Raw genomic sequence first — 71,597 nt, forward strand, 5'->3', positions numbered from 1 at the left:
GCATAATTTAACATCTGAATGTAACAATTCGGTACGTTCAGATGACTATTTCAGCTCACAACCTGCACAAACAAAACGACTCTAAATGCAAACGGTGAACGACTCTTTTCAGATACCGACTGTTGATCATTACTTTGTCTGCACTAGCAGCTCATCTCACATTACTATGATTTTAGCTTCTGGCCGTGAAACTTCAACCACCAGGAAGTCAGTAATCAGCATCTGTGTGACTGGCCCAATGCCTTCTTCCCAACAGACAAGCAAGAAAAACACCCAAAAGCCATCTTTCTCAGCATCTCTGCCTGCATCGTCCATGTCAATATCATTCAGTAGAGGTGGAAAATTAGCGACATAAAGCTATAAAGTATGACAGTATATTTTAATAAGAATCTGCTGATTGGCTGATGGTAATGTTTATAATATGACATATAGTCATTGCATAAGTCTAGGCCAACGCATCTTGGCAGTTGATTAGAGAGCTGAAATTTCACCGGGTTGATTAAGTCTTCATGCACTCAGTTCACGTTGTTTCTGCCAAAATTAACAGTTATTTATATATTTACATGTACTCTTCCATGTTCTCAAGGTCTTTAAGAGCAAAGCACTGCTGGCTAAGAGCGTTCGAGTTAATGGCCATCTGGCAACGTGTCCCCAAAGGACACGAAGCTGATCTCCATTGTTTTGCCCCGGTGCTTTGAGAGTGAGATCAAAGTTCATTGCAGCTCATTGAAGTTGAATTTCGGAGACCGTGCATACAAACTTTCAGGCCTTGCAACAGCTATTGGCTACAGGTCTGCAGCTATCGCTGCTTCCCATGCAAAACACCCTCTAGCTGAGTGTAGTATTTTGACATTGTTACGCGGAACCATTTGACATGATGTAATAATTGGACTCAAGAGGGCTGCAATCTGCTTATGACTCACAATCCTAAGACATGGAATGTATATAGTGACCGTGAAGTTGGTGTTGTAGTTTGACAGGTCCAACACTGGCACGGAGTACTTTTTTCCAGGAAAACTGAATGTCTTTCATGCAGATACTTGGTCGTGCATGATATTTAATACACGAAAGATTCCTGAAGCTTCTTTGACGCCGATCATGTGATACAGGACTGCGATCTTTGGACCTTATGAGTAACCATCTGGCTTGAAAAAAAATCAGACCAACAAAATAATAAAGCAAAACAGGCAAGAACTTAATGGAACGCAGCAAGGTCGGGTCAATAATATACTAGGGTTAATGCTTTAATGCTCTCAAAGTTCAGGAGTTTGGATGATATATTAACACCGCACTGAACTTGTGCTCTTGGCACATATTTTCCACACAAACCGAGACAGAAAACATAAATAGATGTAAGTAACGCAAAAACACGTTTAGTGCCCTGTCTTGTTTAAAAATAGTCCTGCCTGCTTGTGAAATACAAATCAGGAAACATACACTCAAGCAGACAATAGGATACCAAAAAAAAAGAGTCTGCCTTACAAAAATGGCAGTGATGAATTTGGCAAATGGAATTTACTCAAAAAACTATTGTCTGGCATAAAGGTAGGAATGAAAAAAATAAGTAACAGGATTGTTACTTACTTGAATTTACATTTCAATTAAAAATCCGAATTACTTCATTAAATAATCCCAACACTGTAAATTTATGAACCCTCTCATGTAAATTTATGTACGGTTTCTATTAATCTTAAGTAATATCAGACTGCTTGCTGGTGAACATAAGTATTCCCAGATCTCCATGGGGGACACAGATGGGATTATCATTTGTAGATAAGCAATGGATTTCAGAAGGACACCACATAATCCTGAAGAATAAATGCGTACACTTGTAAAAATACATTATTGCTCCAACAGAGAAGGAAGTACTTGAAATGGGTCATTATTGTCAGCGTTATGTGTCCATCCATCCAACTTCCACACACAGTCACACTCTTTTTTCCCTCGTTCTCACAGAGTCACACTTACGCCTGTTCCACAAAGAACGGAGCAGAAGGTGAAGGGAGACACGTGAAGAAGACGTACGTCCATAACAGGACACTCACACGCTACAGCAATTACAGAGACTTGGAGACACCAGTTTATCTAATGGCTTTTTTGGACTGTCAGACGCGATCCACACAAACACGGGCACATCATGCAAGCACAAACAACCACAAACCCTGGAGGTGTGAGACAACACGTCCACCCACTGCGATCCGATAACTGCTAATGTTTCAGTAATATATTTTGGAACTTTTACTGATTCGTCATCGTGCTCGCTTGGTTATTGCAGGCTGATACTGTGTCTTCATAATGTACCATTACCTTGAAGACAAGAATAACCGCAATTATATTTAACAACATCATATCTTCATGCTAATCTATTAATAAATTACTAGCTCATTGATTTCATGGGGTAAAACCCCAAAACTTTCCGTTAACCAGCAGAGGATTATAAACTCATATGTATATCATTTTAAGTGCATTCACTAAGGGGCAGCATGATGCCGCAGTTTTCAGCCCTGTCGCCTCACACCTTGGCGACCAGGGTTAAACTTTCTACCTGTATGTAGTTTGCATGTTCTCCCTGACATCACGTGGATTCCCCCACCAATCCAAAACAATATGCCAAGGTTAAGCAGAGTTTCCAAGTTCCCCAGTGTTAGCACTCTCTCTGCGGAGGGCTGGTGCCCCATCCTGGATTATTCCCTGCCTTAGGCCTGTGGTTTCTGGGATAGGCCCTTGCAACACTCCATATGTCAAGAGGCTATAGAAAATGGATTGAATTCACATATATCATATTGCATGGCTAAATCTTAGGCATATTAGTCACGACAAATTTGAAAATACTTGACTGTCGTTCATATACACAGATATTTTTATGAACAATGTTTTTTTTCGATTGACATGAGTTATTAACAACAAAAAATATATATACCGTTCTTGTTAATATTTCCATCCATCTGTCTCGGCAGAATCACGACTGCAGAGGTAGACATCCTGGAAAGCACTGAGGAGAAAAAACAGTGTATTGGTCAGCTGCAGGTCACTCGCACATCACCCATAGGCACCAAGGGCATTTTCCACCCACAGAGTACGTCTCTGGGTGATGTAAACCAGATCAAATGGAGGACACGCTGAAGTGTCAACATGCAGCCTTCGCACAGCTACGATACCGGCCCCTTACCTGTGTTTCCAGCGACAAAGTTTTCTACCAGGAAAACTTTCTGGAAGAGTAATATGCTTGTTTTCCCTGCATTTTTATCAGTGATCTGCCGTTTACTCTAAAACAAAAACCCTCACTCACAGACATTTCAGCGAGTGGGTTCTGTAACTCATTCAAGCTCAATGGCTCTTTGAGTCCGAGAGAACAATGCATACATCGATATGATTCAATGGCCTCGGACAGTCCCCAAGCCTCCAGCCTTTTGTAAGCGTGTCCACTGTGAGCTCATTCCTACAAGTCATTGGTACGCACGTATTCATTGTCAGAATTCTGTCATTGTGGCTTTCTAAGCAGAGAAACATTAAAATGCCAGGAAGCCAATTCCACAATTGAGAAACCCAGCTTCAGTATCTTGGGGGCCTGCTTTTAGTGGATTACTGTATTCCAAAAGCGAAAATTTCACTCGTTTGCAAACCCAAAAAAAATAATAATCTAAATTATAGATAAGACTGGGTTTGGTTTTGTGGTACAAATCACAGAAACCTGGCTTGGTGGCTTTTTGCGGAGCATCACACTCATGTGATCCGTAACACGGAATACCTTTCCCACCTGCCTATGCATGCAGAATTATCAGATCATCTTGACTGAAATGGGCAGAATAAATCCTAGGAAACACGATCCCACGAAAGACAATAATGAAATTCCCAGATAAAACCAGGTGGCAGGAATGACACCTCTGAACTTTAAGACACTGTGCTGCTTTCCCACTGCATGTGGATTTCCCAAGACCCCATGCGGTTGGTGCTTTCTGGGGCGCTGCTGAGAGATCATGTGACCTGGGATCAGCGAGATGTCAGCCTGTAGAGCGGCCATCCTGAATCAATTAAATAAGAAAGGTCTCAGACTCGCATGCATATGCGGCAACAACAGGGCCCCGCTGCGTCACCAGAGGGGCGCGCTCCTTTGCTTACCTCTCGCACAGAAAACACGGGTCCCGGGTTTCAGAGAAAACAAACGCGGCGGTAAACATTCCCTGCTAGCTAGCGCAGCTGAGTCGAGCGATCCACGGCCTGGGCTCTCACATCAGCCTGATAAAGTATTGCCGGCTCTCCAGAAGACAGAGGAGGTACTGTATGAGAGAATAAAGTAGGAGGAAAGTGCGAGAGAGATCACACACTGGGAGTCACGCTGATATCTTGCTATACATTACCATAACACCAGTCTCCCCCATGGCCAGAGAGACCATTTGGCAGAACTGAGTTAAGGCACTTCCTGTGCACTGGAAACCAGTTATGCAAGCCAGTTATGTCAGTCTCCTGTAATCATGTACGTCACTAATGTTAACATGGAACAGCTGGAAGAGTCTTTCAGTTAAGGAGACAAACCAAAGTGCAAAAAGACCTGAACCTTTTACCCAAGTTCAGATGCCTTTCAGTTTTAATGTAGTCTGTTAAACCTGAAGTAGCTGATCGTGTCCCTACTGGGATTGCCAGCTTTGGTCAGCTGGCTGGCACAAGGTTTGAAATTCAAGACAACGGCTTTATTACTTTGTAATTAGGGTTCGCAAGCTACCCCAACACTTTCGATGAAGCTAATCTTCAAACTACAATGGAATAACATTGATTTGCTTGTAAGATTTCCTGCGCGAGCGTCAGAAAGTGTGCGTGTGTCGCACCAGATGCCTGAGAATTGGCAACCCTGCCCTGTACAAGTTGTATTAACAAGTCGATGACTATTGGTGACTTTCAGTTTAGTTTTGATGTGCTTTGGCAAAATAATTGTGGGAGACTTAGCCACGTTGAATTTTGAAGGGCTGAAAAATCCATTTTCAAGACATTAACCTGTATAGATGTTTTATTATTGTGACTGGCAGATGTTTAGGAAACCGTCTGTCTATGGTGACAACATCGATCAGTGACCAAAAACCTGTTAACCATTCTACTAAAGGGCATAGGTTTGGTTTGGTAAGGACCAGATCAGCCCCCCCCCCCCCCCCCCCCCACCCCAGCCCCACCCACCTAAACACACATGGTATTTCCGCAGTATTGCTAGAGACACGTCCCTACCATCCATACTAAAATCCATGTCCTTGAATCCACTGGCAGTTCGGTCATAAAATGCCGAATGAGATTAAGGCAATTGCTACTTGTTAAGAGCACATCCACAGCATGAGTTATAATAAAAAACAGAATAATGTTGTAAATAAAATGTTACTTAATCAAGGGACTGGACATGCTTTATTACTTTAATACTTCTGTAAACTGAGACAGTATTCCACTCCTCTAGTACTAATTCAAAAAGATGGTAAAGCTGTCGTCAGCATATACGTTACTATAAATATAGCAGAATGATGAAAAATAATGTCCTAACAAGGCTTTAAACAACGAAATGGGTAGATTCATCTCACAACATGTTGTTATTAATCTAAGTATCAAATAAACATTTTGGAAACCGGAAATTCCGTTGGCATAAGATATTGATGTTATATGCTTCCCATACTTGTCTCGTAATTGCAGGTTCAATATGTATTTAAAGCATGTCGCAAACATGACTGTCTTAGAAAAACATTGCGGGTGTGGTAATGATTTTTATTTAGATCATTTTACTTAGATCGCAGTGCGTACTATACTCGGGTGAAGGATTGCGACGCCCTTCCCGCCACTTTATGTATGGAAGTATGACGCGATACCAACCTCACGTCTTTCCCGGGACGTGATGAACGTGACTCTATTATTTGCAGGAGGCGTGTATGTTTATCTTTCGTTTAAACCAAGTTTTACTCTACTGCGAGAATGGGAGGCGAACTCCCTAAAAATGGAACATCAGATATTCATCATATCCGCCATTTGTCCGATGTGAGATGTGAATTAAACTGGTCATTGCAGTTAAACACACAAAAGACCACAGATCACCTTTTACTTTATCTCTGTTATGTCTGATTATATATTTCCTGTGCTTGTTTCTCGTACACATTACTCACGTCTGAGTGTTTGGTAGTTGAGTTGCAAAACGTAACGAGACTAAAGAAATCTTGAGAAACTTATGGTTTAAAGGGAAGCTGATTTGATTGCTGATATCGCTCCCTAGAGAGTTGAATGGAAGCAGCAATGGCCTTTGGCGAGCTTACAAACCCGAAGCAAGCACAACCGAGCTGTTTTAAGATTAGCTTTAATCCGTGCAAAGCATACATGTTTGGAAAATAAAGCAGTCGGTACCTATATGCACGGCCCTACAATGGATGATACGGGCACCGCAGCCAAAGAAAGCAACGCCGCGTCTAAACAAAACACAACGCAAGCTTGCAGGATTTGCACAAGATTCTGCCTCTCATCCGCTCCAGTCCTCCTTTTTCCTTTCGTGAGAACTGGATGTCCTGCTTACGGCATGTGTATACAGCTTTGGCATTTACTTCAAGGGGATTAAGTGTTGAACTCGTTTACCTGTACTCAAAGCTGCCCAGATATATTACCCCTAGGGAAAAGGTGACAGTCAGATTTAACACCAGTGCATGAATGGTATATATGATGGTTCTTAAAATGCATTAAAGTGTTAAACGAAAAACATCAATGATTAAGCTGAAAGTATGGTAACAGATTTCACTGTAAATACAAAAAACATGTAACTGGAAAAGCTGAACACTGACGACGTATTCAGCTTCAATGTTCAGGTTTTGGCAACCTGATTAAGAGGGGAGCTTCAGCTGTTTTTTATAAGGTACCTTCATCAACTGTTCTGCCTAGTTAATGTAAACCTGGAGTTTAATGCAGTGGATGTGAAGCGGTAATCCTGCAGGATGCCCTCCTGTCACTATGCACTGCTTCTGTGGCCATGGTGAGCAAGGCTGGGGGGGGGGGGGGGGCACAAGCCAGTGGTCTCCTCAATATGATTGTTGTGTCTGTTGCTGCACCTGGAGCTTCAGGAATGAGGACCCCCACAAGGAGCCCCATACTCCTCAACAGCGTAGGAGAGATCTTGTTATTTGGGGGAACTTTTACTAATTAAAATACGAAGATCTATTCATTGGGGGGGAATATGTTCCATCCTGACTCGGGTGGCCCAGAGAGAGCTAAGTGTCTTTGCTGTGCAGTGGAGAGCATCCGTGGTTGATAACAGGCCCTGGGCATTTATTGATCTCTGATCGATAAATCCAGAGAGAAAATTGGCAGAGGCATAAAGAGCATTTCTACACGGAGATCAATAAAGAATCTATTATTAGTAGTAGCAGTATTATTATTAACTGAGTTACCCTAAGTCAGTGTTTTCCCATCCAGTCCTCAGGGACCCACAAACAGTTCATGTTTTTGAGCAAAAATGTGGACAGTCTGGTAGGGAGCTGGGAGGGAGCAAAATCATGGACTGTCTGGCAGGGAGCTGGGAGGGAGCAAAAACATGGACTGGCTGGTAGGGAGCTGGGAGGGAGCAAAAACATAGACTGTCTGGCAGGGAGCTGGGAGGGAGCAAAAACATGGACTGTCTGGCAGGGAGCTGGGAGGGAGCAAAAACATGGACTGTCTGGCAGGGAGCTGGGAGGGAGCAAAAACATGGACTGTCTGTGAGGGACCAAAAACATGGATTGTCTGGCAGGGAGCTGGGAGGGAGCAAAAACATGGACTGGCTGGTAGGGAGCTGGGAGGGAGCAAAAACATAGACTGTCTGGCAGGGAGCTGGGAGGGAGCAAGAATGTGGACCATCTGTGGGTCCCTGAGGACCGGGTTGGGAAACACTGCCCTGTGAGAATAGTTTTACTCTATGGCTTTCACTGAGAAATATTTCAATGTAAATAGACTTTACACTGTGCTATCTTAAACATATTTGTATAAGCATTCAGATGAAAATATTTCGTAAAGGTTATTTGGCCAAATGCAATAAGTTTTATAAATTACAAAAATGTTAGGCCTTTCAGTAAGTGAAATGATTAACCCTTTATATATTCATTTTAAAATTGTGTTAACATCCACCAGTCTATTCATCTTCCTTAACTGTTAATTCAATACAGGGTAATGACCCCAGTAAGCAAAATGGTTTGTCTTTGTGTTTAAAAAGCATCTCCCTGATTCCTCTGTCAATAAAACACAATTTAGTTTAACTGGTGCAAATCATAACTGTCTTCAATTTACTTTAAATATAATAATGGATTACTGGTGGCATATAATTTAATACAAACTAATCCATCCTTCTATTAGAATAATGATGGTGATGATTCTTCCCCATAGGGCAAATCTCTTCACACCTACCATCTTGTTCTCCATGTGAAACATGGATAGATATACAAGTGAGCGCGCGAATGGGGGTCACGGCGCAGGGTCGGCCAGCGTGTGGCGCCCTGGAGCTGGGGGTTGAGGGCCTTGATCTGGGGCCCAACGGTGGCATCATTCTGACAGCTGCAGGATGTAAACCGGCAACCTTCTGATCTCCGGCACAGGGGCCTAAACCACATACCCACCCGACACCTATGTTCTCCACCAATAAAAGACGAAACAAGTCACTTTCGCTTGTCAGTCCTCAATCTAGCCATCGACTGAGACAAGCCCCCTCACCCACAGGGAACAGCACAGATATAGGTCCGAATGCTGGCGACCATGCAGGCAATGTAATCCAATGGCCAATGACTGCCAAATGCACTTAGCAGGTTATAGTTTCTGCAAGCCTGTGAATATTATTTTAAAGGGGAGAGGGGTTTAGTGGAATTGAAGATGATGAGAAAGACCATTGTTTTGTTCTGTTAAGACGTGTCTCTTACTTCTTGCCAAAATGCAAGCCAGGGGAAATCTTTTGGAAATGTTTTGTACGGCAGTCAAGGCTGCAGTAAACATCACTTAAAGATCATAAACTTTTTCTTTTAGAGATTTAATGGAAATATGATAATGCAGGTCAAATTATAAAAACAGGATAAGTTAGTGCAAATGATAACTATCTCTGGCTTTAAAATGTAATCCAAGTGCCTTAAGATTTCAAATGTTACCCATGTAACCCTGGCCTATGTAATTACACACACCTTTGGTTCACGTTTTCATCGGGATTGCCTACTTAAGGCAATAGCCTAGAGGTTGAAAGATTTCAAGGTATTAAATTAGTTATTTATAACGTGTCATTTAGGGACGTGTTTAAACTACGTCCATCTCACTGCAGCTAAACGACGCGCATGGCAGGTTTAAGATAAATTGCAGAAACAGTGGCCTCTAGTGCTGTTTGGATGAATTGTAAAGGGACACTTCAATAGAGTTTAGTTTAAATCTCATTTACGATTTAAATTGCAGGCTGAGAAGACACTAGACTTTTATAAACCATGTGACTTTAAACTAACGGTAGCTCAACTAATGAGTCATGTGACGTCAAATTAATCTTGCACTATGCCCAGTTCAGAATAAGTTATTTGGACGTAATTTGGAGATACAGCACCTCCCGGTGGTTCCAGTTAATCTTGGAGCCCAGGAACCTTTGCTTACTGGGATTGGCCGTCGTCCCGCTTTTTAGTTTGATGTCAATTTAGAATTGAATGTAATTTAGTTAAAAATCAGGTCTATTAGATGATGAAGTTTAATGGCTTTTATTTTAAATCACACAATTGTTTCACAATTTATACATCCAAAGCGACTACATTTAGTCTAAAGTGCGTAACGTTATCTATCGTATTTCACCTATAACATAAATTGATGCGTATAGTAGGGAGAAACTTTAACTAAATTCCACGACTCGTTCAACCGGAAAGGTACATTGACTATAGGGTAGTAAGGAAAAGGCATATCTGCAGGGAAACAAGCTCTCTTTCTGGGCATGGCGGTATTATCGTAAGAGATCGCGGTGTGACCGTGTTCTCCTGTAACCATCGCGGGCGCACAATGTCCACGTCCGGTGTGCCACAAGTCATGCACACGTGTGTCCCAACTGGATTTCCCTTTCGTAGCATTCTCCCTCTTTGTGTGTAGTACATCCTGACCAACTTTCTGCCATGATCCATGCGTAATGGGCTGCACTTTGGCTGCACTGCATGAAGCGTCTTTTCTCAAGAGCGACTCGATAGAAAACGGGCCGCTGAACTTGAGCGCACAGCTCTCCCGCACAGAGCTGTCTGTCACCGTGACGGTGACACGGTTTTCTCCGCCGGTCTCTGCGTCTCGCCTCAGTGTAGAAGCCAGATCTGGGAAGATATGCTCCATGCCCTTGAAGTGGCGTCGCAGCTTTTGTGGAGTGATCCGGCTTTCATCAATTCTCCAGAAATTTTTCCGCGGATTTGGATTTTCTGGATTCACAGGAACCTGGAAAATATTATAATTCCATTACTTACGGAAATCAGTCCTATTTGATGCTATATATATATTGCGCAAGAGATGTGCAATACTTGACACACAGTCGGAAATACATACCTTAACAAAGCAATCGCTGGACGTCAGACAGACCCTGATATTATTTTGAAGCCCCTTTCTGTCCCCCGATATGACCGTCTGTAGCTTGTCCATTATCTGTCAAAATGGAAAAGTGACAGTCAAGGCCTAGTGTAAAGTTTTCATTAATACTGTAATGCGGGCGGCACTTTATGGTTATACATTTAATAGCGTTGAGTATTTCTCTCTTACCTGGCAGAAGGTGAGTCTCTTATTCGGTGACTCTTGAATAGCATTAGCAATCAGACTCAGGTACGTGCTGCGCGGCTTGCAATACCGCTTGTATTTTCTCTTCTGCCGTCCGCTGCATGAATCCTGGGTGTACAGGTATGTCCTGTTACGGGAGGTTGCGGACATGGTGGCCGTGATGGAGTTCTTCATCCCGTGTCAGCAAAAGCAAAGAAGACCTCCGCTCTTGGATGGTAGATCTCAAATGCTGGAGACGAAGAATCACGAGAATATGTAGCTTGTAGGGACAATGGCGACAAAGACGGTGTGCATTCCAGACTAACGAGTCATTTGAATACATGAAATAGGTGCTACATGCCTAATTAATTCTTTGCCTGATAAAGGTCCTCTTTCATTTGTAATTATGCTGATTTAACGGATCTCGTTAGAAGAAGTCTTCAGTATATTTTACTGTACAAATAAAAAAACACGTATTTACGTAATTGTGTCCTGTTAATGTAGAACACATGCTTAATCACTGACTATTCAGCTGGTGTTCCGTCGTTGAAGTTTTTGTTTGTGTCATTTATATAGCTGTGCTAATATAGTGCTTATATTGGCCTACTTTCCCGTATTTTTCTAGAATTTGAAATCATATGGTTAATTCACTCTTCTTATAAGTCTTCTTTATGTTTGTGTTTGACACGTGGGTATCTTTGATAATGGGCGTTGAATTAACCATAGGACTAGGCTACTTATCTCAAATAACACTGAACAATGAAGTTTTTGCTTCTTGAGCTCTGTTTGGTTTCATCGAAATCTTCAGTCTTGTCATGTATTTTTCCTCATATTTGTGTCAAAAAAAAATTCATTTCTGCAAGAGACCTATGAACAGTATTTTGTGCGGTCTGAGAACCGAATCAGGCCAGGTTTGAAACTGTTCTGTGGAAGTTTGCAGCTTGGGCATGCCTGGGTAGGCCGGAGCCAGCTGGACACTGCATGCCTCGGCAGGCTATAAAAGCGGCTTGCATACAGAGATGCTACTCATTGGGTTAATATAGAACTGATATTGTGTATGTATTGATTCAGAATATGACATTGTCTCAGTAACAATGTAACAAGTAAGATAAAGTAATGTCTTAACAGCCGCAATACATTCTGCTATATTTGTTGCGAATTTGCGCTTGCGCCTCGCAGATGCTCAGTGACTGCTCTCGTGAAGCATATATAGCATATCATCTGTGCAGCTGTAAAATCAGTGATCAAGACTAATGAGCGCCTCACATTTGTTGTGCGACATGTACTGTCTGTCTGAGACCCTGCCTCAGAGGCACTCGAAATGTCGTTTGCTGTCCCGATAACAGAAAGACCACGTCAAGGTCTGTTGATTCTGTTTGACTAATGTGTCTGGTTTCTCTGCCAAAAACAAGCAGTCAATTGAATACCCTAAAGCCAAATTGTTGGGTTCAAGACTGCTGGAATGGCGTTTGATGTCACCAGGTACGAATATCTCTGCTGACTATTGTTTTACACTGCAACGTGATGTACCTGACATTGAATACAAATGAAACTCAAGAGCAAAACACTTCTAATTATGTTGAATTTAATAGTGTATGAGAAACGTAAACGCGATTAAATACGTTATTGCTGGTAAAGAGAACTTTCTATTTCTCAGAGTTCCTACGTGATGCAGTAAATCAAACTTATATCTGTGCATAGCCAACAGGTACCTGTCTCAATCAGCAAAAAAAATTAAAGAAAAATTTGTTGTGCAATGTTTTCAGAAGTGTAAGCCGGGGTAAATGCATTACTATTTATAGATTTACTATGCAAATTTCATTTCAGTTTTTCTCAAAAACTGTACGAGTTAGAAAGAAACTGAAGTCAGATTTGAACTCAGCAGCAAAAACTCCGTTAGGAACATAACTTTATTTCGGAAGCAGAAAAAAAAGTTACAATTTGTTGCTCAGTGTAATTACTGTAAGACACAAAGGTTAACATTTTTGTCAGTGGGGAAAGCTGGCGTACTCGAGCCCACATCTGGGTTATTTTGGTGTAAATACGACTAGGCTTGCGTTTTACTTTAAGATTGAAAATATATATCCGAAGAATACCAGTGTCCCCAGCATAAACTTAATAACTGTGTAGCTAGTTGCAATTCGAATATGAATAAAGCCTGATACGCAATGAAACAAATGACGATAATCTCTGGAATTTACAGTTCAGTTACAGCACATTTATGCGACATACAAAGATCCCATCAACGCTCCAAATATACTATAAAATTACCAATGTTTTCGATTGCGTTATACGAACAAAACGTGACATTTCATACCAATTAAATAACGGTACTTCTTTTACCAGAATTTACTATAAACTAGTCGTTTATCGTTCTTCCTGTGTGATAAATTTGAGGCTTTTTGACAAAACTTATTTTCCTTGTCAAAGTTTCTTGTACCATTGTTGACATGTTCCTCGCTTCGGCCAGTTCAACTTTCATTACCTGTAGATTTCTTGAGAGTTGAATTTCTTATGCTGATTTTCGCTTATTTAATCCGCAAACACATTCTGATAAAATGCACCTGATTTCTTTAAACCTAATGAAGATAATCTCGTGCCCCGCCTTCCAAATATCTCATGGGATTTGGGCCGATTGTCGCCTGATTGTTTCCTTTAAACGTTCAAATTAACATGCATTGCCGCTATAGTATGTACAGCTTTAACTCGTGAAACTTCTGGAATGCTGGGAATTCACAGTTTCTTGTCATTTTAATTGAATCAATGAATATATGTCGCTTTCTCGTTTGCATTAGTTTAAAAGCACAAATGGGAAATTAAGTTAACAACAGTAATACTTTAAGTAACTGTGGTGCTATAGCCGAATAGTACTGTAACTATGTAATTAATTAAACAGCCGACGGTAAATCATGAGCAACTTTCTTGCCGGTCAACTTTAACGAAATGATCAGTAAAACTGGCAGTAATAATTTAACAACGAGATTGTATAAGGTCATGTAAACTCTCCTACAAGTTCAAGAAGTTCAACTTCAAAAAGTTATTGTCATATGCCCAGTGAAAACACAACGTTCAGACAATGCAATGAAAATCTTGCTTTGCCTTGCTTTCTTGTCCTTTTACACAACGATAATATGTAACGTAAAAAGTGCCCTGTACATTTCTACAAATAAGGCAACAATTGATGAAAGTGATGATTAAGGGGTGCAATGTTCTGCGTTGGATGCATAGGCGTGGGGGGGATGGGACACGTCCCTCAAATGTTAAAATGGGGGAATCATCCCCTTCAATAATATCACATATAACGCCTGCTTAATTAAAAAGAATAACAACTCCCAATCTGGTAGACAGATGCTCACCTCCAGACATCTCAAACTTCTACATTTTTAGAAAACCACCTATTGTTATGCCGAGTAATTATTTTTCATTCAAATAATTACCTATAAATTCAAATAATACCTATAAATACTTCAAATGTTTAGTTTCACATACTACAAATTGCTAACAACAAAAGTTGTTCCAATCTATAGTCTTTTCTTAAGTTTTATCTTTAATATGTGTAAAGACGGGCGGCGCAGTGGTTAGCACTGTTACCTCACATCTCTGGGACCCGGGTTCGAGTCTCCGCCTGGGTCACATGTATGTGGAGTTTGCATGTTCTCCCCATGTCGTCGTGGGGTTTCCCCCTGCAGTCCATGCTGAGGCTAATTGGAATTACTAAATTGCCTGTAGGTGTACATGGAATAAGCTCCAGACCCAGTAGGATAAACTTAGTTTAGCATACTAAGGCTTAGTTTAGCATACTAAGGCTTCACCCATTGCAGTGTCCAGAGGTACAAAAACAGAGCCCAAAGATGTGCTGGGTTTAAACTCTAATCTTTGGTCAGAGGCATAGAGGTTTAACCCACTAGGATACATGCTGCCCCCACTGGACTTGGAAGCTGCCAAACTCTGAAATGTTTCATACACCTGAGCATGTGGTTCTGTGAGCTAATGCTCTCTGCTCATGGACTAAAGATCACCAATTCAAGCACAGCCTCAGCGCATGTGGGGGCTCCTCAGCCAGGCCTGTGACCCCCAGCTCCCTCTATAGCCCCCACCACAACAGGCCCTTCACAGTCAAGTTTGCTGTCATTACCATCAAAATCTGTCTGCTGTCATTATTACGATCCTGCTTAAAACAAACATGCTAATTGAACTGCTGTATGCTCATTTATAATAATTAGTTGGCACATATTTTGCGGTTTTGAATTGTTTGCATGTTTAACTCGAATTTTTAAGTTTTTATGCTTATGAAAGATATATCATCTGAACAAGAGAATAAGTTAGCACAACTTTTGTTCTTTGACATTCTTAGTTTGTAAAACTAAAAATCAGAAGTTTTTATAGATATGAAAGATAGATTACCTGAATAAAAAATTAGTTGGTACAACAATAGATGGTTTTAATCTAAATTAAAAAGTTTGAGTCCTCAAAACTCAATCTAGTGCCGTAAGCTGCCCTGAAATTTTATGCGGTCTTAACTTTTCTTTTTTACACTGTAGTGTCAAAGTTCAATTTCTGAGGGATTAAGGTGAATCAGGGGAACTTTTATTCTGATGCTTGAATTTCAATAAACGACATTTCGTGCTACAATTGAGAGAAGCCTGCTATTTCACTCATTACATATATCAGGTTCGCGGGTAAGGCGAACGGGCAGGCAAGCGGGCAGGAAGCAGGCAAGGAGGCGAATACCGAATAGGGGAATTTATTACTGGTACGGGGACCAGGAAACATCGGACATAGACTAACATCAATGACAAACGAAAACCAAGCCAAGACGTGGACTGAAATAGACGAGACTGGGCGAAAATAATCGGACACAGCTGGGCAAGATCAGGGAAGCACACGTGGATAATCAGGGGGCGTGGCACACATGAGGATCGGACGAGCTGGGCATGACAACAAACACCTGAAACTTATCTTTTTGTCTTTCGGATATTATTTATTCATTTCATTTATTCATAACCATCACGGTGTTTTGCAAATATAATTCCTTTGGCGTCCCCTGCTGAGAATAATCTGAACGACCTCTGAGATTTAAACATCCTCTCCATATGTAAAGTTAGCATAAATTAAACATTTTTAGCTCTTCTCCTGTGCGCCTTTATGCCAACCGCTAGAATCTTCCCGAGTCAATAAAATACTAACTGTAGCGTACATCTAGCAGTTTATAAATGTTTCGTTTGACCCAGGGCTTCGGTACACTCATCACTGATTATGGGATAAACTGTAACATATTACTCCATGTGGCTGAGGTTAAACCATTCACTGTCTGTTTGTGATACAGTGATATACAACCTGTGCCGTTTAATAGAAACATTCAGGTAGTTTGTCTCGAATTTTGAATGCGATTCCATAAAATAACTTCGAGCTCCAGCAAAAAAATATATTTAAAAAAAGTTACAATCATCCCCGGTCTCGGCGACGTCAGATGTACTTATGTAGCCAGAAGGCAAAACATGTGAAATACATTAAATATATATTGTTGCTTTTCAGTTTTATGTTTCTACTATGTACCTATATCAAATTATAAATCAAGCGTAAATGTTTAAAGACAGGTATTATTAAAAAATGAAGGAAAAATTCTTAAAAGGCTTTTATTTGAAATCACACAATTGTTTCACAATTTATACATCCAAAGCGACTACATTTAGTCTAAAGTGCGTAACGTTATCTATCGTATTTCACCTATAACATAAATTGATGCGTATAGTAGGGAGAAACTTTAACTAAATTCCACGACTCGTTCAACCGGAAAGGTACATTGACTATAGGGTAGTAAGGAAAAGGCATATCTGCAGGGAAACAAGCTCTCTTTCTGGGCATGGCGGTATTATCGTAGGAGATCGCGGTGTGACCGTGTTCTCCTGTAACCATCGCGGGCGCACAATGTCCACGTCCGGTGTGCCACAAGTCATGCACACGTGTGTCCCAACTGGATTTCCCTTTCGTAGCATTCTCCCTCTTTGTGTGTAGTACATCCTGACCAACTCTCTGCCATGATCCATGCGTAATGGGCTGCACTTTGGCTGCACGGCATGAAGCGTCTTTTCTCAAGAGCGACTCGATAGAAAACGGGCCGCTGAACTTGAGCGCACAGCTCTCCCGCACAGAGCTGTCTGTCACCGTGACGGTGACACGGTTTTCTCCGCCGGTCTCCGCGTCTTGCCTCAGTGTAGAAGCCAGATTTGGGAAGATATGCTCCATGCCCTTGAAGTGGCGTCGCAGCTTTTTTGGAGTGATCCGGCTTTCATCAATTCTCCAGAAATGTTTCAGCGGATTTGGATTTTCTGGATTCACAGGAACCTGGAAAATATTATAATTCCATTACTTACGGAAACCAGTCCTATTTGATGCTATATATATATATATATATATATATATATATATATATATATTGCACAAGAGATGTGCAATACTTGACACACAGTCGGAAATACATACCTTAACAAAGCAATCGCTGTTCGTCAGACAGACTCTGATATTATTTTGAAGCCCCTTTCTGTCCCCCGATATGACCGTCTGTAGCTTGTCCATTATCTGTCAAAATGGAAAAGTGACAGTCAAGGCCTAGTGTAAAGTTTTCATTAATACTGTAATGCGGGCGGCACTTTATGGTTATACATTTAACAGCGTTGAGTATTTCTCTCTTACCTGGCAGAAGGTGAGTCTCTTATCCGGTGACTCTTGAATAGCATTAGCAATCATACTCAGGTACGTGCTGCCCGGCTTGAAAAACCGCTTGTATTTTCTCTTCTGCCGTCCGCTGCATGAATCCTGGGTGTACAGGTATGTCCCGTTACGGGAGGTTGCGGACATGGTGGCCGTGATGGAGTTCTTCATCCCGTGTCAGCAAAAGCAAAGAAGACCTCCGCTCTTGGATTGTAGATCTCAAATGCTGGAGACGAAGAATCACGAGAATATGTAGCTTGTAGGGACAATGGCGACAAAGACGGTGTGCATTCCAGACTAACGAGTCATTTGAATACATGAAATAGGTGCTACATGCCTAATTAAGTCTTTGCCTGATAAAGGTCCTCTTTCATTTGCAGTTATTCTGATTTAACGGATCTCGTTAGAAGAAGTCTTCAGTATATTTTACTGTACAAATAAAAAACACGTATTTACCTAATTGTGTCATGTTAATGTAGAACACATGCTTAATCACTGACTATTCAGCTGGTGTTCCGTCGTTCCAGTTTGTGTTTGTGTCATTTATATAGCTGTGCTAATATAGTTCTTATATACTTTTTGTAATTTGAAATCATATAGTTAATTCACTCTTTTTTAAGTCTTCTTTATGCTTGTGTTTTGACACGTGCGTATCTTTTATAATTGGCGTTGAACTAACCATATAGAATCCTTATGTCAAAGACCTGACCTTTCTGTCAGTGGGGAGAGCTGGCGCAGCCTACGTTATCCTACGCATAATTTGCGGTTCTATAACATTATCTCCAGCATAGTTTTAATTAATGTAAAGCTGTTCTATTTTTTAAACTGTTTGCATTGTACGCCGAAATCCTAAATAATACGCAGTAAAACGTGTGACGATAAGCCCTGGAATCTCCAGTTCAGATACAGCATATTTAATGCCCTATATAAATAACTCAGCCCTATATTATATACACAAATATTTCTAATAGGCGTCCTCCTCTTGCATTTGGCACGTGAGTTTTAATTGCACGTTTGCCTTTTTTTCAACAGGTACAATAAGTATTTTATGCTGAAGCCTCTCTCTCTCTCGTTATACCCCAGAATGTCTTCAGATCCTACAAACGCTTCTGTATATACTACGCCTACATAATTTTCAGTGTTGTCGGTTATTCTTTATTTTAAAAAACCTAACACTACATACATATTGGATAAGGTTACTTCGTTCACAAGTGAATGCCACTTTAAGATAGTCGTTCATTGTTCTTTCTATGTGACAAAATCTATAGTATATACGTGAAAAGAATACGTGTACGTATTGTTGACATGTTCCTCGCTTCGGCCAGTTCAACTTTCATTACCTGTAGATTTCTTGAGAGTTGAATTTCTTATGCTGTTTTTCGCTTGTTTAATCCGCAAACACATTCTGATAAAATGCACCTGATTTCTTTAAACCTAATTAAGATAATCTCGTGCCCCGCCTTCCAAATATCTCGTGGGATTTGGGCCGATTGTCGCCTGATTGTTTCCTTTAAACGTTCAAATTAACATGCATTGCCGCTATAGTATGTACAGCTTTAACTCGTGAAACTTCTGGAATGCTGGGAATTCACAGTTTCTTGTCAGTTTAATTGAATCAATGAATATATGTCGCTTTCTCGTTTGCATTAGTTTAAAAGCACAAATGGGAAATTAAGTTAACAACAGTAATACTTTAAGTAACTGTGGTTCTATAGCGGAATAATACCTATGTAACTAATTAAACGGTAAATCATGAGCAACTTTCTTGCAGGTCAGCTTTAATGACATGATCAGTAAAACTGGCAGTAATAAGGAGCAGCCAGGGTTGATTTCCTCTAGAACTGACAGGTTTGATCCCCTTGCAGCCCCAATTTTAATGCATTATAAAAGTATATCAATATATATAAACAATGTGTCATCCACGCTCTCGTTTTAAAAATATACTGATATACTGTAAACATTCCATATACGGCCAAGTCCTAAAGGGTCATCTAGTTTCATTGTCCCTCAGAATCTTCCTTTGTGTTGTGAGCAGATTTGCTGGGTTATTTATATTTTTTGCATGAGTCTTGGAATTTGTAAGTGTATTCTGAGTTTGCAGCATGTTACCCGCCACTGTATTAAAGTGGCTGATATAGAAAAGCCCAACTGGTAACCTGTTTTGTGATTGGCCAGGATTATGCTGAATTAAATCGATGATCTTTTGCTCTTTCTGAATATCCTGGATATATTCCCTGTTTTTCTGAGCCTGAATTGTCAGCCCATATTTTCCAGACCTGAATATTACAGTCCAGATTTTCAAGAGCTGAATTTTATAGCCTGATTTTGATTTTTATTGTCACACAAGCAACACACAATCAAATTCGGGTAATGAATTCAAATTCTGTATGTTTAATTCAGGTTCAGGTGAATGTATTCAAATTTGCATTCTTTAGTTCAAGTTCAGGTAAACATTCAAACTTAGGTTCTGGTATTCAGGTAATAAAATTCAAGTTCAGGTCAATAAATTCAAATTCAGGTTGTGATTAATCTGATTGGATGTCATAGTTTGCGCTCTAGTGCCCTCTACAGTGCTCTCAAGAATTATGAACTCGGTACAACCAATGAGGTTAATAAGCCACATTTATTGGTTAGTTATGTTATTTTGTTGAAGTGGCTTAAATAAAAATAAGATTTTGATAAACGCACAGTAAAAATAAAACAAAAAAATAGAAAAATGATCGTAATCAGTTGACAATTGTTGACAACATGTTTATCTGCATATAATCATTTCAACATAGTGACAGTTTTTCTGGGTTTCTTGGGACAAATTCTCAAACGAAAATGGTACTTCTCACAACCATATGTGTAAACCTCTTAGACGCTTAAGTCGGTTCCTCACGACGTAATGTCATTTCTCATTATTTTTATTCATTTACAGATTATTTAGAAAATGTACATTCATTTTACATTAGCCCAAAAATCAGAGGTACTGATAATTCCTTAATTTTGTTGCTTATCCAAATTATTGTGCTGCAGTGTGCAAACTGTTGAGAAATGCACAAGCAGTTGAGAGAACCTTAATTAAGACTTTCCGGGATAAAATAAGTGTTTTCATTTAATGACCGTCTTTAACCCAAACAAGTCACTAGATGGCGCAACACGACTATTGCTTATTAAAAATATATTTTTCCTTCTTAATATTGGATTCGTTAAACAGAACATTTATACCATTATTGATAACCGTGTCTGAAGTCTAATGCACTAATGCATAAGTCAGTATTTTATTTTTTTATTATAGAATACCATCAAACACAATATTTGTGTATTTTTACCATTGAATACTGTTTAAACACATGGTAGGTTTACGTTCAAATGTGTAAATGGAAACAAGATAGGTATTTTTACACTTCGGTAAGAAAAGTGCACATAGCCAGACCAGGGAAATCCGGCGTGGTATTTGACGCGGCCCCCACAGATCCCTGCAGTCACTGGGTTTACAAGGCGGAGCGCCGGTGGGGACAGTAGGAGGGACGGAAAAATTACACGTCGCGCATCTGAAATTATTGTTTCCTCGAGGCTTCCTTAAGGCTCACACACGAGATCCGATCGTCTTTCTAAAAATCGGTAGCTGTAGCTGAAGAGACTTCAATTTCAGCTGAAGATCCGGTAAGTGTACCGCTTTCATCCGGGCGGAATGCGCCACCGGTGATTGTGCAACTCCCACGTCCGCCTTATATTTTTGCTAGATGTGGAGCTTTCTGTGGGCAAAATGTCCACTCTGCCTTTTTTATTTATCGGAGGTGACCAGCTACGACGTGCTTAAAGTGCCTTCTTTCCATCAGTGAGGCATTTCAATGAAAAACGTAGATCGATTTACATATATATGTGGTCTGGACGCTGGTACTGTAAATGCGACCCACCAGCATGGTGGGGCCGGTGCAACAGCTAATTGTCTGTCATTGAAATTTGCAACAATTAATGCATATGGGGCAACAGGTCTGGCTGGAGTCATTTTAACTGCAGTTTGCGCGTTTGCATCGGATGCGGCGGGACGTGTAATGTGGAACTGGGATGCACGGTGACAGTAGGCGTGCTAGCTAGTGATGGGCTCTAAAGCGTGTGCGATCAGCCATCTGGCCGCATCCCCGGCGCCCCTATCAGTCCTTCTTGCGTGCGGAATGTCGTAGCCGGACGCTTTCCAGCTTTAACAAAGCCCCTGGCGTCCGCGAGACACCGCCGTCCGGCCGGCAAGACCTCAGCGTCCGCTGGGCGCCACGTGCGTTAACGCAGGCAGTTTTTCCCCCTGCAGGGTTTAATAGCTATTAACGCTCCAGTCAAATCAAAATTATTTAAGTTACTTCATCACAGTGTTGTGGTATTTGATGCTGTATCACTTTCATAACCGGTAGCACTACTCTACTAAGGATTAGCAGGACACTAAAATGTCGTTTTGATGTCGTCACTGAATGCAGTCATTGTCAGTATCTGGGTGACATTGCTATAAGAAAATTCTCAAAATATTGAAAACATCAGTATGACTGTAAAAACATGGAGAATCGAGGCGATCGTCCTATGTTTTAGAAGTTTTCTCTCTATATAACTGTACAGGCAGATTCGCCATATTTTTCATACGTGGATTTTAAATCCCAGGCAGCGGTGAAATGTCGCTTATCTGTTGAACACAAATACTATGGCAGCATCTCGATTAGGCCTTTTGCAGTGTATGGTGGGAAAGGTAATATAATGTACCGCATTCGCTTTAACAACGTAACGTGCGATTTCACCGATATAAAAATTTGTTAATGCTCCGTCTGTTTGGCTCGCACTGCGTTGTAGGGGCCTCTGGAACAATGCAATAAAATTGTAAATGTGTTGCACCCTTTCAAATGTTTTGAAATGTACAAAATGTATTATTTGGGTTCTTATACCTAAATCCCCAAAGTTACATTTCTCTTGTTATTTATGTGAATTTACTTGGTGATCTCACATGAGCTGTTTCCCTGAGGGTCACCCGTAAATGGCCCATATGAATTTTGAACGGTGACCCTGTGGTTAGTAGCCCAGAACCACATGTCATCAGTTTGGACCCATTACAGCAGATGGTGCTTGGGAGAGACCTTTTGTGGGAATTTCTTGGCTAATAGTGACTTTCTGTTTTGGATGATTTGACGTCATTGGCAGATGCTTTTCTTCAATGACAGGATTCATATATTTTATCAGTTCCCAGGTTAAGGCACCAGGCCAGAAATGTTGACTAAACCTAACAGCTGTTCAGGACAATATGTCATACGTTTGTCACTCCTTATTAAGATAGTTGTGTGGGGCAAGTGTCTCTAATTTAGTTCGATTGAAATTTCATTATAATTTTATGCTGTTACTTCTAGGATATTTTTATTTGTACTAATAGTTGATTCCTATCAAAACAGTACTGCAAAACCCTGGATGGGACACCGATGTGTGAGGTATTTTAGGGCTCTTAAAATGAATGGGGTCCCTTTAACCATCAGATGTCTCAATTCTCTGTCAGGATGCCACAAGAAAAGCTGGGGTATCAGGGCAATTTTCTGTATTCATAGGCAGCCAGCGCCTGTCCATAGCATCTTGCCAAGCGCTGTCACGCGTAAGGTGGCCTTTCTTGGTAAAATGTGATGAATCCCTATTGCTTCTTTGCCGTCGTTATGCCCGTGGCCTGGTCCCCCGCGTGCACCAGCAGCTGCTGGCCAGGTGGGTGCCCAGTGCGCTTCAGAAGGTGTCACGCTGAGTCCTCTACTTCCTGGGGCAGCCTATCCCCATGACGCATGTCCACTTCAAAACACTGAGCTCTTTGCTATTAAACTAATTTGTTCTTATTCGCTCTCCCCCACCCTCCCCCCGCCACGATAACAGGATTTTTCATTGGTCAGCATATTCAGTGATAATTTTACTTGCCTTGGTAACAAGTGTTTCATTAGTGATGTGGCTGTTTGTGGATTAAGTGGGTTTGTAAATGTAATCAGTTGGACCTTTTTTAAAGATCATTAAAACATTGTGTTATGGAACAGCCAAACGTCCCACATTTGTGTCCATACAACAGATGACATCTGGGGCGATTCAGATTTATTTTTTATTGCCTAATATGGGTCTTTTCATGATTTCCGGCCAGAATACCTAATACGCATGGCCACCAGCTTCATGTGCAGACTGTTGTCCCTTGGTATGAAATCCTACTTTCATCAGACGATCCTCTTGCCTCGACTGCTTAGACTTTCCGAGTTGCTGAGCGCAGTGTTGCCCGTCTCCCGGATGTGTTCCTCTGGAGCTCCATCTCAGCTCCGCATCCAGTTATGCCTGATGGAGGCTCCCCCGGCACTTGGGCTGAAAGGCTTGGTTTCAGCATCGTTTCACAGAACTCGCGTATGGGAGCAATTAATTGTAATCCCTCCTGGAACACTTTGTACGTGCCCTTTTACGTCAGCCAGTGTGTCGACTCTGTGAGCTACGTGTCTTTTATGGGCACCTAAACCAGTGCCGCCTCAGTTTGGGTTGCCCCTACGGTCTGGCGGCATTTTCTTCCCCTTTTTATTCCATCTTGTGGTATTTTTTTCTGTAACATTTTGCCAAAGCCCATTGGGTCTTTTAAAAAACGTGTTTTCTGGATCAACTGGCATCTCTGAGGGATTTAGATCCGAAAGATATTTTGGTTTCTTTTTGTTTACGCCCCTCGCTTATTACGTTATTAAGTGTTCGCGCAGTTATATAACCGCTGCGTATCTCCGTAAGTGAACGATATACTCTGGGAAGGGGGTGTTACTAGTAATGCCTGCTACCCAGGGCAATATCCATGTGTGGGCCACCAGCTACAAAATATATTCCTTAATACTTTGCTCAGACCCATAGTCGGGCCCCCTTTGGCCACGTTCCAGGCTCATATTTAGGGTTGTCCTGCCTCTCTCCCTCAAAATGATGCCTGTGCTTCAAACACAAATTCCAGTACGTTGATAGCGGATCCTTACTGTGAGAGTCACATGACTGTCGAAACATCCTTGGCAGTGCACCAGCAACCACAGACACCTAGCGCCGGGCTATATAGGTGTTTCTGTCAGGGCTAGCAGGGATTCTCGGGTACCTAGAGAGCTTTTGTGTCGGCATTACTCGATAATAGCAGGGTACCTAGGGGGTCTTAGTGCCAGGCTTAGCTAGGATGCCAAAGTATCAGGAGAGTCTTAGTGCCGTGTTTAGCTGGGGTTACCGGAGCACCTACATGGTCTTAGTGCTGGGCTTTGTCTAAAAATCAGGGTACCTACACTGTCAAAAAAAGTACCAGCTTGTAGCTTTGAGTGTCCATTTACTTGTCGCTGGGGCTGAGCCCTCATGGGTCTGCTAATTGTGCTCCAGCTGTAAGTAAATGTACCTTTTAGTCTACGTACGCTACATTATTGTTGTTTGTAGCTTGGGGAACAAAACTGTACCAGGGCTGTACCCATTTTTCTGGCCGTGTAGAGGGTCTTCGTGCCAGGATACAGGAGTACGTAGAGGTTATTTATGTAAGGACACTGGGGTGTGTAGAGGGTCCTTGTGCCAGGCTTAGCTGGGATACTGCAGAACCTAGAAAATTATTTGCCATGTTTAGCCAGAATACTGCGGTACCTAGACGGTTTTGTGCCAGAATGTCAGGTTTTGCTGGGCTACTAGAGATGCACTGATTGATTGGCCAGGGACTAGAATCAGCTGATTATCAGTGTCCATGCCCCATACAGGAGACTGGTCGATCAGCCTCAGGTATGTCCAATACGGAACTGCTCTGTTTTACGCATGCACCACACATCATACACGCAGCAGCACAGGCAATAGCCTCACAGGCATGCTCATGGCCACACGCTAACAACAGGTTAGCGTGGAAGTTCTTCACGGTGAGTGAGTACGACACAAAGCTAGCAATTTGTAGCACCTGTAAAGCTATATGGTAAATCATCGGGGAAGCCGCCGCGAAAACGTGGCGAAACATCGGAGGTAAACATTTAATTCATTGTTAAAAAGCTAGCTAAGATTTTTTTCGCTATGACAGCGTGAAAATGTTTTCGGTGAACCTAAACTCTCCGCGCCATAATGTCCGTACAGAATTGAAAGTAAGAAAAAGCCTGATCTTAATCTAACTTACTAGCGATGTAAGAATTGCATGTGCGTAACATGCGGTGTTGGTATTAATAACATTACCCTGCACCTATTATTATTTGGAAGAATATAGTACAGTATAGTTTTAATTGGAGGTTTGTAACCTATGGACTTTTTTAAAGATGTTTAAAAAAAGAAATGAGTCAAAGTCCATATTATCTGGAAAATGATGTAAGTAACTGATATTTGTTTTGTTAATTAAATCTCTTGCCCCTGTTGCTCTTGTTTGGTAAAGTAAAATATGTCAAATAAATCTGGGCGTACAGCAGCTTATTTTTACCTCTTTCCATTCTCTCCAGCACTTTATTTTGAGACTTATGTGAAAAATGCTCCTGTAATGTAGTGCAATTTGGGTCGAAATTGTGAGTTTCACAATTTCTTTTCTCGTGAAAATAAAAGTTGGCTTTGACGAAAAGCTGATTTGTGCTTGTATGTGCTCTCAGTTACGGTGTCAGCAAGTCACACCTGTAAGAAAAATTGGAAATCGGAAATCAGCCAAGAAAATTGCAGTCGGTGCATCTCTATGGGATACTGTTCTCATTTGCCAGCAAAATGACACTGGTTGTGATTCCTCACTTGGCGACACACGCAGCACGGACACAAATCACAACCTGAGCTATTGCACTCAACCTGTTCTTAAGATGGGCCGCTCAGCCCACCTTGGATTAGCCCTCCGCTAACCTGAAATTCACAAAAGAGGTTTTTAGTGCCGGTTGCCCGAGGCGTCTGTAGGTGATGAACAAAGCAGTGAAATCTACATTAAGCCGCTTGAGCTGCCCTACTTCACTGCGAAGGGGCCACATTAAACTCACAAGGGCTTCAGATCTGTGACTGTGATGTAAGATGGCCCTTAGCTGGAGTCCCGCAGTTCCGGTTTCTGGTTCTACCTGAATACGAGACCCACTGAAAACCGCTGTTTCTCCCCATCGCAGTTCCATGAATCATTTTGACCAGGCAGGATGTTTAAATCAACTGTATACAATTAACTCTTTAAACCAGTACTCCATGTACTGAGTAGGTTCACCAGTAGGTGTTGCTGAAAAGCTCAAACTCTTCTTTTTTGTATCCTTCCATCTTTTAACCGTTTTTGTTGGTCAGGGTGTTGGGCAGCACATGGTTCAAGGGTGGGCTATACGCACAAGTCCCTGGAGGGGATGTTGAGCCATCATAGGGCACTCTTACACTAATCGTGGGACAGCAGAAGGAAACCCACACAGAGGCTGCATTCGAGTCCCCAACCATGGTCATGTGAGTTACCATGCCACCCAACGTACAATGAAACGGAATAGCGAAACATGATTGGGTAAAATTAGCCTTTTCCCTAGGCCAGTATTTTAATCGTCCAATTGGCTTGTATTGGCTCGTTACTTACAGTTCACACTAAATCTAAAGCGAGCTGCAGGATTATTTTTCAAGTTTTTCTGCCGCTTTATGGTGCCTGTCGGGCTGTTCTCAGGAAGGAATCCGCGGACGGTGCCGTCCTAACGCACAGCCGTGCCGGTCCATAGTTACCTGGCGCTGAGACCACAATTATCATGATTAATGGCAGCGCTGCAGCAGCAGCTCCCCGGAGGCGAAGGAGTTCTGCCCAGGTTCTCCCACGTGACCCGCTTTCCCGCTCCACAGCAGCACTGTCCTAGAAGAGCCGACGTTCAGGGGTCCTGTCAGGTCGTTCTCTGCCTGGAGATTCTTCTGCTGCAGCATGGGCTGCTTCGCTATAGTCGCACTGCCTTCTTCATTATTATTATAAGTATTAGTATTATTATTATTATTATTTTCGCGCCGTTGTGGGAAAACGACTGCAATGCCTGGGCGTTCAGCCAGGAGCCCCCAGACCCCCTTTGCTATGAGAAACCAGAGCCCTCATTAAAAATAGTAGCCCAAGAGCTGCTGAGCCACGGATCAGCTCTCCATGCCCCCCCCCCCCCCCCCCCCCCCCCCCCCGAGCGGCTTCATTGAGGGGCTGCTTTGATTTGGAGCCTGTCCTGGGTAGTGGGGGACTCGTGGGGGGGGGGGGGGGGGGGGTGTGCTAGGGGTGCTGTAGCGATGTTGTGATGCAACAGCGCAACCTGCTGATATGCTGTTCTGCCTCCTTGATAATCTGACCATTTATATCTAATTTGTAAAGTAACACATGGCCTCGTCCTGAACGCCAACACCAACATGGAATTCCAGCCTCCCCCTTACATTTTCTAAAAGTTCTACTCAGATGTTTGATGGTTTCTGCGTCTTTGACACGTTTTCCCATATTTTTAGAATAATTCAACTGAGCTTGGAAGCCTGGAATGGTGCTTGAGAAGCTGTGGTGAATTTAGTGTAAGTGCCTTTTGAGACTTTTCAGCAAGGCATGTGATCTCCCATTACTTAACGTTCTAAACTGGAAATCCAAGGATATCCATCTGGCGGGGATCAGTTTGAGGGAAATGTAGAGCTTTGTGCGAACTGCTGTGTTTACAGCCGGAACGGAGCACTGATATCGAGTGTATGTGAAAGTATGGCCCTGTAGGAAGGTCATGCAAGGCGTGGTTAAAATCTGAGTAGCATGTACTGCATATGTTTGGGGGGGGGGGGGGTAATCCTTCTTCCTTTCACGCTCAAAAGAGATGCTCTGTGGCTTGATTTGTATGATGTGTACGGGGCTGGCTCTTCTCAGTAGGTGGGTGTCAGACCATCGATACCGTACACAGTGGATCTTAGGTTTAAAATGAGTTATTGACCAGGACTTGTTGAAAGAGTGAACTCTCCATCTGTAAAGGGTAAGACCCTAGAGACCGCTGGGTTTCCGGGACGGGCCGTGCCATCAGAACCAGAGGCTGGGGAGATCAAAGGGCCACGGCGGAAGTTCGCGAGATTCGAACAAACAAGTGTTGTCGTTTTGTTTAGGTATTCCTTCCTGTGCGCGTGATCCTTATCATCCAGCAGCGAAACAAAACAAACAGGCATTTCTGGTAGCTTTAAAGGCTGGCGGCCACGCAGTGCGCTTAACCTGTAAACGGACTGGGTCACGGGCTGCGTGCCGATAAGGACTGAACCGCCTGACGGAGTCGGCGCACGTAACCTTTATTGACATCGCTGTGGCACGTTGAGTGCGGACTGACAATCGGGCACGTGCCGAGAACCCAGTACTAAACGGTGTGGACTGACGGTACAAGCAAGGTGCGTAATATGACGTGCTAAAATATCCCATTTTATAAATGGGTAAATATTGTATATCACTTTTCGTACGTATCAGCCAAGATAATTAAAAAAGCGTAATGACAATGAAAACATCTTCCTGTCATGGTTTTATGTTTGCTGCAAAAATCCCAGGACAATTTGACGGACTTTTTTTTATCGTTGATCGTACAGGATTCTGTCCAGCACTAACTAGTTACATAATGATATTGAGCTGCTCAGATTTACAGAGTTCCCTGTTGTTTCGTCACTGGGTTTATCATGATTAAAGTGGCATCTTCAGTACTGAAAAGATCCAGTAATTGTACAGTGAATAATAGTACAGCTGTACAGTACTTTTCGAGCATCCCGGCTCTGTGTAACAGCAGCTGTTAACCTTTGGTCCGGGGCTTTTGTGCCGATGTAGTAAATTGTCACACCGTTAGCGCCCCGGAAGAATCAGGGGGAGCACGGCTTCCGACTCAGTTCACTGCTAAGAGCCCAGACAACGTCTGCGTTTTTATCTAACGGCCATGAGGTGTTCAGCAGTCAGGGATGAACATCTAATCATCACCGCAGAAGCTACCGGTATTAGACAAAGAAACATGATTATGGATTGTAGTAAAGATGGTATTTACTGGTGTTTATCACTGCACCCATTTACAGCTGTAGCATTCAGTGCTGAGTGTGTTGGTGTCGTCACCGTTTCGCGTGTGTTAATTGCGCCATCACCTGATTCAGCTCTTTCTAAGGAAGCGTGTCCGGCGAGAGCAGTGGCTCGGTAATAATTGCCAAACAGAATCATTTGCCTAGTTTAAAAACTGCGTCATCGTGTCCCAAACCTAGATCAGAGAATCCTCAGGGCCTGAGACAGAGACCTAGATTGTCTAGATAGTCCGGTTTGTCTTGTGTATTTCAGCACGAGATCAAGACCCTATAAAAAGTGCTAAAGCTCCATTATAGAACATATATACACACACATTCACACTAGTGGCCAAAATCGTGGAAACATCTAGCATTTTTTGGCATTATGCTTTAATAATTACTAGAAGAATACTGGCAGTAATGTTTATAAATAATCGAAGAACGTTACAAATATACATTGACGGTTAATTACCTGGAGCTACAGCCGAAAAAAGTCTCTAAAATTTGGAAGTACTTCCACAATTTTGGCCGCTAGTGTATATAAAATGAAATGATAAAACACGCATTTTTGCATGTCCTTTAATGGAGTTTTAGCATGGCTAGGGCCCTAGAGTGGGGCTCCTTCCCTTCTGCTTCCAGGGCTAAGTCTGTGTTGGCCCGGCTTGTACTGACCACATGTGAGGTGTCTGCGCTTAGCAAAAGCCACAGTGGAGCCTCCAGAGTCACTCTGTGACCATGGGTTCTCAGATCCCCCGGCCCCCCTGGGGAAGCGCAGCCCGTGATTGGGTGCTTGGCCCGGGATGCCCTCGAGACCACTCCGTGCTGCTTTCCTGGAAATGCGTCCCAGTGGATTTAACCTCCCCCCCTCCACCCAACCTCAGAGAAGCTCAGAAAAGTGGTATTTTTGGAGTTCAGTTCCCTGAAACACTTACTGGCCTTTCAAGCCGCCACGACTGGACTGCGTGGCAGATTTTAAACAGGAAAAATGATCCAGCTGCTTCATTGGGCTGTTTAAATAACAGACTGCAAGTTTAGCAGACTGCGTTTAAAAAGCCGGCCTGTCGATCCTTTTGACCTCTTTTATTATTTTAATGCTGATACATTTAGATTTGCCTGATGGAGGGATCTGGCTTGATGACGTCTTGGGGGGGGGGGGGGCGCCCTGGGGGCAGGACAGCCAGCAGTGCGAAGGCCCGGCCCTACAGGTGTCTCTTGCTGTGTTATTTCCTGGTTGTGCAGAAAAAAACATGTTTCTGTGCTTTGCATGAATCTGCACCGGTGCACCGGGTGACTCTAGCAGGCTGCTGTCACGTGCTGCAGAGTTATTTACTTGTGATGCGTGATCCACGGTTTAGATACTTAATAAAAAAACTTGTACCCATTCAGAAAACAGGCTTGTGAGTTAAAGTTTTGACGTTTTAACTGCACCATCTGGCTTCTTCTGCAGCCGATTTCTTTGCCTCTTCTTGGACGAGTAGGTCTTTAAGGCCACTTTCCCTGCAAGCTTTTTAATTACTGCTCAGTGGCGTCAGCGTTTAAGACGTCAGTGGACTTTACGATCGCATAAAAGCTCGTCCTTCGCTGTCGCTGTCCCGGAAAACGAGGCCCAGATCGGCCCGAAGGTACAGCAGGGCGTCTGAGGATTGGTGACCAAAGGAGCGCGGCCTCTGGGGTCGCTGATCTCACCTGTGTATTAATTAGAGAGGCTCCTGAAAGTCGTTAAGGCTGAGAGGTCATCATGTTGACGAGTTCTCATTAGCAAAGCATGTTCAAGTTCACGCTGTTCTGAGAAACTTGACTCCCTCGAAGATCCACTCGCGATGTCATATCCTCGGTCGCGTAGCAAAGCTGGTGAGTAAACCTGGCTTCGTATACTGGCTGGGCAGAGAGAGACGGCCAGCAGCTACTCAGAGTGTGTGACACGTGGACCTGGCAGCTTGTTTAATCAGGCTGTGTGTTTTTGCATCTGTGTTGGGATAACATGGACCTCTCCTACAGATGGGGGTCACGGGGCGGGTTGTTTTGGAGCATGGCAGCTCTCCCCCCCCCAGTTGTCCAAGCTGCAACCTGTCTCAGGGTCCCTAGTGGTGCTACTGGCCGGACAGGAAGGGCCAGACAGGTAGGGAGGGGGGTACAATGATGGCCAGGGGTCCGGAAACACGGGGTCCCCCACCCTGAGTGGAATCGGAAAGGGATGGTGCATGGAGGAAGGGACGGACAGGGCTGGTGCCGCAATGAAATGTTTCTGGGAGGGGTGGGTGTAACCAAATATGGGTGTGGGGATAGACATGCATATATATGCATATACATACATACACACATACATACATACATAAATCGGTGGTAAATTGTGGTTACCACTAAACTATTGTTCTCTTCGGATAATCTGAGTGCTATTATTATTTTTTTAGGGAAAGTGTAGTAAATACAAGCACTTACAATAAACTCCATCAGGCAGTCAGCTTCACACACGTCACTTAGGTCTCTCCTGCTCCGTTTGGAGTGATTAAATGCAGAGGCTCCCTGGAGGAAACCAGGCAGATCAGGGTTTTCTTTTTTTACCGAGATGCAGATCTGGGATGGATAGGAAGTGTCTTTGCTGTGGGATGTGTTGGGCGGCTCGTCCTATTCACCAGTGACGTCGTGCTTTTTCATCTTCATCTGTGGGTGCGCTTATCGTCATGAAATCACCCCCCCCCCCAGCTGAGAGACCCTGGCATCCTGCCCTGGCTCCCTCTATAAAAAATAAAAGAATGACAAACCCAGTGGCAGAGCCGCATTTTATACGTGGGCTGGCCACCTAACATTGAGCTGGCATTTTAGGTCACTAATTGAAGACAGACGGCACGTTGCTGGCGGCTGCTGCGGGCTCCCAAACGCATACATGCGCGCGCAGACACACACACATACACACACACATACACGCACGCACCCCACACGCGCTCGGCGAGAGAGGCAGGAAGGACGTCCTTTAAATAGGGAGCTCCGCTAGGAAGCGCTGTGAGAGTGTTCACTCCCTGGCACTGACCAGCCGCACGAGGTGAGGCTTCTCCTGCCAGCTCCGCCGGGACACCCGGCCCGCATGACCGAGGGACGCCGGCCCCGTCCAGATCTCAGCGGTACCCCAGGCTGCGGTTCCTCCTCCTCCCCCGTTTCCAGTCGCAGGTAACACAGGGACAAGCTATAAACAGCAGCAGACTGTGGATGCACTGGCTGTCAGAGGCATGCGGGCGGGTTCTCAGACAAGCGCCATGCACCCGTAATGCATCGGCTGTGCTCTTTGTGATGCAGTCCGTGGTCACTGTGCACTGGAGTCGGGAGCAAGGTCACCAGGGATGTCACGCTAGCACGGTCAGGTCACGGCGCACATGGTCGCCGAGCTGTAATTGTACAGAATGCAGTGGGAAGTCGCGGTATTTGGGAATGAACCCGGCAGCTCAGTTAGGGTGTGTGTGGATACCTTACAGTTTAATTGGGATAATAAGGAATTTACGGTAACATTAATACAGTAGTCATTACTCTAACTTGTTCTATTCTGATTTTGGCGTATGTGGTTATCTGATCTTTTAGTGAAAGAAAATGAGCAGTGGCTGTTATCTGTGATTCCAGCGTAATTTGAAATTGATTTCTGGTTAGTTTCTGATGTATTTAGAGAGCGGTTTTGTAGGTGGGCGGGGCAAGTGGCCTCAGTTGGGGGGGGGGGGCTACTGGCAGTAAAGCAGGGTACGTTGAGCAGCAAAGACCCCCTCCCCAACTACCCCCACCCCCCCATTGCATGGGCCACTTGCCACACCTGTCCTCTGCTGGCGTTTCCAGTCAGCGGAGTTTTGTGAATTGTAAGCAAAACTGCCAATTCTCGGAAGAAGGTGTTTATGGCTTTAAAAGGGATCCCCATGAGTGTTGAGTTCACCCGCTCGCGTTCAGCTGCGAGAGAAACCGCAAGCCAAATCGAGCATCTCTGTCATCCTCTTCCTGCATGGTGCACAGAGATGCCCTCACCCTAACCCAACACAGCGCGTTGACATAACAGAGTGACCCAGTCGCGACCCCTGCTAATGGGCTGGTAACCTCTGCTGCTCGAGGCTCTGCCTCCTTCACTGCACAGGTGTCTTGTGGCAGCCCCCATCTGGGGACATGCTCCAAACCTCCCAGGAGCCAGATCTCTTGCTGTGGGCTCCCGGTTTGTTGACCCGACGAGTATCTGGCTGTGGCCCGGATGTCTCCTTTGATGCACACCCATTGTTTCAGATCGCCGGTCATGCTAAGATGTTTGTATCAGGCATGCTGCCGGATGAGCCGGGATTAGCTACACTAGCAGGACAGCTGGGCCGCGCCGGAGTCCCACGCTGGAGGGGTCTTTAAAAGTTCAGTTTGATGTGGCTACAGGTTCTGAGCGCCATCATATCAGATTCGGGCTCACGACTCAGAAGCTGTGCACGGTATACAGATCAGAACGTGACCCCTGGGGGTACATGGGATGGGGCACGTGGGAGTCTGCATGTACAGCTACTCCTGCGAGGGAGCTGACACCCATATCGCCCTCTGCAGGACGTCCAGCCCCGGGCCCCATAGGTAACGTGTGATTTAGCTGTGCAGTCTAATTACACCCGCCAGGGCAGACGTATGTCAGTAAGTGCTGCGTGTGCTGGTTGGTGATTAGCAGCATGGCAGGCGTGTGGATTGGGCCGCACTGGCGATACCTCTTATCAGCCGGGGCCTGTGCGGTCGAGCCGTCCGCTGTGACTGGAACCTGATGCTGGGAAGAGGAGGGGTTCGCAGTGGGGCAACGCTGTCTGACGTAAAGCGTGTGTTCCAAAGTGGGATGTTCCTACACTGCAGGGGAAGTCTTTCCTGAATAACGCAGTTTTTACATGATGGGTTTTGGCACATGATTTGGAGCTGGGATATGGCGTAAGGACTCTATGGCCCTCTGCTTCGGGGAGGGTTGGAGAGGCATGGTCGGTGATCGCTCATCGCATGTAAAGCGCATGCTGGTCAGCAGTCACCTCTAAGTAGAGCTCGTTTCACTTCAGGGTTCGTGGGCGGCCCTTAATTGGCGCTGGGTAGCCTCCTGTGGGGTGATCACGTGCCACTTTCCTGTTTTTCTGGTAACGCCTGGGTGGAGAGATAACCGCCAGTTTGTGATTCTGCTGTACTGAGTACTGACCATGCCAGAGAAAACCTGCAATCTACCCCATCTTTATGCATGATGGAGACCCGCCGGCATAATGGACACTTGTTGCCAAGGAGATGGGCGCCGTACAGACGCGGCTCTTTTACGTCAACATGTACGAGGTCCATCTGCTGCAACAAGATGCCGGGCAAATGCACTGGAAAGCCAGCAATTACAGCCTGGACTTTATTTCCAGATCTCCATGTTCTTGAAAGTGCAGAACTTGCAGATGGCTTCCAGTAGCCTCAAAAAATGGGCTGTCTGGGTGGGGTGGGGAGGGGGGCACTGCTTTCCTCGGGTCCATGCACTGGAGGCAGAGTACTGGGGAGGGGTGTGGTCTGGTAGGACATCCATCCGTCCATCCATCCATTTTGTGAAACTTCTTCATGGGGTGGAAAATGAGGTGTGCTGGCCACAGGAAAGCATTAGCAGGCTCCGGGGCTCAGGCTCAGTGTTAATCTGCCTTCCTGTAAAGGTTATGTATGACTGGTCCCAATAAACCATTACCCACATGTGAAACTGAGAGCTCCCCGTAGGTTTGGGCTGCAACCGAAAATCAAACCCTGCCCTCATTCATTAAGAGGGTGTTGAGCGTTTTCTGGGCCCATTGGATTATTCCTCCATCTGTGGGCCTTGTGTACCCCCTGGAAGTGGAAAGCCAGATGGCGGCAGCTGGTGACCTGGGAGCGCACCATGTGACAGGAAGTGCACCAGAAAGGAAGTGGGAAAGGGGGGGGGGGGGGGTGCCGGGGGCCTGTGTGTGAGAAAGGGGCCTAAAAGTGATTATTCGTGGTCACCTTGTGCAGTGACTCGTGAAAATGTGGAAAGAAGACCTTTTAGTGTGATTTTGCTGTTTATTAAAAGTTACACTTAGCAGATAAAATCAAGAACACAGCTCAAGCCAGGGCTGCTTGAAGATAATCTGTTTTTATTTCATTCACAGTTCACATTATTGTATTAATAATTTCATCTTTCAAATCAATCCCCTGATCTTAGTCTTTAAAAGCATATGTTTCTGTAAGAATATGCAGTAATTCTTCATTCACAATGTACAGTTTGTCCTTTTGAAAGGTCCTATTTCTGATTGGCTAGTTGAACACCCCTAATTAAAGCCTTTCTATCAGCTTCAGTTATCTGCTTCTGTCAGCTTCAACATTATCAGTTGAAGTTGGTACTTTTTACCCTGGGGAAACCCGGGGTTTTCCCTGGGTCCTCCTGATCTGAAAATAGGGAAATGTCTTCAGATCCCTTGCAGAATTCTGGTGCGATAAGATATTCTGTGTAAACATTGTCTGATGTGTCCTGTCGGGAATCAAAGCGAAGGAATTACAGGTGCTTCCGTTATCTCTTTCTGGAAAGGGGAAAGCCCACGCAGCAGGCTGTAGCCTTGGACCTATGGAAGCCACAGTGACCATGCTGTGACCTTCAGGATGATGTTGTCCGATCGATACAGGCTGTGGGCACGTTCGCTGAAGCTTTACTTTTGGGGAAACGTGTTCACCTGGAGTGTGACCACCCAGTGTCGGGAAGTCCAGGATAACCGTAAGACAACCCAAAGAGAAGAGCTGCGTGTTTTCATTGGAAAGACAGGCTGACAGGTTTAACATTTAAAAACACATGGTAGAGGTTCAGTTGTGTACACTGAGTGGCCACATAATCAGGTACACCTGCCTGTTAGCGCAAACAGCCAGCTCCTGTGAACAGTAAGTCATGTGACTGCGGCTTAATACATCCAGCGCAAGCAGAGGGTTAGCAGGTTCACTTACTGTTCGACGGAGCAGTAGATCAGCTAAGATGTCAGATCGAAGCTATTTTGAACGTGGCTGTTCCAGCACCTCGCAGTCACCCTCCTGGGATTTTCACACACTATAGTGTCTAGAGTCCAGAGAATAGTGTGATGCCACCCAGCCTGGCATTTGTGTGGCTGAAAACACCTTGTTAACGAGAGCGGTCAGAGGAGAACGAGGCCAGACTCGTTAAATCTAACAGGAAGGCCACAAGTCCAAAAATAACAGCGCAGTAACACAGTGGTGAAGTGGTTCTGGAGGGAAATGGGTCCTGCCCGGTATTAGCTAGGTGTACCCAATGGCACAGAGTGTGTGTATTAAATCTAACTCTGATTGAGGTGAAGAAATTAACGATTAAGTCAATCTCGCCATAAACCAATAGGAACGGCTTTCTTCTGGCCAAAAATAGAGCTGCTCTCCTGACTGGGTTGGGGGCCCATGTATCAGCTGCTGGTTATGTGATTCTGGATACCCCACCTCCCCCCCCCCCCCTCCGGGGACATGTCGCAATGACCCTCCGGTCTTCCCGGGAATGGCGTGCCACCATTCCCCTCACCCCTCCCAGCCTGACTTTCCGACCATCATCAGTCATTTTTACACACGCACATGTCGGAACGAGTGTGACAGACTCCTGAATTATACATCCGATTAAAGGTCAGATTCACCCCATGTGACAAACATTTGATTTGGATACATAAAAACCTTGCAGTGCAAATAGTGACTGACCTGCCCTGTATCACGGTCATCTGGAACTAGTGAGGAATCTCGATCTGCACATGCATTTGTGACAGATACTGAGTGCTGAGACTACTTCTGTGAGGCTATCTTTTCCAGTGGAGGTCTCTCTGTCCTTATAATGGCTGTTAGCTCAGGAAATCGATCCGTGTAAATACTGCCACCTTTTTTGCACCATTGAGATGTATGTGGGCTCAAGTGAGAGCTGCTTGGGGTGTTACCTGAAACGCCCTGCCTCACTCCTCCGAAGACATGCGGCAAGTTGCAGCTGGTCACGTTAATTTTAGAAGTCAGGCGCCAGGGAAAGCTGTAGTTGCCCTTGCACACGGTGGCGCCCTTGTGCGCTGCAGGTTAGCCAGACCCCTCCGGAAGGTTTCCGTAGCCTTTGGGCTAATAGGTCCTTGTTTTAAACATTGCGATGTAGCCTCCGCTTCAGCAGGGGGTGCTGTAGATCCTCAAGGGGTAGGAGTAAACCCACGGCCACCACAGACATTACACACTGGGACATTCCAGATTGTAGAGAAACTGTCAGTCCCTTTGTTCACAAATTCCCATGCTGATGCCTTTTCTGGTTGGAGATTCCTGGTCCTGACTGCTGTTTAGGGTCTTGGGGTACTGTTTCATCTGAGGAACTGCATGAACTCAAGCAAGAGTGCAGGTGTGAAAACGACCGCTAGCTGGGATGGCTGCCAGCGCTCCTGTGAGACAGCATTGCACTGCGACGACGGCTCGACGCTGCTTTGGCATGCCGGAAGCGCTCCTGTTTCACTGAGCGCCCCCCCCGCAGGTTCCTGTCTGGCTCACGGCCCAGCGCCCTCTTGCTCCTTTCGTCTCTGTCTCCAGTTTTCCACTTTGCTGAGCTCAAAGGAGTAACACAAGTATTCATGGCAGGTCGCCTCAAAGAGATCCGTTGGCAATTAACCTTATCCAGTATCACAAATATTATTACTAATATGTTATTTAAATTCAGTAGATCAGGTTATACTAAAAATCAGCTGTAGTACATTTTGATGTCCTCCTTTTGTAGTTCAGTCACTAATAATGCTCTGTAATTCAGCATAAACGCTTATGAACATTCATAGTGGTTGGTAACCATCAGTTTTTCTCTCTTGGGGGTGGGGGCTGAAATGTTCCGAGTCGAAGGCAGAGGTGGACAGTTCAGGTCCAGAGATTAAAAGTCCAGACCGAGATTTTGTGTCAGCCAACCAGTTGAGTATAAAGAGTCACAGTCATGGAGTACTCAAGTGATTAGGTTGAAACAAAATCTTGGTCTGGATTTTTACTTTCTGGATCTGAAATACGCACCTCTGAATGAAGGGCAAGAGATGATGATCCTTGACTTCTGAGCTGCGAGGATGGGTTGTTGTTTACCGGTCTGCAGATATTTAGCGATATTCTCGGGAAACGTCAAACTCCCAGGCCTCGGCTGGGCCCTGCCTGAGCCCTAGGGACTGCCGAGTACATGGTCGTCCAATTACCTTCTCTTTTCAGAATTTAATGGCTGTTCCAGGCCTTCTGGGAGGACTCACCAGGGAGATGAGCCTTTGGGGGCCTGTGTTCTCTCCTTCTGGCCTTGCTTGGCCTGCAGTTTGGATTCTCTCCATAGCTCCTATGCATTACTGTTCAACGTGATATAATACAGGCTTTTCCTGGCACTTCACGTACAGGATCTTTTCAAACGTCATCTAACATCGTCATGATTAATTAATGCTCTCTTTATTAATGATGTCTTTCTCCTTTCACCGTTAACATTGTTGTTTTGTTGCCATTCTGTTTCGTGTATTAAGTGTTGATACTAAATTTAGAGTAAGAATACTTTTGTTTGTCTCCAATAGGAGTAGCCTATATGCCTGTTTTTCCGCGCACCTCCATGAGGTTCCTTTAAGGTCTCAGAGGCTGAGGAGGGAGATGCGGGGTGCCGGGTGGGAGATCTCAGGTGGGAATGGAGCGTGCGGAGGCTGGGCTGATCAGAAAGGCTTCAGCAGAGACAGAAGCCTGGAGCAGTGCATGGCGGGTGACGCAGAATCACCGCTTCACTGCGTCTGAACGTCACGCCGCGTCCTTCGGAAGGCGCAGGGGTGACGCGCCGATGCCACGGGTGAGTGGCAGCTCTGGCCACTTCATTTAAGTGGCTCCTCCCTCTAGGCGGGTGGAGCCAGTGCATGGTGAGCTGTAAGTAAAGATCGGGTGGCCGTGCGTGTCGCCGCTGGGCCGGTTCCAGTGTCCTGCGATCGGTGACTCCTCTGTGAGCGGATGGGAACTGAGACACAGTTAACGAGAACAACTGAGGCAGCCCCATTTTTACAAGCCGCTGTAATTCACAATGTCCCTCTTGCTGGTTTTCTTTGCACCGAGAATCCTGCCACCCTCTGTCATGGGGGTCTCCTTCCGGTGCCTTCACGAGCCCTCCTCTGCAGTTTTCTTCTGGGCCCTAAAGCCTGCATCCTGAAATGAAGTCGCACATTTTCGGAGGAGCTGCGAGGGACGAGCTGTGGAATCCCCACTGGGAATGACTAGTGGCTTCCCTGGCTCTTATTCCGGTGCTCTCTGTGCAGAACAAGTTGCTTCGTGGCTTTTGTCCTAGTTGTGATCAGTGCCTCCGGTCGGCAGCTGGTTGATCCCTAGTGCCCCCCCCCCCACCGCCACGTGGGCTGTCTGGCATGGGGGCTGGTGGCACGTGACCCAGATAAGTGCCACAGCAGGGGCGTCCTGCCCTGCTAAGCACCCTTCTCAAGGCAGGGTGGCCGTCACCTCAATTGTTCATGCTCCTTTGTTGGAGGCCAGCTTGGAATCTGATTCGGGGGCCAACGAGCCAGCTGCCACCCCAAGGCCATGAGTGGGGGGGGGGGGGGGGCGTAACGATGTCAGGAATGAAGCTTTGAAGTGCACGGTGAGTGGATTGCATTCCCCTGTCAGTCACAGTCCGCTTTAACTCACTTCCGGGCCGGTTATATTGACGGTTCCTATTGGTGTGATGCAGTCAGCCACTGAAAGTAGAGCAACCACATGCTTGAAGCCTCTGTTCTCTATCCCTCACATTTTTGGGCTCGTCTCTGCCATCTGTCTGGGTGCTTTTCACCACGGACCTGCTCCTCGCAAAGGTCCAGCTCCACGCGATCAAGTCCTGCACTGCGGGCAGGTTAGGGGAGGGGTGTGTGACCACCATTCCTTTGCCGGGCCTGACTCCGCCTCCCGAAATGTCACACGCTTCACATTGCACAATCAGATAAGCAGGCCGGGCCTCCGCTTTAAAGGATGTTTGGTAAACAAGGTCAAACGCAGCGGCAGTAGGTCGTTATGTAATTAGTGGCGGGAAGATTAACGGGAAGATTGAAATTGCAGGAAACTAATACCTCCTTCTCTTTTAGGGTAATTATATTTGTTCCCCTGCTTTGCTGACTAATAATCCTGTAAGCTGTCACATTAACCGACGTGGGCATTATCACAGAGTCATTGGTGGGAGTTTGGTTTTACCAGACCAACAGTGCAGTATTGGCAGCATATATGTTTGCAGAAAATGCTTATTTTACATGGTGCGGAATAGAGATGCAGTGTTGACCATAACCAGTAAAAAAATGCTGCAGTAACATCTGCTGATAGTAAAAATATAGAACGGCTAGCAGGAGCACAGAGAGATGAGTGACAGCAGGAATAGTAATAGGAGAAGTGGGAGCGTTGCAGACACTGCACACGTTTTCCCTGCAGTGTGCAGAGGGGCAGGGCCCCCGTGTGCCTGAGAGAGCGTGAAGTGTACGTTTGTTTGTGACACGGGCGGAGGAGCCGTCAGTGTCATATGGCAAGGCAGGGTCGGCCTCAACCGGTTCAGAGCGGAGTCGGCGCCTGATATCAGAGGCAGTGGCTGTTCGTGCACCATTCCCCTCTGAACGTGCAGGCATCGCACGGAGAGAACTGTGGGTTTCTACAGTGGTAAGAGCCGCGGAGGTGGGGGAGCAAGGGCCGCGGGGAGGGGAGGGGGGCTGAGGAGGTAAAGCACACAGACAGGCGCCGGTTCTTCTGACATCTGTTCTCTTACATCCCCGGTTTGACCAGGGTTTCGAGCAGATCGCTCCTGCTCCCAAGCCGATTAAACCGTGTCACTCGAATGCGCCGCGGTTTTCCGTGTGAGGTGCCATCGATCGCGTGGCATTGGCGGAGGGGGGGGGGGGGACGTTAGCTAGCCTCCCTCCCTAAACGGGAAGGAATTGAGCAGGAATGCGGCGCTTTGGGCGTTTTTCAGTTCCTGCAGGAGGGTGAGATCACTCTAGCAGTCGTGTAAAACTTTCACATGGTCTTTTACTTTCTGCTCCCAGGCCTGGAATGAATCTTCTTTGGTTTTGTATTTAATACATGCTGGATTCTTGTGTGTACATAGTCTCAGATGAAAATGAGCTACCCGCTGATCCTCACTGAGGTGTTTTGACGCCGTTTGATCTTTTCCTGATATTTAAATAGCTTCTTACACTCTTCTAGAAACTTTTCCAGTATTCAGTTATCCCAGTCAACTGATACTTTTGCTCCATCCTAGGAAACTGGGACATGACATCAGGCAGTGTTTCTTCACACTGAAGCACAAGTCTGGGCAGGATGTCCTGCCAGACCCCCCTAGGTGACAGGAGGCATCGGGACAGCGGTGTGCGTTAGTAGCTAACCGTCTCTCCTCTTTCTGCTCCGCCGCTCTACTCCGCAGCACTGCCAGGCAGTTGATGGAGTTCTCGCAGGAAGGAGACTACTGCCGTGCTCAGCATCACAGCGTTTGAGCTCCTGGAAGGACTGCCCGCCGCCAAGACACACCCCACCCCCTGTCCACAGCGCCCTTTCTGCCTGACCTCCCCTGGACAAACTGATGGGGGTAGCGAGTGGTGGCTCTGGCCGGAGGAACTCCACCCGAGCCCCACCAGAGCATCAACAGGAGCAGACTGCCAGCACTGACAAGAGGCGGAGCTTCATCCTTTCCCTGTGTCTGGGGGTCGTCGGCAGAAAGGGGGGGTGCTGTAGAGTCTGCACCACAGAGTTAGAAGGACACGAAGTCAAGCGGTTGGCGCTGTGGCTGCGGGAATTGGCCCCCAAAGGCAGCTTCTTGAGTGCACACTGGAGAGGACACCATGGCGCGGATGAACCGGCCTGCCCCGGTGGAAGTCTGCTACAAGAACATGCGCTTCCTCATCACTCACAACCCTACCAACTCCAACCTCAGCTCCTTCATCGAGGTGAGACTCCCCACCATCATATCCAGCATGTCTGCACAATCCACCACCTTGCATGAATCTACAAACAGCTCACATTTTCATAACGCCTTGTAACCTCTCGCCGCGTTGGGTACGTGCACGTTGACGCTTAAGGGGAGACGTGTGTGTTTGACTCGGCCTTTAACAGTGATCCCTTTTCTCGCAGGACCTCAAGAAATATGGAGCAACCACTGTGGTCCGAGTGTGTGAGGTGACATATGACAAGGCACCGCTGGAGAAGGACGGGATTACGGTCGTGGTGAGTCTACTGCCCCTCAGTTGATGGTAACCATTCATCCTGCAGGGTGGATATGAAACATAGCAATGCAACCTTTGTGAGATGGAATGGAGTGTCACTCCTGTCCTCCATTTGCCGGGAGCTGGGCTATAATTATGAATTTTTACCCATCTCCATGATCATGGTCCACAGACTATATGCTGTTATTCCAGTACCTGCCATTACATGATCCCTATGGCCCTATCTGATGGGAGTCCAATCTTATGTGAACCTGATCATCAGCTTTTTTGGACTGCATACTACAAGCCCAGGCTCACCTGACCTGCCCAATAAAACCACTGGATGGGATGCTGATAACCCAATCTCATGTGAGCCTGATCACTGGTTCCTCCCCCAGCACCAGCTTTAATACCTTAGAGCAGTGACTCACAGTTAATAGTCCTGTTCCAATACAGGTGTCTCTTTGTACTGCATGGTAAACTACACACGACCAAATGTGTATGAGTGTGACCTTGGGTGGGTCCCTCTGAAGGCCACTCACTTGTCCTGCCAGTAAAGTGTTCCGACATGGTGAGAAGTCACCACATCTTGAGGTCCTGGCAGCCATCCGAAGATGCGCAGAGGGGGCTCTTACTGACATGCGACAGGTGCCACCAAATTCTCTCCAGAGTATAAGCGTCAAGTTCCCAAATGGAGACAGATTCTGAGAAGAGCTGAGACCTCCCACCACCTTTTAGATCAGCCTTCAGAGAGAGACCAACTCTACAAGTTGTCTCAGGATAATGATTGTATTTTTTTTTCTGCTGTTCTTGGACCTACAAAATGGGTTGAATGACTTTTGTTCATGTGGGTTACGTGGAGGCTAAAGGTCCTCCTCCTTGGCTTGTTAACGAGGCAGGCTGTTTGTCTCCTTGCCTTTGTTTGTGTGCAGAGCTGAGCCCAAAGGGACGGCCTCTACAGCTTTTGTGTCATGTGAGTTTGCAAGGCAACGGCCCTGAAGGGAATGAATGTGATTGGGATGAGTGTCCCCAGTACGCTACATGCTCACACCGGGCTCAGCTATTCCAGGGATCATCTGTAGCATGGCTGACCCCATCTTCTCCGTTTTCACGACACTGTAGAAGCCAGGGAGAATGCAGATAGGAGCCATATGTGTTCTTTGGAGTTAGCCTTGCTTGCTGGGGTCATCCTGACATCTCATGCCACTGTGTAGAAAGAACATTCCACTCTCTGCCACAGGCCCCTCCCTTCCTGGCTCCTGCCTGGGCGGAAGGCCGGCAACCTCTGCTTCCAGCTTCCACCCATCTGACGTCAATCACAGGCCCTTTTGGCTGGGCTCTACCCTGTTCCTCCCCTCCTGCCTAGAGATGGAGCAGCTCCAGCTCCCCAGCCCCCCTGCTGGAATTACATACCCTCATGTTATTGCTCTTCCTATGAAGACCTCAGCCTAAATAGAGTCCTACAGTCTATGCAGTCCTTATGCAGATTTAGTATTCATGCTCAGAGCTGCAATAATGGTGTATGTTTCTACAGCCCGTGTTCCCCTCTAACCACGTCAGAAGTGAGGACATGTTCTTTCTGACTCCGGATGTCTTTACTCACAATCCCGTGGGCCTGGCACTTTAAAGACCCCCATCTCGGGGCACTTCTGAATACCACAAACGCAAAGATCGTACATGTGGTCTCGCTGACTTGAGTCCTGGCGATGAACTTGGGCCGCAGTGAATCATGGGCTTGTTTGGTGAGGATGCAGCCGATGTATCCATCATATTTGGGGCGGAGCAAGAACGACATCTGGGGATTTTTACCATCACTTCACAGAAGCTGTACTTCTGTTCTTGAGTATTGGAACTGGTCTTTGATGATGGAAGATGGCGTAAAATGGATACGCAAGAACAAGTACAGTCAAGTACACATTGAGAAACATCCACGGTCTCCATCCTGAGCTCGTCCGAACCCTTATAGCCACTCTTGCTCTCCTCTTTTCAGGACTGGCCTTTTGATGACGGTGCACCCCCACCCACAAAGGTGGTGGATGACTGGCTCAACCTGCTGAAGAGCAAGTTCTGTGAGGACCCTGGCTGCTGCGTGGCCGTGCACTGTGTGGCCGGCCTGGGCCGGTGAGTGGGCTGGCTTGGTCTGAGGAGTGGGCGGGGTAAACCGGCCTCTTGCATGAGTGTGGCAGTGCGGGGTTGTTGGTGTGTGGGATTTGAATAGCGAATAAATGAAGCCGTGTTAATTGCATTGGGCAGGTCTGCATACTGGGTATGTGAGGAGCTTAGATAGGCATTGCCTTTAGTCAGAGAGTGCATGGAGCGCAATCTCTCTCTGATTTTGGCAATTTGCCTCAGGAACCCCTGGTAAAGTAAAGTGCGTAGATCCTGAGAGAGAGAAAGATTTGGAAGAATGTCTTTAAAAACTGCCCAGAAGTTTCCTGAAATTTCCTGAAAGGGGACACTAACTCTCTTTAAATGGAACTGATTGTTCTAGCCGATGTTTGTTTACAGTAGGGGAAACCCTTGATCCTGCCCTTGACCCTGCCATTGCCCCCCCACCCCCAGAAAACCACTATTAACGTAGCCTCCTTTAAGGCCGGCAGCCCTAACCTCCATTTGCCAGGGGGTGGAGCCTCTCCGGTGATCCGTCTCAGCTTGGGTTCGGCTCAGTGTCTGACGCACGGCATCGGCTCCCTAGGGGCCCGGTGTTCTTGGGAAGGTGCCAGTTTGCTTGTCATTTTAATTTATTTTCTTATTATTCACATGGGAAACGTACTCAGGCAGCCCATGCCAAGGGAACAAGTCCTTGGTTTTAAGAATATATTCATAAAAACTACAGGAGGACTCTGCCTGTACGCATGTCTACTTTTCACTTTGGAAATGAGCAGTTTATAGTGTTTTAAAATTCGAGCCAAGCAATACATCTTGAAATTAATAGCCAAACAGTAGTTCTGCCACGCCCCTTATTAGGTAACAAAGAACAGCAAGTGGGAGTCACGTCTGGAGAAGCTTTGAACGACATATCTAGAGTTCTGTCACCCCCACCTGAACTGAAGGTGCAGTGAAGGTGGCGCCAGGAATGTGGCCGACCTCCTCTCACTTAACACTCCAACAGAGTAATTCTGTTGGCCTTAAAACACAATCCACGCAAATGCTGATTCAGGGCCGCCGTTTTAAACCCTGCAGGGCTCCCAGATTTCAGCCAACAGCAGATCTGTTGAAAATCTCACAACTGTACACTAGAGGGCATTTATGCTCCGAGAGGAAAATGTGGTACCAGCCCAGCCCTCATTCAGTGTGCCTGTTTTTTGTTAATGATAAATAATTAATGTTGTCCTTCGTGACGGTGTTTGGGATGTGTTCCTGTAATTTTCCGTGACTGATCTCTTCCTGGCACATTCTGCAGGGCCCCCGTGCTGGTGGCACTGGCCTTGATCGAGAGCGGGATGAAATACGAGGACGCCATCCAGTTCATCAGGCAGTGAGTGATCGCCGCTTACGGCCGACTTCCGTCGTCTGCGGGCGGCTCCGCGGCTGTTTGTCTCACAGGCGCCTTTTCTTTCTGTTCGGCCAGGAAGCGACGGGGGGCCATAAACAGCAAGCAGCTGACGTACCTAGAGAAATACCGGCCAAAACAGAGACTGCGCTTTAAGAACAAGTGCTGCATCATGTGACCTGGAGCATGACTGTCGCCGTGGTTCGGACTCGAGCACTTTGAGCTCTGCCTTTTCCCCCCGTTACCCTTTTTATTCTTTTTAGATTTGACTCAATGAGCCCCCTGCTGGCAGCACTCAGTCTCGCTGGACCGACCTCCTGCCGTCCGTCAGTCCGTTTCAGTAAATGAAGTCCGTTTCGCCAGTTGAGTTGCCTTAGCGTGGAGGATGAGCTGGCCAGCCACGCTTGACTGGCCCTCTCCTTACACACCTCGAGATATGAAGAAGCTCACAGTCTGTGGACACAGACCGCTGCCCTGATGCGGAGACCACCGGCACGCCATGCTGCGGAGCTCTTAGAGGATGAGGGTGGGCCCGTGCTTCTGTGACCCATGTGCTTTGACCGGCTCTTCCCGCCTCTCTTTGGACCTCGTGCCGTCCAGAGGGCGCTGGTGCTTTCGGTTTCCGTGCTTTCTGCGTGTGACCTGAGCATGCACAGTGTGGAACCTTTTTGTGCCCCTCAAGGAAAGGAGGGTGATTCGGAGGCAGCTGGGTTTAATCAATATGGCCGCTCTTGGGGAAGGGGCGGGGCATCTTTGTTTGTAACTGATGCTTTTCTAAAATTCTTTTCTTCATATAAAAGCTGCTCCATATGCAGAGAGGGGGAGCGGAGTTCAGAGGCGGGGGCCAAGTTCACGATGGTGTGTTTTGGCCCTGACTGTGCACATGTGCTTCTCAGGCCAATACCCCTTCTATTCATTGAGAAGGCTTCGGTTGCCTTTGTGTCTGCCATGAAAATAGCCCACTGAAGATGTTTAAGGCATAATAAATGTTTAGATGGTGGACCACTTGTGTGTATGATTGTGTCGCAGGATGGTTGAAGAAAGCGAGTCACGTTACAGGGGGCACACAAGGCGAAGTTGATAGAATGTCTCCATCTAGTGGACATACGCATGAACTGCTTTACAGAATAACTTTTTGAGTTTTAATTTTAGTTTAAAAAAAAATGAATAAAAAATCTACCGCCACATCCAGTAATGCAGCTATGCCTAGTAACAGCATTTTAAAAAAGCACATATCAGGATCCAGTTTGCACATTCAATCAGTATGATCGTAAATGTTGGGCTTTGGGTTACATTTGACATATGAGGAAATCGCTGTACCCAGCTTATTGTTTCCTTGTGTTCAGAGTCGTCACCGTGTAGCTATACACTGTGCTTGACGGCACACTGCCCTGACGGCGGCTCTGGGTTTCACAATTTGTGCAGTATTGCTGCCAGTGGTGTCAGGCCAAATTCTCCCTTTCGGAACCACGCTGGGGGGCAGAAGTGAATCACATCCCGGAAGGCGCGTGACTCCGCCCTGGAGCTGGGTGGCCGCGGACTGGGCTGACCCATTTCCCCTGCCTCCTAGACCCTGCCCTGTGAGCTCCGACCTCATTGAGGTCAATGACATTATTGTAAGTCAGACAAACTTCCTCTTTGCCGGATTCCCATCCTCTTCCTCATTTTGTTGTGGTTTCCTTCATGCTTAAACCATAGGGGAGTGCTTCCTGGCTTCTGTTCAGAGAATCATGCTGGGAAGTAAGTATTTTTTGCATGTTCCAGGAGGCCGGGAGACCGACACGTGCAGGTATTGCAGACCTTGTCAGGTCACAGTCTCGCCGAGGGGTGTAAGCAGAGGCCACAATCGGTCTCATTTCTGAAGGATATCCCACTATACATACCGTTGGGGAAGGAGGCTGGGATGGTCATAGCGCCCTGGGTGTAAGCTGCTGACCTGGTCAGGCTATTGTGCAGATAGGAGAGATTAAAAGCAGATGTCTGAGGTTGTACTGTGAGATGCCGCCAAAAAGCCCAGGAACATGTGTCTGCTCTGCATGGAGTAAGAAAACCCATCATTCAGGCATTGTGCAGAGAAGGGCCTGCTGGTACAAATATCCTTGGTAAACGCTGTGCAACCCCCCCTCCCCGTGACGAAAACAGGCAGCATCCATCACGTCCTCCATGGACAGCTTGCCTTCCCATCTACACGCCTCCTGGGGGGCTCACTTCCCTGTATTGCAGCACAGCACAGGACTGGAACACCTTCGCTCTGACCCCCCCCCCACCCCCCTCACACTTTTTACACCCCTTCCAGCCCACCCCTAATACCAGCAGAGGAAGGGGTGGGAGTTCAATTTCAGGGCCGGGCACAGAACACGCAGCCAGGACGGAAGAGGCCCCCTAGAACGCTCCGGAAGACAGGGAAGCTGGAGGCAGGCCGGGCCCCTGTGTCTCCTGTTCTCCAAAGAAAGGTCTTGCGTATCAAGTTCAACAGAAAGTTACTCTTCACTGTACTTCTTTGTGGCAATCTGTGCCATTTGGAAACCCCCCCCCCAGGCCCCGGAATGCAGGCTACAGAAATGTGCCCGTTATTGTTGTGCCAGGAATCCTAGTGACAAGTAGCTTCACAGGGATACTTGATGCAATTACTCAATTACCCCAATGCATACCTGTGTAACTACAGCCAATCAGAGCTTATTTTAGCGTTATTTTGGTTCACCTCCAAAGAAACATCTTTTAACTTGGAACCTAAGATTTATGGTTAAAAAGAAAATTGACACACACACGCCAGTCTTGTGTAGGGCCCATTATAACTCCTGAATACTAAAAGCACCGTTCGGCAGCGTTTTCAGCCTGTATCACCCTGGTGAGCAGCTTGACTCTTAACAGCCCGATTGAAGGTTTCCATATGCTGTACGACAGACCCTATCTGTTGGGAATGATCCGAGTTCATGTCTGCCCCACTACCGTGAGCTTTTACCTTGCACTCCGACAGATCAGCTCACACACGTCATCAGAACCCCGTGGCCCCCTCTCTACATGAAGGGAGGTGCCCCACCCTCCCTTTCCAGCAGGTGGCGCCTCCAGTTACGCAGCTATTCCATCAGCCGTGGGCCAAGAAACACCCTGACTGACCTTCACGAACCTTCCATTTCCACTGCGAACATCTGTCACATTTCCCCAGTGGCTCTGCAGCCGTCATTCTGCCCCAATACGGCTCTTCCTGTCCGGCCTGCGGTGTGGAAGGAACCCCTGGTGGGGTCCCTCCATCAGGCCACAACTTCCTGTCCAATCTGGCATATCCCAAGGCCCCTGCGCTGCCTGCGTGCAACATCATTCATAGCGGTTATTGGCTCACATTCAAACTGAAGTCTTTCCTACAGTTGGACATTGTTCTCCTGACTGGCACTTAAGGAGAAGGCGTTCTGGTTATGAATATGCCATTATCGAAACTCTCACTGCTGAATCCCGAATTCTTGTCTGCTGAGAGATGCAGATCAGGAATTCTCAGAAGTTACATTTTTGACATCATAAGCTCATTACCCATCTTTAAGCATTTAAAGACGTAGACAAAAAAAAAAACTTTTGAATTAAGCAACACCTTTGCCCTGTCACACATCTCCTGACAATCCTGCGCTTCTCCAGATTTTTCCACCAAATCACTTTTTTCAATGGAGTAAAAGAACATGTTGCCAGAGAACAGCTGGTGTTCCACTGAAAGCTTGTCCCCCCCCCCCCCCCCGACTACTGAGTCTCTGGGAATTCGGGGCACAAAATAGTTTAAGAAAAGAGAAGTATTCTTCCAGGACAGCCCTCCCCTCCAAGAAACACAGAGCCGACTGCAGACAAAGTGCTCACACAGTGAACCTAATGCACCTCCACATCATGGAGCCTTCCAACACACGGTTGCCATGGTTGGACTAAGCTCTCTTCCCAGTTCGCTGACCGCCGAGGTTCTTCAGGACGCTCCTCAAAAGCATCCTCAAGAGTGACATTCAGAGAAACGTGACCGGCAGTTAACCCGTCTTTTGTTTACAAGGCATTTCAACACATCTACAGCGGGTCTAACCCAGAGCTGGAAAGCCAGCAACAATGCAGGCTTATTTTGGGTTCCATCCACTGTCCAGCTAAGGTGCTTTAGACGCAGAAAGATTATATATTTTTCACAGGCCTAGCAGTCCAGCTTGGACCAGGAGACGCGCACGACGAGACTGCCCTTTACTGGCCCCTTTCAGAAGAAAAGTGCAGATTGTGGCTTCAGGAATATGCCAGTTTTTTCCCCCCCGGTTACCACAAACACTCTATTGTTCCCCCCAAATTAATCAGACCGGTGTCTGGATACCGAACAGATTGGATTGCTTTCAATTCCTTCCGCTGCCAGAAGGAATGGGTCCATAAATGAAAGATGCGTCCAGGGCTGGCCTGATAAGGACCCTCTCCGGACGCCCATGATGCAGGCCAAGCCAAATCTGCGGAATGATCTGCAATCAGTGGATGGCAGACGGCTTCTAACGGCCAGGGAGCCTCATATCCTTGCTGGTGGTGGTATAGGTCAGATGATTAGGGCTCTGTCCAGAAGGTAATGGGTTCGAATCTTGCAGATAAGAGTAATATCACCAACTTGCTTTTGAATAAGGTCCTTAAGGCCAACTGCTACATGGGTGAAGGACTCTGGCTGACCCCAAAACCTGCTCTCATCTGTACATGCTGAGCAACGAATAATGTCTGTTACGTGTGTGTGTGTGTGTGTGTGTGTCACGACATACAATTTAGGGAGATCTGATGTGTTTAATGATGTTTATGGAACTAAGCTGATTATACAAACAAACCTGGCTATGCATTAATTTAAAATGCTAATTTCCTACACTTTGCATTTCTCTTACCTTCAAGGGCATTCTCACTGAATTTGCAGTTGACCCCAAATATCTAAAGCAGAGTCCAGGTTAATTTGACAGTCGTCCCACAACTAAAAGACCCTTGAAGCAAAGAATTGTACAGGCCTCCACCAGAATGGAAAGCACCTCTATTTGCAAGGTCTTACAGCTTAAACAGGAACAAATCCTAGGTACTGTGACTTGCCTGTCAAGCAACAGATCATCCAACACAGGGTGACGGTAAGTGCAGAGCCTATCGCAGGGTACGGGGTACAGGGCTGGGGTCTACCTGGGATGGGATGCCAGTCCATAGCAGGTCACCTAGACACATGCACACATTCACCAACTACAGCAAACCCTAACCGCATGGTTTGAGAACAATGAAGGGAACTTATCCAACATGGGGAGAACATGATGATCAGACCATGGTATTTACACTCAGATTGTCCAGTTAACCTTGACAGGAACATAATTAATATACCTTAACGATCTTAGTAGAGGCTCCACATCACCAGTAAGGGTTTAGCTACGTGCCATTGTCCGAAATGCCCAGATTTCAAACCATCCATTTCAACGCCCTTCGAACATTACTCAACACCATTCCCCTTATGCTCTACTGCAAGCTTAAGATTCAATATGAATACACATAGTAATCAGGATTACAATTTCAGAAAATGTCTTGCGTTACACCTTTGTTTGCTTCACAACCATCAAGGTGGCCACATACTTCAGACAAAATTGAAAGAATCAATCTTGTTTTAGTGATGCGTCATTGTAAGGCTCGTAATCATCGTGGTGATCGCTGTTGAGGGATATCGCCTGTGCAGGGTCCCCAAGGTGAACCTCTATTGTTTGTTCTGGTCACTCCCACTTTCCATGACTGGCTGATAAGTGTGACTGCATGGGGTTGGTCAGTCGGACTCATTATGCAGTTACCAGCATGCACTGGACTGCACTTCAGTGTATGTATGTATATTCATGCATTTCTGCTAATGGTAAATGTCATAGCCGTGCAATGTTGAGAAATGTGCGAGTTTCGGTGGCATGTAACCGTCATAAACAGTTGGTTTCTCTCTCTGTGCCACTGCTAAGTATCAGACCAATAGTGGCTGTTAGAGAGAACAGCTTCCATTTAAAAAGAGCCGTCATCTCCTTTATTAAAATGACACACACACACTCGCCACGATAAGTTCATTTGCCCCGTTTGTGGGTCTGGAGCATCAAAAACATTTTGCGTGCTCAGGGACTGTGGCATGACATAGAATGAACAAGGTGGCAGCGTCCTTTTAAGTATGCAATAGATTGTTCCAGCCGACACGTTCGATGTAGTTTTGTCCGAACATCGTTTGAAGTAAATGGCCACCTTGAAGTAGTAACGGATGTTTTTTTTTCAGGCTTGTAGGAGTCGCACAGCATTCAAGCCTCGGAGAACTCAACCACACAGCAGTGTCATATAGGGACATATAAAATAAATTTTATTATCCATTTTTTCTTATTAATTTCTACAGTGTAGTTGCTTTTCTAGACACGGTCATCAAAGATTGCACCTACATTTAATCCAGACACAGCCGCAACTTAAAACTTGGTGCGTCTGAATCGTATATATAATTATTGTATGGAAAAAAGGAACCTAATTTCTCCTCCTTGAAATCTCAACGTAAAAATGAAGCCTATCCCAGACTTCTGAGCACGGACGTGTAGGGAAGAGGGGTCAGTTCAGGGCTGTGCCCCAGTGGCTGCTGGGACTTGCGTGCCCAGAGAGTTTGGGGAGGAGATGACTGGTGAGCCAGCAATACTCCCCATTGGCTGTGCTGAGGACATCGACGTGATACCTGTGAGAAGACACAGCAAGACAACACTTGGTTCTAAGGTTCTGCCAGGCCACACCCCTTTCAGAAATCCAAACTGATTGGCTGAGAGAGACCGGGCACAAAACGTATTTGTTAGACTGTTTATAGGCTGACAGTGATAAAGAGCTTTCAGATGAGATGTGAGACATGAAGGGAGGTGTGGGAAGCAGCAGGAGAAAAAAAAAGCACTTACCCGCCATCATACTGGAGGAGCTGACAGGGGTGTTCCCTGTGGAGATTCCGGACGTGGAGCCCATTCTCACCTGGTCCTTCACGACGGGATCTGGCGGAAGACGAGGAGACAACAGCACACAGATGGGTGCCGGTTCAAAGCACAACCCGTCCATCGGAACGTTCCTCAGGCTCGCCGACCCGGTTCCCATGGAAACCCCATGCGGAAGCCTCAGCAGTGGGCAAAATGACACTGCGGCCAGGCCTTATGGCACCGCCTACTCCGGGCCGGGAGAATCGTGGGCCGGTGAAGCTTATGACACTCCCTATGGTACCACGGACGCTCGACAGCATGGGGCGAAGCGTTTAGGCTATAAAGCCGAATCAAACCCACCAGCTGGGCCGCCGTAGGCGTTCTTGGAAGAGGCCGCAGGCCGTAAAAAGGGTACACAGTGTGCTGGATGAGGGGAACCATTTCTGAAACTTCTCTACAGTCTTTCGTATTTATATGCTCCACCTTGAGATGTGTAATGGGCCAAAGCGACAGCTCACTGGTCCTGCAGGTCCAGCAGGACTGCCAGTGTTGGACAGCAGATGAGTGTTTCATCAGGGGGACTGATGTGACTTGGGGGTGCAGGGTTCAGGGCAATAAAATCTGACAGAGGAAATCCACGGGTTTTCAATCATTGCTACTTACGTCACTGTAGTGAAACTCCCTTACTGAGCAAACAGGCACATTCAGGGGATCCTGTCCACAGTTCACATTGCCCACATGGCTTAGCCTAGTCCAAATGTACAGTGTATGGTTCCCACCCGTAGACACAAAGAGGCAGAGGCACACAGGCACAGACTCACAGAAGTAAGGGTGTTCCATGGCCTCCCGGGCCGTGAGCCGGGCCTGGTGGTCATAGCGCAGCAGCTTGTCCAGGAAGTCCAAAGCCTCAGTGCTGACAAGATGCTGGTTCTCGCTGTGCACGAACCTCTCCCACCTCTTGCGGGAATGTCTGCCGGCAAGGGGGAGCAGTCATACGGCTATAGAGAACCCTCGAGAATCCTCAGCCTCGATGCAGAACCCCCCCATCCACAGGACTTGAATTTCATGGATCTCTGAAAAGCAACATACCTGCCCAAGATGTCATTGAACCGAGGGTCCAGCTCTATGTTGTATTTGTCAATGTAGTCGTACAAGTCCTCCGTGCCCAACACTTTAGCAATGCGGACGAGCTGGCGAAGAGAAGGTAGAGACACTGATCATGCAACAGCACAATGACCCTCAACTGACAAGAAACCAGTGAATGGAACCAACTGAAAGTCTAGTGTAGATCACTGCTCCTCTCAGGACATAATAATATGAAGGACAGCTGTTGACTGGAATCAGCATAGGATGTTATGCCAGAATGAGCCATGCGCCCACTGAAACTGGGTCAGTTGTCACAGAATGGTAACCCTTGTGGATTGGACGGTACGTGGCGGGTTCCTCACCTGATCATAGTTGTCATGCCCATGGAAGAAGGGCTCCTTCCGGAAGATCATACTGGCCAACATGCATCCTAAACTCCACATGTCTAAACTGTAGTCGTACATCTACCAAAGAAGGGAGAAAGGTGTTTAACTCAGCCAATAAGAAACACCATCCACAGATCTCAAACTCGCATCCCGCTCAGCTGGAGGAGGCTACACAGGAAGAGCTGCCCACCTGGTAGTCTACCAGCAGCTCCGGGCCTTTGAAGTACCGTGAAGCCACTCTGACGTTGTACTCCTGACTTGGGTGGTAGAATTCTGCCAAGCCCCAGTCTATCAGGCGGAGCTGCAAGGGGAATGGGGGAGGACATCAGCTGGAACCATCGCCAAGAAAAGCGCTGCACCACACATGTAAAGACCGCGCATCCAACACTGAGACACCTGGCACAGCTGCTCGCAGCTCATTTTCATTAACTGTATCCTGCCAGCCTTGGGAAAATTCTCAGACTAGACCGTAGAGAGGAACCTTAATTGCCTGAACTTTAGAGCACCAAGTACTATGGTACTGAAGGACTGGAACTCTTACTAAACTTTGTGAAAGCACACTGAGTACCCTGCAGGATGCACAAGGTCTGAATATTTCAGGTCACAAACCCAGCTGTATAAATAAGCAGAAATGCTCTGGATAAAAACATGAGCTTAAGTAAATAAGGCAGGTATTTTGTGCAGGAGTTTACCAACATGGTGTCCTTCAGGTTAAGCATTACCTTACTTCAGTCAACAAAAATTACTCGCAGCCTTTGAGTGTAATAAACAGCAAAATAAAAACTTTCTTATTAATGACACACAGAGGGGTAGGCCTTAGTATAATGCATTAATGTGTTATTGCTTGGACTAAAAGTTTTGAAAAATTAGCAAACCAAAATCATTCTCTATTGAACTTGCCTTACCTCAGAAGGGAACATGCTTTACCTAATTAGCTGAATAAAAGATTGAAATTAGACCTGAGTTAGAATTACTTTGTTCCCTATGTAGGTAAGACCCACCCCCCATCCACACCCCCCCCACTGGCGTTCAACCTCAAACTGACCACAAAACAAGGCCTTCCCATAATTCAGCCCATATATCCACATTCACGCGAGCCCTGAAAAGCTGGGGGGGCGGGGGGGGGGGAACATACCTTTCTGTGTTCGTGGTCGATCATCACGTTATGTGGTTTGACATCTCTGTGCATTATTCCCATGCTGTGACAGTAGTCCAGTGCCTGGGGGGAAGGGGGGGGGGGGCAAGACAGTCACAACCAGCCTAATAGACGGAATTTGAACCGAAAGCGACCATTCGATAAACTTCGACAAGATACAGACATATTTATGATGGTCAAATTACGTCACCTTAGCTAAGTCAAACATGTATATGTTCAGGCCTCAACATCATTCTGGCAGAGCTGCACCCAAAGCAGTGTGAACACCATCATACGATTTTTATCATCACATAACCAAAGGCAGAACCACTGAATCAGCTTGCAGCCCCGATTACATCCAGCTCCAGTATATCTTCAGGCATGTGAAGCCATTCAACCTACACAAGCCGACTAAAATACAACTCGAGCTACATCAGAAATAACTTTCAGGAGGGACAGGGGGGGAAAAAAAATCTGGCACTGAGTACGGCCAGCAGATTTTCAGAACCGCATATAAAAACTGCACTGGGCTCATCTGACGTTTCAGGGCAGTCCGCGATCTTTCTCACTCTCAGTTATTCATGGACGGGCCTTTTAGGGCAGCTTCCCGTTTTACGGACACTCCACATCAAGCCACTCTAAGGGGTGGGGCTCACCCGAGCCGGGAAATGGAGCCTACATACCCAATCTCACAACGGGAGAAAGATTTACCTCAAGAAAAGCCAAGCAGAAAGAAATAGAGTCCTTACCTTCAAGATTTCATACATGTAGAACCGGATGTCATAGTCTGATAGCGTTTGATACAGTTGCTGTAAAGGGGGGGGGGGGGGGGGAGGAGAGACAGTCCTTGAGTGAGTCTTTTCCTTCTATGAGGTGAACCACCATGATTAGTGCTGATCGCTTCAACCGGATAACATCAGAATTAGAAAGACAGAACATAGCGAGCCTGGATAGGCTCAAACTCTCACCTTGAAGTCTGTGTTGTTTACATGTTCAAAAACCAGGGCTGGAGTCCGAGACTGAGGAGATTCAGAGAGAGACGGGCAGTCACTCACACACACACACACACACACACACACACACACACACACACACACACACACACACACAAAAAGCAGTAAGCGTCATATATTCTGCAGTGCAAACAGAAAGACCAGAGGACAAGACGAGGAGCAACTGTCAGGAACTGACCACGGGATCCTTCACGATGTCTAGAAGTGTGATGATGTTTGGGCCTCCTCTCAAGTTCTCCAGAATCTTAATTTCTCGCTTGATTTTCTTCTTTTTTACTGGCTGCCAGCAAAGAAACGGAAGGGAGATTAAATGGAGCCGTGCTGGACGACTTCCACGCACGAGCAGCTGATGTCACCATTCAGCCAACCGGTGACGTTCCAGGAAAGCATGCCAATCAGCACTGAGAGTTTAACCATATAAAGGCAGATAATTTCATGTTATAGACAGCAAATTTACATACTATTAGCGTAGGTTTATCTGAAAAGGACAAGCCAGTGAAAACCAGAAGGCAGAAGCACCTTGCAGATGTCATTTTGGTTTAATGTGAACAGAATGTTGAGAAGATCCCAGTACAATAGGACCAATGGGATTTACCAACTATATGGTAATACGCATGTGTGTAACGGTCACCAGATGGCACAAGCCCATAAAAATCAGGTCCATGTGTGATATTTATATGTGATATTTATAAAAATCCCATCTTCTTAAGAGGTCAAACTTAAACTCTAGTACCACTAATATAGAAGCTCTGAGAGATACGACCTGCCTTTATTTTGGGACAAATGGCACATCAGGACCGCCATTCTTGTTCAGTTGTGTGAGAGGGCCCTTCCCTCAAGTGTGACCGTACCTTGAGTATTTTGACGACTACTTTCTCGTTGTTCGTGATGTTTATGGCTTCAAACACTTCGCTGTATTTGCCTCGGCCCAGTTTTCGCACCAGTTGGTAATCATCTTGATTCCTGAATCACAAAAATGGTAACGGGGGTGTCACATACCACATATCTGTTTGTTGACGTGCGTGATCTGACGAAAGAACCACAAACAGTTGCAAGCCAAGTGAGGACGTTAGAAATGTAATCTGGAAATTGTCTATGTGGAGCTAAATTATAGCTGTTCTTGCTAAAATTAACCAAGTAACCCAGGTAAAGAACAGGGACACTCCACTGAGGCTGGTTTCATAAGATATCCAATGGAAACTAACGGCGAATTGTCAGGCAGCTTGCTGGACACCAGCACATGCATTCCGGGCCCTTGAGAACGCTCACCCCCACTCCACGACATGCGACTCGTAGTCCCAATACTCTCGGGGCCTCTGTGTGTTCACATCTGGATAAACTCGGGATCGGCTCGTGACCGGACCCGACATGTTCCAAAGGTAAATGGGCGGTTCTTGAGATTACCTGGAAACAAGATGGGAAAACATGAAAGCCGCCCACCTGCCGGAACATCTGACTGCAAGGTTTCTCCTCCAGGAGCCAGCGAGGCGTTGCGGCGCACTCTGAACAAAGTCCCATTAGTGCAACGCCACCCACCCCCAAACCCAGTGAAAGCTCTGTGGCCTTTCCCACAGGGGTCCTCTGTCAATCATGAGTTTCATACGGTTGAAACCCAAGGAACTTGACCTTCTCAGGACCACCAGTGAGAAGACCAGCTCAGGCCTGTATGCTTGGTGAATGAATACATTTAAATCCCATTTCAATCCAACTTACACACAAAATTATGAACATACATAAATCTGTAAAAACCAGACACTTTTTGGTGTTTTGCTAAATGCATTCACTATTCCAGGCTTCAGCATCACGAGGAGCAAACCTTACGTCAAAGGTTCTGAGGATAAAAGTACCAGATTTCTGCAAATCCTACTACCAGATTCACCCCAGAAGCCACGCTGGCAACTGAACAGAAAGGGGGTCAGATTTGGGCATCTTGCCCCAGAGTGAGGGCCTCATCTGCCCAAAACACGTCTCCTTACCTTGGACAGGGCCTTTGGGGCTTTAAATGATTGCTCTGGGGTGGGGGCAGGACGTACTGGAGCTGTAGGGAGAGTGAAGCACATTATCACTCAAAGCCATTTTACCAGGAGAAGGATTACGCATGTGACAAAGTCCCCTTGTCACAGACATGCCGTGTCTCGCGATCATTTCCTCCACACCTTCTTCAGCTGTACTTTGGAAACAAACATCAATTGACCCATCCACTTACACGTTATGGTTCACCACACCTCAGACGACTACGAATGACAGGTCAGTACAGAACACCTGTCTGACGGAGATCAATGCCTTCAGGACCGTATTGGGTGTAGCTATAGAATTACTAGACTGCACAGGTCTTCCATTCAAAAGCTTCATCTAGTAATTCTATAGCTTTGAGTGAAATCTCACTGAGCGCACACTACAAGGCACAAAGCTGGAGTGGTCAACGGAAACCTAATATTACATTATAGTGGTGTGTGTGTGTGTGTGTGTGGGGGGGGTTGTTCTAAATCTTGATTGACAAAGTCAACTGAGGAGGCCAGTTAACCCAAGGGATTCATGTGTAATACACTTATAAGACAGGATTTTGACAAGAATAAACTGCTCTGAAACAATGAAGACAAAAGCCTTTGTAGGACAGTTGCTCAGCTGAAGACCACAACCTCAGGAACAACCACAAGGTGGACAACTAACATCCAACAGCTGCAACCATTATGACTTAATAATCGATGTTATATGAAGGTTTGTTTGGGCAATCTTAAAATTTGCATACATGATTCCTACACTCAGTAATTAGTACAGGTGTAAATCACAGCTTTCCTCGCGATACGATACAATACGATTCAGTTCGATACTGGGGGTTAGTAGTCGAAATGAAGAAATTTCACACAATCTTTTACATTTCAATGAATTTAAAAAGGCAAATATAATTAGCATTTTATCATATTTTACTGGGAACTGTAAACAAAATCTAGTGTAGTATGTCCCATAAAACAAGCAAAATAAAGTGCAATAAGACACAAATAAAAAAAAAAACATTTCATGGACAGAACAAGGAAGATTAACATGACTGACTTCTGCGGTGAAACACGTATGTCAGTAATCTTTTTTGAGAGGGTTTTTTAAAGAAAAATTAAATAGTCAACGAGTATTCAGGAGATTATGCTCTGAGCGTAGCATCCTGTCACCTGCCGTACTAAACACGCTCTGAAGGTCGGTAGCTTGCAAGCTACTTAAACATGACCAAGTCAAAATGATCTACTATAAAAATGCAAAAGATTTATGTATAAAAATAGTCAGCATTCTTCAATATTATTTATTATTATTAATTTCCCTTTGGAATAAATAATGCATTTTTGAACTGAGCTGGCATTTTAGATCCTTCACCTTTCTCAGCTCACTTTTTGGAGGGAAGTTGTCGTAGTTATGAACAGTCCGAAAATGCCGCTCCGCATTTCCCTTCTTCGGAATAGCAATGGTAGACTGACAGAAGAAGCAAATGCATTATGAATATGACATTGCGGGAAAAAAAATTCCTCCTTCCATTACATATGGAAGTGGCAGGTTTTTGGCTTCGTACTTGGTCCAGCTCCCCCAATCATTTTTATACCCACACTACCTTTGTGATCGACCAGCAGATCGCGATCGACCAGCAGATCGCGATCGACCAGCAGATCGCGATCGACGTATTTGGCACCCCTGGTGTAGATCATGTATACTTCAGAGTGGATCAGGAAAACAATACTGGAACCAGTGAGAGAGAGAAAAAAATGCTTGCATCGACATTTAAGCATCACATCGATGCATCGGATCCTTTGCCATTGAATCGATACATCGATAGAAATCAATGCATTGTTACGCCCCTAGTAATTACTATGAGCATTCCAAGCAGTCACAAATATTCTATTTCATATCCACATGCTTTAAGTAACTGCAACAAGTTAGGTACCACCAGCATCTCTGGACTTTTGCTGACATTGTGTGTTCGGCTTTCAAATCATCAAACATACATATGTATTGCTTTTTCGCCCTTGACACCAGCACCATCACAGGACCAAAAACTATAGAAGTGTTTCTATAAGAAACATTTTTCTCCAATTTGTGTTTTCACACCAATGACATAATACCTAAATAATTATGGAAGCATTTACAGAAATAATAGTGCACAGAACATTTCAGGTTGATCTAGTTTAATACATTCCTCTCCCCCACCCACCTCCATGCCATCCCACCTCCAAGGGTACGTCATGTTCACAATCATGATACCTTACAAATTATACACTTTACATGTGAATTACCCAAACCAGACAACTAAATGTAAAATCGTATTTATACACAGAGCACACGTCTCTCAAAGCCTGAAATAGCACCACGCTTCACTGCACCCTATTACTCAGTCAACGGTGGTGGAGTAAAACACTCACACAGAGCACCATTTTCATACAAACTTGGTGAGATGACAATAAATGAAATCGAACCCAAGTATAATTCGGTAATGAGCTGAAACGGCGGACAACCTAAGTGATTCATCAGGAGAATGAGCGGAACTGGTAAACATGCACGCCTTATTTCAAGACATGAAAGCGACACTTTTTTTTTTTTTTTTTTAAGTGGGCCCAAGTAAGACAACTTTCAACATTTTCTTCAACCATTGATCACAGACGCTATGCAGGAAGCCCAATTTTCAATACAAGGAAATTGCTGCAAAATTGTCTGTTAAGAATATGACCGACAAGGACTGTGCATGGCACAGGAACAACCTCAGAGGTAGGGCTGCACAATATCCCACTGCAATATGACCGTAATATGCGCACATTCGCAATTGTCACCGGGGCTATAGGTAATGGCTGTAAAAAATTCAGATGCTGGCTTTCTGGTATTACACGGATGTTTACATACATGCACCATTTGATTAGCTGGTTAGGAGTACGCATAAAATACTAAATCGGAGGCGCACTGTGATGTCCAAATGTTAGTAATCTGTATAAATGTGGCAGATCCTTACAGTTAGTGAAGCGCGCCACATGCTAGTGTTTTCGTATATCATGGAAAATATATCATCTTTTAACAGAGGAGATACTGAGCATAAACAACTTAAAAATATGTTGGTGGTGTGACAGTACTTTTTGCATTTTAAAATATGGCATTTATTAAACATAAGCATATGCTGAATTTATACACACCACTAACTTTTGGGCATCATGAAACTCCCCATGAATATTTTGGATGTACCATTAATCTGCTTATCAAATCGTGGACGGAAGCAAACGTCCACGCAGTACCAAAAAGCTGGTGTCCAGACAGATTTTTACGGCTATTATATAAAGCCCTGGTGATTATTTTGCATGCCCCGTATAAGCATGATGCAGACCTACTCAGAGGATATGAATTATGTACTGGACAAATAAACACGCAACCCCATGAAGCCACGGACACTCAAGAGGCTCATTTGTAATACACTAATTTGGTTAGACTGATTATTCCAACTATAAATACAAGCAGAGACAGCAATGTGTTCAGCTGGACACAGCCCAGACCCAGGAGAGCAACAATACACTGGAACATGCGTGTATTTGGCCAGTGTCTCCAAGTGTCTCCAAGAAATGACATTGCCTTGTAATGGAACCTAGAGGCAGAACCTTCTATTAGTAGATCTTCATACTACTGACATCATCATTTTAAAAGGAGAACTTGGGGTGCAGGGGGCCTACCCAGAATGGATGGATGGGTGGATGGATGGAATAATTGATCTACGTATAGCAGTTAACCCATAGTATGCCTTAATGTGGCCTTCTTGCCTACATGTCACAAGGTAATCATCACTTGCACGGATTCCTCCAGCGTGCCTGCAGGCTAGGATCCTCTGTACCCCACCAACAGTAAACATATTCTTCCAACATTCTAAACATAAACACACCTCCATGAAAAGGAGGAGATTTCGCACTGCCAATTTGTATCTGTCAGCTAAATGCTTTTCTCAAAGTACACATAGAAACACAGTAGGACTGTCAATCTGCGATGGACACAGGTTCACTAAATGCATATTATCTTATTTATGTATTCTGAGTACGCTGCAATCACAACTGACACGACCAGACGAGATTAAACAACTCACAAACGAACAAATTCGCAATCACTACGAGGCAGCATTCATAATGTGTGCGACTTTGAAACACTGAATAAAAATGTGTTTTTCCCCCCACAGTTTCTGTCCACAGTTTCCACTTCTAAAACTGCCCAAAGACTGATAAAGCATTGCGTATTATTTTGTATGAATGAAGAAGTGTCATAAACCTTGACAGATGATAGTATAGGAATTGGGCAAGACAAAATGGTTTCTACAAGATGTAAATTAGGACCACTCATTTAAAATTGCAAAACTTGCCAGTTGCAGAAGTTGCTATGCAAGCTCTCATGAGATAGCTGCTTGAATTAGGTGAAAGCACAGACTGGTACTATCATTCAATTGCTTATACAAGACAGGGTTACAGGAGACAGGGCAGGCTAGAGCACAAGGCATGGGTACACCCTGGACAGGAGCGCAGGGCACGTTACCCTTAACTGACATTTTCCATCTGGAGCCAGCCGGCAACGGTCTTGCGATCTCCAGCTGACTCTCCTTGGGGATCATTGCATTAGTACGAGACTGAAGGAGAATTCCAAGCCACATACTGCGTTCAGTGTTTTTTTGTTCAGAACACAATATATAAAAATAATTTTGTTCTGTTCCCCTTCTGAGGACGCACAGCAGTGTGGCTCAGTAACACACACTCACACCTGCCCACCAACAGATTCTGGCATAAATGTAGTGTATCGACCAGGCTGACCAACTTGTGAGCCAAAATAAGGGGGCAGACAGTCCCGTTACGGTACCCAATTAGATGTGTGGTAAAGAATCAGGAAATCATATCACAGAATGAAAAAAATTCGCAATATAGGTAATGATATCACCCAAACCACAAGCTGCAGATTCATGTCCACACTGGAGTACTCCATTTGACATAACTGACAAGCCAAAATGCATTTAGCTCTCAAACAGAAACCTGCATTCGTATTCTTTTGACTTTAGTTAAAAAAAAAACATTAATAAAACACTTACTACTTTAGTTTCAGTACCTTCACTGATAAAAGTTCAGAGACTTTCCATAATCAAATTTTTATACCCTAAAGCACAGACTTGTCCAGTCAAAGTGTGTCCTGTACAAAGCCATTTTCCTTATGGTTAGTTCACGTCAAAAACATTGAAGTAGGTTCCTCTCCTTTCACTTACTATAATACAATTCCTTCAATTACACACACTTTGTTTCATAATAAATACTGGGTCAACAGCCTATGCATATTCAGAAACACCAGACAACCATTTACACTAGATGCACAACACTCAACAATCTATTACAATAATGTACTGGGAATTTATTCCAGGTTTCCTGGCAGAACTCATCTATGATGGCTTGTAGAAAAACACCTGTTTTGTCCTTGAGCTTCTACCTCAAAATTCTTTTTGAGACGTGACCACCTGATAATTGTGGTATTTTGAATGTTCTTGGCATTCCACTGCATTTAATGTGATTTAAAAATGGGCACAATGATTGTATCTTAGTGACTGTGTAGGTGAAGCATATTTCTGAGTTAAACAGGAAAAGGTGACAAAGATCACACTGTATTTCAGGCTCCCACAGTGCCAAATTACCGTTAGAAATAAAGTTAGATATTAAACACTCAACTTTTTGCTATGTCAAAGACAGGTAACATATCACACTTCCAGAGAGGAAAATTATTTGGGGGGAGAACTGAGAATTTTTGTTACAATGCCCCTTTCCTGATCATTACTGTCTGTATTTTTCAAACAATTTTAAAATATATCAATACATCTAAAAAAGCAAGGTTAGGGATCACGCAATCAGTATTTGATAGGATATGAAATAAAAGCACTTTATGCCCCTCAAACAATCACAAGAACTCGTTCAATCTTTAAACACCTAAGAGGCTCCCGGTTAAAATATCTATGACCATTAGCTCCCCATTAAGCACCCAAAATATGCTAATTCGCTATTATAATAAAAAAAAAACCACTGAATGATTAAAAAAAAGTTTAAGGTAAGTGCATATACAGGACTAGAGACTTACATGTTAGCAAAACAGCATGAAAACTATAAAATAAGAAAGTTGTCCAAAATGCTTCACCATGAACTAGACCCCAAGCCTGTCGACGCGGCCTTTCCTTACAAGTGCAACCCGCACTCGACCCTAAGTAAAGGCCTTTATCAAACATGTTCAGCCTCAGCTTATATTCTTAAATCCAGCTTTAAGTTACTTCTTATATCCAGCATATAGTATCCATTAAAATATGATATGCTTTGCTAGCGGTACCGCCAGGTACGGAGTTAGCTACAAAGCGAGGGCACAGATTAAGGGACGGAAAAACCGTCCTTATTCTAACCCGGCTACGTTTAAAGGACTGATGTTAACAGTATGAGAAACTGCATTGCACACGTCTAAAAGAAAGGAAGGGAAACGTGGGAAATGGTCCCGATCGTGTTGAATGGCTAACTAGCTAGCATAGCCTACCACACCGCTGAAAGGCCGCAAGCATGGGGTTTTCCTCACCAAAGTGGGGAAAGGGGAGACGGACCGGTTTGTGGCAGTCGGGCAGCGCCCGGGATCTCCAACTGGCTTCGCTATTGGTCCGGGCTCATAACTGGTTAACGGGGGTAATACTGAACCGCACCAGAAGCTGAGCACCCCAATTCGACAAATATCTGGGAGAAAGTAAACATTTTACTATAAGCTGGAGGTTCTTTTGCACCCACACATAACGATGATGATAAAAAGCAACTCTCCACATCCAGCCACGGCACTAAGCAGCTGGAAAGTCAGCGAGGTTGTAAAATGGAAACGAACAGGCACCTCGCTCATAAGTAACCGGGAACCAGAGGCAGCCATTTGAACCGAGATGGGTTGGACGGTGCTGGTTCAAACCCGCGCCACCCCCCAGTACAAAACCACACCAGCCCGGAGATCACTTGTGTTTTCTCGCTTGTAATGACGGCTGCACGCTTTATCCATGCTCTGCATCCCCTCATGTCTTTTCTAAGTAGCCCCGATTGTCTAACCCATCCTTGCCTTTTAAGCAGCACCGGTATCCCGACGGCCAGCCAGTCAGAGAGTCGCCGGTCCCCCTCGACCGCAAGAAAACCACACACCGCTACCCCGCCTGGCATGCTCACAGCTCAGCACCACAATGTCCCCCCTCCCAAAAAGAGGCATTTATAAAACTACAGATTAACACTAGAGTGACTACAGGCATCTGGAGCTGAGCCTAAGCGCAGCGATGCCTTTACGCTCCGGGGCTGCCTGTAATACAGCGCCAGTTGCAGCCATGGGGGGAAAAACCCCCAAACCGACTGGATTTAATGTGCCGGATACTGCCTCACATTTCCCCTGTATTTCGACTTCTACAACTATAAACCCAAGTATTAATTTAAAACACACACCACCGTGCACAACATGTGAAATATAGCAGTAGATTTTTACGTGAATTACACGAATTAAGTTACCTCCTGTACTCCTGAGATGACAATATGGCGGCTCCTGCGCACACAGCGGACTCATGCACCCGGCTCGGCGACGAAGGAGGCGGCGGGCCTCCGCACCGCAAGGGGCGCCACGCGTCGCTGACAGTTTGGAAATACAGGGTGGCGCAACAATGTTTCCTCATCATCCTCACCATCTTCACCATCCCCATGACAGAAGCATGGATGGATTGAAGGAATGTCTTGTTCTCCCCATGACATTTCGCTGAAATTGGTGTAGACAACAATGACGAATTTAAAAAGCTGTGTTTTTCAGTTACCAAACTATCTGTATGCATTGTTAATATTGTTCATACTTTCCATTGTAATGCAAGGATTTTTTAAGGATTTATTTTAGTATTATATTATTGTGCTGTATATTTTAAATATCAGTTCCCAAAACCCCCCAAGACCACCGAATACTGACAATTTTAAGCAATAATTGGACAAAAGCCTAAATGTAATTTCTAAAATCTAATTTTCCATCAGGCATGATGTTTAGTTTAAAAATTTATTTCATAAAGCAAGATTAATGTTGGCTAGCTAAAAATTGTCCTATATTCAATATGTTCCATAGGGTCTGTGCTAGGACGTGAGGACATTGAGGGCATTGGGCAGAGACTAGGGGGAGGGCAGCCTCAACCATAAAATTTGCCTGGACGAGGGGCTCACTGATTTATGTTACTGGTTTTTACACTTAACAAATGAATAGAAACTAAGGTTGGCACAGAAGAGGGGTCCCATAAGAGGAGGGGGAGTGTTTGGATGATTCTAAGAGCCTCTGAATGACAGAATTTGGAAAATAACTGTATTGGTCTGGACTGGGGGGCTCAGTATGATATGGTTTCATGGGGCCCAAAATCTCTAGCAGTGCATCTGGCACAGAAACATTATTCACTAGAAAATTTAGCTAGCTAGTTGACTATTTTTTTGCACTGTAACCAAATGGGCGGTTCAGTTAAAAATTTGCTAGCCCAGATAAATTTTTACTAGCCCATAATATCATTTTCAAGCATAACGAGTAACCAAAGGCCAGGTAAAAGTTGTTTCCCGTATATCATTTATTAATTTCCATAATCAATTTACTCATTCAAAGCACCACACAATAACAGGGGTTAGCAAATAGTCAGTGTCTACTAGTTTACCAGCCATCGGATTAATTTATCGTTTTATTCTCCTACCCTCCTGTCTACATTAGGATGCTTCTGCGATAATTTAGTGAGTTTTTTTTCCAGTTTCGTTTGGATCCAGCTAACTGGCGCCTTTACTAGTTATTTGGAAAATAATATTTTGGAAAAAGTTTAGGGCCGTCATATGATTAATTTTTTAATCGCAATGGATCATGCACTTTAGGGATTAATCGCATGATTAATCGCATATACAATCATGTGGCAATACCATCCAAAAGTATTTAGTAGTCTGTATATACAATGTAGAAAAGTATTTAATCCAAATGTAAGCTAAATAAAGACAAAATACATATATTGCCTTCTCTCTGAGATGGTGTTAATCGAATGTTTTGTGTTTGGCTATGAATGCTAGGGGTCTGCATCGCCACAACTGAAGTTCTCGCACTTTGCTAGTACTATTCTCCCTTTTGGGCATCATGATGCAGCGTGTAATAAGGCACTCAAAGAAACACTACTAGTAGCATCCCAAAGGTTTTGGGAAACGCTGACCTAGACTAGGACAAGATTGCGTAATTGTCAAACCGTGAGAATTTTTGGTAAGACATCTGAGCTAAACAAATCATACTGCACTCATTTGACCTCCAGCCCCGACTGGCCAAGCCTAGTGATTTTCCTGCACATAACTGTAATCATGTTTACAAATGCATTCTGATGGGATTAATATTGTTGTGAAATACATTAATCTTTTATTTATTTCACAAATTAAAACCCAGTGTAATTGTAGAATTTCGGCTTGCATATCGTTACTTTTATACCATTGTGAGACATTGTTGAAGGTGAACGGTAAATCGTTCCACAATGTGACGGCTGAATTTTGGCACTTGGTCTTTAATTTGAGGGTGCTGTTTGGCCCATTTGGAAACTGTCCAGTATTTCTGTTTAAAGTATCACAGCAGCGGACCGGAATGTATTCAAAAGGAATGCGATAGCCCCTCGGGGGGAACATGGCGTTCCTCACTCACCATCTCAGATGCGCTTGCAGGGAACTTTTTTCTCAGAGCATAAAATAATTTCTGACACATTATTGCTTGCATTTTATTTCGATCGTTCCAATCCTCACAACTAACCATTCTCCAGTCATGAAATAAGAACAGTACTCGAGCAGTCTTTTGGCATTTCTAACTGCTGCAGATATCTTTTTATTTCGAAATCACCATTACTGATAACGGTTCAAAAGTTACATCGCCTTTGGTCTTTTACATATAGATAAATATACATGCCATTGTCTACTGTAAAATATAAAACCTGCTCATGGTTGAAAGATAAACAAAGTGTTCAAAAGTGTTTTGGTTAGAGATCACTTCAAACTTGTGGAATCCTTGTTGAAAAGTATAATATATAAGTATATCTTCCAGATTGTTCTTTCGAGTACTCTTCACCGCCATAGAAAGTATACAGTAGAGCAGATGTCACTGTTGGCAAATGTCTAACAGATGGCAAATTCCTCCCATGGTGCAAATGATTGTAAAGAGTGTCTGTCTGGTTTAGTATGTCAGTAACACTGTGACCCACTGTGCATTACAGCTGACAAATTGGTGGATAGTCCAAAAACAAATATTTGGTTCTTTTCCTGATATCACCAGGCTGGGACTGGCAGAATCGTTTTTCTTTGTCTGTAGTTGTCACCCCTGTCCTCTAATAAAGAAGATGCTAAGTCAGATTAATTTCAGGCAGAATACTGAAAAGGTGTCCAATGCTAGTGGTCTGGGCACTATGGAGCAATGGAGCAAATTGGAGGTTTTGTGTGAAATTTCACCGATTACATTGCAGGTTATCTCAATGGTCATGAGCTGTCGCTAGTTTAGGCATTTTTATGTCATATGCCCTGCTTGAAGGTACAGTACACCACAGATTATTACCACGTTTCCATTTATTTCAAAGACTGCAGATTTTCATTCTTGTTAAGCACTGGAAAGTTGAGCGCACACCTATAAATGAAAATATAAGCCAAATAAAACAAGTTTCCTTTATAACGTGGAAAGCGTATGTAACAGTGCATGTCTGACGTCCTGTTAACTGGTCGTGTGGTGATGGCATAGTCACATTCTAGGCTGCCCTTTAACTTTAAATGCATTAATTAAGTGTTTCATCTCATAAAACAGCAGTATTTAATGTCCCTTGTAGAACGAATGCCTTGAATTTTCTCTGCCGTTATAACTGCTAGAGGAGGTTACTTTGATGAATCAAAGATATGACTGATTGTTTTGCTAATAAAGGTACCCAAATGGTGAACACCTAAATGTATTTGTTAGCAAAGAATATCGAGTGTCTTTTTAGTAAATGTTTAGTGACATGCAGATATAGAAAACATCAGTGAGTGCAGACACTTTTGAGTGGTAGTGTATCCGAGTGTAACTCATGAAATGTAGCCCATGGTGTGGTAAATACGTGGGCAAAATAGTTGCCCCATTAGATGGGATGTAGATTCTCCTTTTTTCATGTGTTTTTTTTTCTCTCAGGAGGGAAAATATCCACTTACTCATCCTTTAACAGAAGAAGCATGTATTAATAATGGGTTCAGAGGGGAACCACAAGTTTTTCCTTTTGTGCATTACTGTTTTCAGAATATATATACTGTTTGTGAGTGATACTCATTACAATGCAGAAAACAGGATATTTAAATACAGCGGAATAGGTCCACTTTAAAATAAGCCTGATCAATGTAGGCTGCCAAAAGGGGTGTCACACCCACATGTGACCTTACTGGCTTTCAAAACATTTGCAGCCAATTGGCATCCTTTAAAAGAGTCAAAACCACTTGACTGACCACTCCCGACTGGGAAAATGCGGGAGTCTTACTCGGTAATTATCTCTTACACTTTTAGAGAGCGATCCTTTCAACCAAGCGACACAAGACTCCGTTGACAGAGCGCAGGATTACTGCTAAATAAATAGGAAAGTGTGAGAGGTAACTGTAACACCGTGGGCTCCTACCTTTTTTATCGTCGTTCTAACCCCTGTACTGTACAGAGAGGGGACCCATCCCATTTACAGTAGAGCTTCATAGAAATTCAGGAAACATAAAACCTAGATGGGTTTGACTTCCTGTCTTCACCAAACACTTGTCTATTCATTTCTACTGGCAGTTGTTCAGTCTGATAAAAACAAACTAGGGAATCGAGTGACAGTCATAGGAAGAATTCCGAGGGGCCGACAAGGGCATTAGTCTTGGTCACTTATCTGTCAAATAGAGCACACTTATGCATGCATGGAGTGTATTTCCATTCTTCAACATAAATGTCATAAAAGCCTGTTAATGAAAACTGCTTTAGCCAAGGGCTTTAATAATAAACCTTTATTTGCATATGTGCCGTTAAACATTCTCTACTCAGAGCAATAATTCAGTTAAACAAATTCCCTGGCACGTCAGACACATTGTCATCACATTCCCGTGATAAAAATAAGCAGTTACAAGAGGCCCCAAAACTCTGTGATGTCAGTCATCGAATTCTGACATGATTCTGATGATCACAATTGTCTAATATTTAGGATGGCTAAATCTGACACTAAGACCAAAAAATCTCGGAGATGAGGTTCTAGAAAACATTACAGGATCTATCCAGAAGCGTGACCGAATCATGTCAAATGAAGCCGCTTTCGATAGCAGCTCAAAAGAATATGTTGGTGTCAGCCGTTGTACTGAAAGTGAGTCAGTTTTTCTCGAAGGATTTTGCCACATATGGGCAGTGCTTTGCTTTGTCATGTGACAATAGAGGTACTAGATGGTTTAAAAATCTTTTTATAAACAATGGCTAACTCAGAGTGATTTTTTTGAGAAAACACCCACTGGTCAACAGTATTTATTTGTGCCAGGCTAGATAATTTCTTATCGTCTTAGTAACCGTTCTGCGGTATTTGCATTGTTCTGATGTAGGGATTCCCCTTCTGAAAGAGAAGCACATCTGTACAGCGTACAAAGGACCAGCCATCCTTCGGTCAGTGCAGTATGGTGCTGTGTGATCAGAAAGGTTGGATTTCGACATTCAGATATTGCTGTCATCGGTGCAGTCTGGCATGGGGTATATGACCTTGTTACCTGGCACCGGTGTTTAAAACTCAGCTACTGTACCGGAGATTGTGAACTTTGAAGAAGTACGGCTTTTCCTATCCCCCGGAGAAGTAAAGGGACTTTCAGTAGCAGAGGGAAAAAAAACATATATTGTGGAAAAATGGCCCAGGTAACAAAAGGTGTTCTGTGACGTGTAGATGTGCAGACAGGAATAAGAGGCCCTTTTGACAAAATCTACACAGACAGACACTCGGATCCTTACGTTAAGGACGCGATTACTGAAATCCAAGATGGTGCAGTTTTTTCACAAG

General features: G+C 45.0%; 3 protein-coding genes across 6 annotated transcripts; 1 reads left to right on the forward strand and 2 right to left on the reverse strand.

Annotated features, from left to right (window-relative positions):
• Positions 1–8,439: 8,439 nt before the first annotated feature.
• LOC125719323 (forkhead box protein H1-like) lies at positions 8,440–18,902 on the reverse strand. The gene is made up of 5 exons (XM_048993985.1): positions 18,768–18,902; positions 17,410–17,653; positions 10,513–10,608; positions 10,197–10,404; positions 8,440–8,498 (listed from the first exon to the last, which is right to left on the reverse strand). The coding sequence occupies exons 2-5, from the start codon at positions 17,596–17,598 to the stop codon at positions 8,440–8,442; spliced, it is 552 nt and encodes a 183-aa protein (XP_048849942.1). The 5' UTR covers positions 17,599–17,653; positions 18,768–18,902.
• A 2,017-nt stretch (positions 18,903–20,919) lies between these two features.
• LOC125719275 (protein tyrosine phosphatase type IVA 3-like) lies at positions 20,920–47,008 on the forward strand. Of its 4 annotated transcripts, none has more exons than XM_048993913.1 (6): positions 20,920–21,075; positions 41,741–42,260; positions 42,445–42,537; positions 44,506–44,636; positions 45,919–45,993; positions 46,087–47,008. In XM_048993913.1, exons 2-6 carry the CDS (start codon positions 42,156–42,158, stop codon positions 46,184–46,186), a joined length of 504 nt encoding a protein of 167 aa, XP_048849870.1. In that variant the 5' UTR covers positions 20,920–21,075; positions 41,741–42,155; the 3' UTR covers positions 46,187–47,008. The 4 variants fall into 4 exon arrangements, with proteins under 4 accessions (XP_048849870.1, XP_048849871.1, XP_048849869.1 ...); XM_048993914.1 differs by lacking the exon at positions 20,920–21,075 and adding an exon at positions 32,366–32,523; XM_048993912.1 differs by lacking the exon at positions 20,920–21,075 and adding an exon at positions 40,771–40,980.
• A 5,310-nt stretch (positions 47,009–52,318) lies between these two features.
• On the reverse strand, positions 52,319–66,210 carry zgc:86598 (STKc_CK2_alpha domain-containing protein). The gene is made up of 14 exons (XM_048993718.1): positions 66,073–66,210; positions 58,516–58,577; positions 57,809–57,943; positions 57,391–57,502; positions 56,718–56,819; positions 56,495–56,545; positions 56,276–56,335; positions 55,527–55,610; positions 54,582–54,692; positions 54,368–54,469; positions 54,009–54,109; positions 53,741–53,889; positions 52,908–52,997; positions 52,319–52,696 (listed from the first exon to the last, which is right to left on the reverse strand). The coding sequence occupies exons 3-14, from the start codon at positions 57,907–57,909 to the stop codon at positions 52,581–52,583; spliced, it is 1,179 nt and encodes a 392-aa protein (XP_048849675.1). The 5' UTR covers positions 57,910–57,943; positions 58,516–58,577; positions 66,073–66,210; the 3' UTR covers positions 52,319–52,580.
• Positions 66,211–71,597: the final 5,387 nt, after the last annotated feature.

This window comes from Brienomyrus brachyistius, chromosome 23 (genome assembly GCF_023856365.1).
Source record: "Brienomyrus brachyistius isolate T26 chromosome 23, BBRACH_0.4, whole genome shotgun sequence".
Lineage (NCBI taxonomy): Eukaryota > Metazoa > Chordata > Actinopteri > Osteoglossiformes > Mormyridae > Brienomyrus > Brienomyrus brachyistius.

Bases quoted from the DNA above. Each gene is read 5' to 3' on its own strand.
- LOC125719323 (XM_048993985.1), bottom strand. From the start codon at position 17,598: ATGAAGAACTCCATCACGGCCACCATGTCCGCAACCTCCCGTAACGGG. The intron at 10,405-10,512 runs GTATGTATTTCC...AATATTTTCCAG, and splicing joins CCAGCGATTGCTTTGTTAAG to GTTCCTGTGAATCCAGAAAA. The intron at 8,499-10,196 runs GTGCGCTCAAGT...GTTGGGCCCCAG, and splicing joins CAGCTCTGTGCGGGAGAGCT to ATCAAGGCCCTCAACCCCCA.
- LOC125719275 (XM_048993913.1), top strand. From the start codon at position 42,156: ATGGCGCGGATGAACCGGCCTGCCCCGGTGGAAGTCTGCTACAAGAAC. The intron at 44,637-45,918 runs GTGAGTGGGCTG...CACATTCTGCAG, and splicing joins TGTGTGGCCGGCCTGGGCCG to GGCCCCCGTGCTGGTGGCAC. The intron at 45,994-46,086 runs GTGAGTGATCGC...CTGTTCGGCCAG, and splicing joins GCCATCCAGTTCATCAGGCA to GAAGCGACGGGGGGCCATAA.
- zgc:86598 (XM_048993718.1), bottom strand. From the start codon at position 57,909: ATGTCGGGTCCGGTCACGAGCCGATCCCGAGTTTATCCAGATGTGAAC. The intron at 52,998-53,740 runs GTGAGTCTGTGC...GTCTTCCGCCAG, and splicing joins CATGGAACACCCTTACTTCT to ATCCCGTCGTGAAGGACCAG. The intron at 52,697-52,907 runs GTAAGTGCTTTT...GTCTTCTCACAG, and splicing joins CTCCTCCAGTATGATGGCGG to GTATCACGTCGATGTCCTCA.